This window comes from Nerophis ophidion, linkage group LG07 (assembly GCF_033978795.1).
Source record: "Nerophis ophidion isolate RoL-2023_Sa linkage group LG07, RoL_Noph_v1.0, whole genome shotgun sequence".
NCBI classification, from domain to species: Eukaryota; Metazoa; Chordata; class Actinopteri; order Syngnathiformes; family Syngnathidae; genus Nerophis; species Nerophis ophidion.
In genome coordinates, this window is record NC_084617.1 from 16,263,086 (window position 1) to 16,335,174 (window position 72,089).

Below are 72,089 nucleotides of genomic sequence, written 5' to 3' on the forward strand. Positions count from 1 at the left end.
CCTGTTTTTATACTCTAGCCTCCGCTTTGCTGCAGCAGTGCCCTCAGTCTCCACTTGAATGAGCATGCTTGACAAGATACGATGAATCCAGCATTGTTTTCTCGCAAATGCTAAAGTTAGCTCACCATGTGTTTTTATATTCCGCCGTCTCTGCTTTCTGCAGCAGCGCCCTCAGTCTCCTCTTGAATGAACATAATAGAAGTAGATACGTCTCATTCTGAATGATGTGTTCAACGCGACTTGGTTTTCGAAGATTCATAAAAATGCTAAGTTGCAGTGACGCTGCCATTTTTTTTATATAGTCCACAGTCTCCGCTTTGCTGGAGTATTGCCCTCAGTCTCCTTTTGAAAGAGCATTCCGGAGAAAAGATGGTGAATTCAGCATTATTTTCCCCAGTTTCAAACAAATGCTAAGGTCCGCTTTCAATTGACGCTTCCAGTCTCTGCTTTGCTGAAGTGGTGCCCTCAGTCTCCTCTTGAATGAGCATCTTGGAGAAAATATGTTGAATGCAGCATTTTTGTTTGGTTTCCCACATATTCTAAGGTTATCTTACTATGGAAGCTGCTGTGTTTTATACTCCAGTCTCTGCTTTGCTCCAGTGTTGCCCTCATGTTACTCTTGAATGAGCATGCTTGAGAAAATGTTTAATCCAGCATGTTTTTTTTTTTCAATTTCACACAAATGTTAAGGTTAGCTTTAAATAACCGTGTTTTAAGATACTCCTGTTTCCGCTTTGATGCAGCAGTGCCCGCTGTCTCCCCTTGAATTAGCATGCTTGAAAAAATATGTTCAATCCAGTATGTATTTTTTAGTTTCCCACACATTCTAAAGTTAGCTTAGTATGAAAGCTGCCATGTTGATATATTCCGCAGTCTCCGCTTTGCTGCAGTGTTGCCTCAAGTCTCCTCTCAAATGAGCATGCTTGAGGAAATATGTTGAATCAAGCATCCTTTTCCTTAGTTTCCTACAAATGCTAAGTTTAGCTTTCAATGGACGCTGCCACGCTTTTATACTCCCCAGTCTTCGCTTTGCTGCAGTGTTGCCCTCAGTCTCCTCTTGAATGAGCATGCTGAAGAAAATAGGTTAAGTCTAGCATGTTTGGTTTTTACAGTTTCCTCAGTTTCCTACAAATGCTAAGTTTAGCTGTCAATGAACGCTGCAATGTTTTTATCCACCCCGGTATCTGCTTTGCTGCAGTGGTGCCCTCAGTATCCTCTTGAATAAATATGCAGAGAATTAAATACATTGTAATTGACAACACTAAATTGGCCCTCGTGCGTGAATGTGAGTATGAATGTTGTATGTCTCTGTGTTGGCCCTGTGATGAGGTAGCGACTTGTCCAGGGTGTATGCCGCCTTCCGCCCGAATGCATTTGAGATATGCTCCCGCACCCCCCGCGACCCAAAAGGGACAAGCGGTGGGAAATGGATGGATGGATGAATGATGTGTTCAACGCGGCATGTTTTTGCAGATTCCTACAAATGCTAACGTTAGTTCATCCATATACTCAATTGTGTACCCTTTGCTGCAGTGGTGCCCTCAGTCTCCTATGGAAAAAATAACTATGACAGCGCTGCACTGTCTGCCATTATTTTTTCATGTTTTTTTCGCTGATTCCTTCACATTCCAACATTAGATTGTCTCTACTTTGCTGCAGCACTGCCCATAGTCTCCTTTGGGATAAAAGATGTCGCCTTACTGTGACAGATAAGTGAATATAGTAGACTCAATCCGGCATTGTTGTTCAATTGTGCATGGCTATCGATTTCGCCCTGAAACAAGCTAACATTATCTTACTCTGTAGCCTTAGCCCTGGGTGCTAATCCATCCATCCATTTTCTACCGCTTGTCACTTTTGGGGTTGCGGGGGGGGGGTCGCTGGAGCCTATCTCAGCTGCATTCGGGCGGAAAGCAGCGTACACCCTGGACAAGTCGCCACCTCATCGCAGGGTCAGGGTACTAATTAGTATTATTAGTAGTAGTACTAGTTAGTTGGGTTGGTAGGTAAGCTGCAGGTTAACAAACAAACACTCCAATATTTCTTACATTTTAAACACAAGCTTAAGATGTTGGTATTGTAGAGATTGGCCTTGGCAGAGGTATTTTGTCAGATGCCTTTTCGTCGCTATTTGAGTGACACAATTTGTCCCCGGGGGGGCTTTTCCGGATGGGCTCCAGGACATTTTCACAAGGAGGCCGTCCCCTATAATTGGATGTGTCAAAAGAGTCCGCCTGTTAATGTAGTGCTTCAATTTGTCTAACGATGCAGCTTGTGAGCCTGCAGCCCTCCTCTCCACGTATGATCTATGACTCCCATTTCTCATGCTGATGATGAAATACCCCCTGGTGTCATTTCTAAACACTCCACAAGATGGCAGTAGCTGAAATTGAAGCATGTTATTTAGCTCCGATTGCGCTTGGAACCAGAAGGGACAATTAGGACTGAAAACTGTATCTTGATATAAATGCTCTGTATCGGTCGATATCGGTAATTATTAATGGGGTTTTTTTACGACCTTTCGAAAAATAAGGACCAATTCACTTGTTCCCTTCCTCTGATTAAAATCCCCTTTGCTATCAAGGCAGAAAGGAAAATAAATGTCAACACAAGCATGGAAAACACTCAAACATCCATCCAATTTCTACCGCTTGTCCCTTTTGGGGTAGCGGAGGGTGCTGGAGCCTATCTCAGCTGCATTCGGGCGGAAGGCGGGGTGCACCCTGGACAAGTCGCCACCCCATCACAGGGCCAACACAGATAGACAGACAACATTCACACTCACATTCACACACTAGGGCCAATTTTAGTGTTGCCAATCAACCTATCCCCAGGTGCATGTTTTTGGCGGTGGGAACCCACGCAGTCACGGGGAGAACATACAAACTCCACACAGAAATATCCCGAGCCCGGGATTGAACTGAGGACCTTCGTATTGTAAGGCACATGCACCAACCCCTGTCAAACCGTGCTCTCAGGGGAGGCAGGTGAGGCCAGGTGGATTAACCATGAGATGTTCCAAAACGAAGTAATAAAATAAGTTTTAATATTTCTCTTTTGGTTTATGCTTTATATGTGATGTTGGTGTGCTTCTTGTATATTTTGATAATTTTCATGGTCAAAATCGCGGAAATTCCATGTTTCCTGATCAAAACAATGCAGCAGACGAGAAGTGAGGCAGACACAGGCGGTGCCTCCACGGCTACACACAGTGTGTATTGGGCATGCGCGTGCGAGGGGGCGCATGCTTGTTGCCACGTGGAAAAGGCAGGTCTTGAGGCAGCAAGTACCTCTGCCTCAAGCTAGCAGACACAGGTCTCTCCAGCTAAAGCCAATCTTTTTTTCGTTTTTTTTAACTGTATTCATAACAAACATGGCTTTTTTATTAGAGTAAGCCAGCGTTTTTGTGGGTGTTTTTTGTCAGATGCAAAAATATCGTTTAATTTCTTGGAATGAAATTGAATTAAATGAATGTTTCTGCCAATATGGAGGATTATATACTGTATCCAAGATTAAATACTTCTCTAAACTGGACTTTAAGACAAAATGAATGTAATCATATAAAGTACGTTTTTATGGAGGATAGCTATTGCTGCTTCAGATACAAATACAGAAAGGTAAAATACACTCACAATACTTGATTTATTTTTGTTAAAAGCAAATGGGACCAAAAAGTATTTAATAACAATTTTATCAAATAGTTTTTGGAGCCATTTATCATATCATGATATCATTATGATCAATCAATCAATCAATGTTTACTTATATAGTCCTAAATCACTAGTGTCTCAAAGGGCTGCACAAACCACAACACAAACCACTACGACATCCTCGGTAGGCCCACATAAGGGCAAGGAAAACTCACACCCAGTGGGACGTCGGTGACAATGATGACTATGAGAACCTTGGAGAGGACGAAAGCAATGGATGTCGAGCGGGTCTAACATGATACTGTGAAAGTTCAATCCATAATAATGTTTTTATGAAAGCGAATAACTCCCTTTTTTCCCCCTTTAACTCTATTGTGCAACCTAAATCAACAATGACTAGAGCTGCACATATGAATTTAAATAAAAACATTTAAAAAAGTATGTATGCCTTACCTGGTGTTTAGTTCACCACATGTCACTGGCCTAACACAAAAACTGTAAACAAAATGATAAAATCACATTGAGCACTTAACAATAACCTCTTTACAGGCTTTTTTGACAACACTTCCGACTTTAAAAGCATCAATTAAACGTATTTACAATCCATTTTTTCCAACTACGCCCTGAATCTAAGGAGAAACAGGACAGATATTTCAAGCAGAGTTCATAAGTATTCTATTTGCGCAAGCTAATACATGGTACTTATCATACCAAAGTCTGGCTGGCAAAGATGTATGACAAAATATCGGTTTTATGTCAACAATCTCCAGCTAACTTAATACATGCGTTTTGGCTTTTTGCAACCCTGTGCGGTCTGTTATTGGACTGAATTTTTAATAATTTGTCTTGGCTAATTGGCCAAAAGATTGAACCGAATTCTCGAAGCCAGTGGTTCTTAACCTGGGTTCGATCCAACCCTACGGGATCGGTAAGTCCGCTTCAGGGGAGGTCAAGACACACCCGACTCATCGTGTAAATAAAATCTTCTCACGATCGGCGTATTATGAATAAGGCAAGAGCAGAAGTCCCACTGATTTGCAGGTGTGTCATTTGTTATGAGTTCATGCACTGTGTTGGTTTTGTTTTTTGAACAAGGTGATGTTCATGCACGGTTCATTTTGTGCAAAAAACATAACTTTGTCTTGAATTTGAAAAAAAATAAAACATTTTATTTTTCACTAAAGAAGGGTTCGGTGAGTTGGGGTTCGGTACCTCCAACAAGGTGAAGAACCACTGCTCTAATCCAAGAGTGTCACCCGCGAAGAGGTTTAATCTGGCCCGCAAAATAAATTTGCTAAATATAAAAATGAGTTGAATTATTTTTTTTATTAAATAAATTGCTGTTCTAAGTGTGTCCACTGGATGTCGCAATAGCAATTCCAGTGCAACCAACGTCACGCTGTTTAAAGATGACGTGTCAGCTGACATTTAAAGGCCTACTGAAACCCACTACTACCGACCACGCAGTCTGATAGTTTATATATCAATGATGAAATATTAACATCGCAACACATGCCAATACGGCCTTTTTAGTTGACTAAAATGCAATTTTCCGGGAGTTTTGTCTTGAAAAAGGAAGTGTAATGATGACGTGTACGCGTGACGTCACGGGTTGTTAGGAAATATGAGCGCTGCACACACACACAGCTAAATGTCGTCTGCTTTAACGGCATAATTACACAGTATTTTGGAAATCTGTTTTGCTGAATCTTTTGCAATTTGTTCAATTAATATTGGAGGAGTCAAAGTAGTAAGATGGAGTTGGGAAGCTTTAGCCTTTAGCCACACAAACACATGGTGATTCCATGTTTAAAATTCCCGGAGGTGAAACTTTACTATGGATCAGAGCGTGGTCAAGCGAACATGGATCCCGACCGAATGTCAACTAGCAGGTATCGGCGAGAAAATTGTGGTAAAAAGTCGCTTCTTACCGGAGATCAGCTGAGCTTGCCCCGTCCATACAGCTGCCGTCGACTTCCCTGAGACATTGGCGTCAAGACACCCGGCCGTGGACACACCCGCCCGACTATCAGGTACTGTTAAACTCACTAAAACACTAGCAATACAATAGAAAGATAAGAGATTTCCCAGAATTATCCTAGTAAATGTGTCTAAAAACATCTGAATCCGTCCTAATGTTTTTTTTTCTAGTCCGTCGCTATCAATATTCTCAAACACAAATCTTTCATCCTCGCTCAAATTAATGGGGAAATTGTCGTTTTTTCGGCCCGAATAGCTGTTTTTGTTGGAGGCTCCCATTAAAAACAATGTGAAGATGTGAGGAGCCATCAACATGTGACGTCATCGTCTGCGATTTCCGGTAAAGGCAGGGCTTTTCTGTTAGCACCAAAAGTTGCGAACTTTATTGTGGATGTTCTCTACTAAATCCTTTCAGCAAAAACAGGGCAATATCGCAAAATGATCAAGTATGACACATAAAATGGACCTGCTATCCCCGTTTAAATAAGGAAATCTCATTTCAGTAGGCCTTTCAGCGCCGCCGGTACTCCAATCAGTGCAGGTGCAAGCAGTCAGCTGCTGCTGTTGCGGCTGGCAGCAGATGGCGGGAGACCTATGCTGTAGCGACGCACTATACCTTTTTTATTGTAAAATATCCACTCAGCTGATGAAATAATAAAACGGTAAGAGGCAAAGACTTAAGTCAACACGACCATCATCGTTTTTGTTAAAATTCCGAGCAGCGCAAGCAATTGGTTAACGGCACAATGTGCACCCTGAACTCCATTGTAAAAATGTGTATTTCTACATTTATTGTTTGTTCTATTTTATTTTATGCTTAAATCCACCATGTGCACACTTGTTACTTTTGTAGTTATGTTATCTTTAATTAGGCTAATAGGATGTCATTTGAATAGTTGTTTTGATTATATTATAATCGTAATATTTGAATGATGATAAATGAATGTTTTGTGGCAGTTGTGGAGGTCACGAATGCGGCGGTTTGAGGAAACACTCGGTTGCTCTTTCAAACACGTCTTTGATGCTGAACTGCCAAAATAAGAATGCTAAACAGGAAGTGCTTAAAGTTGACTGGCTTTGTAAATACATTGGGACAAAATCTACATTCATGGTGTTCTTCATGGTGCTTTCAAACTGCACCATTTGTTTTTTCCACAGAATTTTCAACTAACTTGAATTGTTTTGGCAAGAGGATTATTTGCAATATGTACATTTGAAGTTACCATGAATTACCCCGACTTAAACAAGTTGAAAAACTTATTTGGGTGTTACCATTTAGTGGTCAATTGTACGGAATATGTACTGAACTGTGCAATCCACTAATAAAAGTCTCAATCATCCATCCATCCATCCATTTTCTACCGCTTATTCCCTTTCGGGGTCGCGGGGGGCGCTGGCGCCTATCTCAGCTACAATCAATAAAATGTGCTTGTTCTATTTTTGGCCAAAGTAAAACAAAAATAAAAACTATCTAAAGCAGACCTAATAATAATACTAATAATAATGGATTAGATTTATATCGCGCTTTTCTATTGTTAGATATTCAAAGCGCTCACAATGAAGTGGGAACCCATCATTCATTCACACCTGGTGGTGTTTTCTATTGTTAGATACTCAAAGCGCTCACAGAGAAGTGGGAATCCGTCATTCATTCACACCTGGTGGTGGTAAGCTACATCAGTAGCCACAGCTGCCCTGGGGTAGACTGACGGAAGCGTGGCTGCCAGTTTGCGCCTACGGCCCCTCCGACCACCACCAATCATTCATTCATCATTCATTCACCAGTGTGATCGGCACCGGGGGCAAGGGTGAAGTGTCCTGCCCAAGGACACAACGGCAGCGATTTGGATGTCAATAGGTGGGAAGCGAACCTGCAACCCTCAGGTTTCTGGCACGGCCGCTCTACCCACTACGCCATACCGCCCCAAACCTGGGCAAATTAAGGCCCGGGGGCCACATGCGGACTGTTGAGCTTTTCAATTTGGCCCGCATCTGCACTTATTGATGATATACCAGTTACTATGGTCATCTAATTAGTTACTATGGTCATATAATTAGTTACTATGGTAATCTAATTAGTTACTATGGGGATAAGTTGATTGGCAACACTAAATTGGCCCTAGTGTGTGAATGTGAGTGTGAATGTTGTCTGTCTATCTGTGTTGGCCCTGCGATGAGGTGGCGACTTGTCCAGGGTGTACCCCGCTTTCCGCCCGATTGTAGCTGAGATAGGCGCCAGCGCCCCGACCCCGAAAGGGAATAAGCGGTAGAAAATGGATGGATGGATGGATGGGTCATCTTCGTCACAGCAGCTCAGACGAGGCACCAAGCAGTGTGGGCGGGAAGCGTTTCCACAAAGGCGGAAGGAAGTTTTCACAACAAAGTTCTAAAGCTTAGTGATGTATAGAATAGAATAGAAAGTAAGTTATTGATCTCTGGGGGGTATTGAGCAAATATCAGATATATCAGATTGTAGGTGGGTTTATTTTGTAACCTTTTGTGTTCATATTTCACTGTTTGTTGCATTTTTGTTGCGTTTCACTTGAGTGTAAAATATGTCGATCGAAAGAGGGTGTGACATTCATATTTTGCCAATATTAAGTATTTTATCCTTCATAGAAAAATGTAAAGTTTTTTAAGGCGATCTGTCATAACGTTTTTAGCATTCAATCAGATATTATTGTGAGGTTTTGTATTAGTGTTCCTAAAAATAGATATAACAGCCCCCAGACACATTTTTTTTCTCTAAATGTGGCCCCACGAGTCAAAATAATTGCTTTTTTAGTTATCATGCCATGATTTTACCAGTCCGGCCCGCGTCTGAATAGATTTTGGCCCCCTGAGGTAAAATTAGTTTGATACCTGCGCCCTAAGGGGAATATTTGGGGTGGCTACTCTTTCATCTTCTATTAACAGATCCCAAAAGACATTCACTACTTTGTTGTATAGAAGACTTTTTGGGTTCAATTGGAAGGTTGCGGTGCCACCTTGTCACACCTGCTGGATTAGAGAAATTCTTTATTTCCTTAGATTGGAGAAAATTAGACTGACATTGTACAGTTGTTCTGTCAAGTCTCAGGAAGGACGGGGTGGTTTCCTAAAATATGTAAAAGAGATTGATGTCAAATTTAACCCTGGTGGAAAAGTAATTGAAAGGTCGATAATTGATGAGCTTTTTGTCTGATTTTGTGTACTGTTGGGGACTTTTAGGAGTGCAGGTGTCTGTAGCTGTTGTCATGTTTTGATTTATGTTGAGCAGCTTTTTATCTTTTAGTCTGTTTCTGTGCTCTATCCTCTTGTTTACTTTTGGTTGCCATGGACGCTAATTCTCCACACCTGCCCTTGTTTAGTAATTCTTGTTCCCACCAGCTGTTTTGGTTAATCACTTCTCTTTATATGTCTCAGTCACCCAGCACAAGTCGCTCGGTCAATGCTGGCTCTCCGTGACATTTAAGTTCCCCCCCTTTTTTTTTTTATTAGGCTTGAGTGGTTTTTCTTCCTTTAAGACTTTCTCGCTGTTCGCCCTAGTGACTATTTTGGCTTTTGTGCTCCACTAGTGTCTGAGTTTTTGTATTTCTGCATCCTTGCATCCGAGAGAACACAAGCATCGCAGCAATGTGTCCAGAACATTAAAAAAATCATCTATCCTTGTTTGACTGATGCTTGTTTAATCTTATTTTATATATACCGGTAATTTTGGGGGGTTGTTGTTTAGGGGAGAGAGAGAAAATAACATTTGACATGTTTTTGATTGTATTTTGAGACTGTATACATCAAAAATCCAATACACAAAGGTTTAAAAAAAAAAACAATAACTTCCTAAAAATGAAAGTGCAAAAGTAAGGAATATGTAAGAAATGGTTAATAAGGTATAACAAAATAGTTTAAAATGTTTAAAAAAACAATAACTTCCTTAAAATGAAAATCTAAAAGCAAGGAATATGTAAGAAATGGTTAATAAGGTTTAACAAAATAATTTAAAATGTTTAAAAACAAAACAAAACAATAACTTCCTAAAAATGAAAGTGCAAAAGTGAGGAGAATGTATAACAAAAGTTAAAAATGTTTTAAAAAAATAAAAAATAAAAATAACTTCCTAAAAAATAAAGTGCATAAGTAAGAAATATGTAAGAAATGGTTGATTAGGTATAAAAAAAAAGTTGTTAAAAATGTTTAAAAAAAAAAAAACTTCCTAAAAATTAAAGTGCATAAGTAAGGAATATGTAAGAAATGTTGTATAAGGTATAAAACAATAGTTACAAATTTAAAAAAAAAAAAAAATTAAAAACTTCCTAAAAAAGGAAAGTGCATAAGTAAGGAATATGTAAGAAATGGTTGATAAGGTATAACAAAATAGTTAGAATTGTTTAAAAAAATATATATATATAAAAAAACTTCATAAAAATGAAAGTGCATAAGTAAGGAATATGTAAAAAATAGTTAATAAGGTTCAACAAAATAGTTTATAATGTAAACAAAAAAAAGCCAATAGCTTCCTTAAAATGAAAGTTCAAAAGTAAGGATTATTCAAAAAAGGGGAATAAGGTTTAACAAAATGGTTAAAAATGTTTTTTAAAAAAGTAAAACAAAAACAACAACAATAACTTCCTAAAAATGAAAGTACAAAAGTAAGGAATACGTAAGAAATAGTTGATAAGGTTTAACAAAATAGTTTAAAATGTAAAAAAAAAACCACAATAACTTCCTAAAAATTAAAGTGCAAATGTAAGGAATATGGTTGATAAGGTATGACAAATAAACAACTTTAACACTTTTACAAATATGAGCAGGGATGTCCGATAATAACGGATTGTCGATATTATCAACCGATAAATGCTATAAAATGTAATATTGGAAATTATCAGTATAGGTTTCAAAATTATCGGTATCGGCTTCAAAAAGTAAAATTCATGACTTTTTAAAACGCTGCTGTGTACACTGACGTAGGGACAAGTACAGAGCGCCAATAAACCTTAAAAGCCCTTTGTGTACCGGCCCAATCACATAATATTTCCTGCTTTTCACACACAAGTGAATGCCAAGCATACTTGGTCAACAGCCATACAGGTCACACTGAGGGTGGCCGTATAAACAACTTTAACACTGTTACAAATATGCGCCACACTGTGAACCCACACCAAACAGGAATGACAAACATTTCGGGAGAACATCTGCACCGTAACACAACATAAACACAACAGAACAAATACCCAGACCCCCTTGCAGCACTAACTCTTCCGGGACGCTACAATATACACCCCCTTTCCCCCCAACCTCCTCATGCTCTCTCAGGGAGAACATGTCCCAAATTCCAAGCTGCTGTTTTGAGGCATGTTAAAAAAAAATAATGCACTTTGTGACTTCAATAATAAATATGGCAGTGCCATGTTGGCATTTTTTTCCATAACTTGAGTTGATTTATTTTGGAAAACCTTGTTACATCGTTTAATGCATCCAGCGGGGCATCACAACACAATTAGACATAATAATGTGTTAATTCCACAACTGTATATATCGGTATCGGTTGATATCGGAATCGGTAATTAAGAGATGGACAATATCGGAATATCGGCAACAAAGCCATTATCGGACATCTCTACCCATTACCATCAGCATCAAGGGTTGGAATTGGGGGTTAAATCTCCAAAATGATTCCCGAGCGCGGCCCCCACTGCTGCTCACTACTCCCTTCACCTCCCAGGGGGTGTAACAAGGGGATGGGTCGAATGCAGAGGGTAATTTCACCACACCTAGTGTAGGTGTGACTATCAGTGCTACTTTAACTACTACTTTAACTACTTGAAACGGTTGCTTCCCACCATTTGGTATAAAAAACTTACTGTACCTTTTTTTTTACTGTTCTTGACAGTCGCCTCATCAGCGCTACTAATGCAGGTTGTGCCTCTCCGCCATTGCAACAACAGCTCTGCTTTGTTGGGCAACATTCTTGTTAATCCTTGCCACTTTCTCATGCACTCCAAATCATTATTTCATTCTAAAAAAAAAAAAAATGTTATAGCTCATCCTGGGAACCAACGTTCTCTGCCTGGGACATGATTTTCCGAAATGTGCAATACTGATTAAAGGAAGAGGACCAAAAGCAAAAGGTCCACCGCAGAGGACGCTGCTTCCAATTGTTCAACGTTGAAATGTGACTTCAAACATCAACTGGATAATTAATAAAGGCTTTAGTTGAAGCTGGAACAGATGATTTGGTGTTCCCTTCATTTGCTGGAGGAGAAATAGTATTTTAGTGGCACCGCACACACTGATGCTGTTGATGCGTGCATGAACATGTACATGATGCACACACACACACACACACACACACACACACACACACACACACACACACACACACACACACACACACACACACACACACACACACAGCTAATTGCAATCAGCAAGCACCGCATGTGGAAAAAGGAAATAATCAGCGTTGGTTAGAGACGCTGTGAGTCAGATCACAGTCAATCATACTCCTTTCCTCAAACCAAGTCAGGCAAGGCTTTTTTTGTGTGTGATTGCTGCATGTGTGTGTGTGTGTTAACCTTCATCACGAGAATGTGATCTTAGATTCTGTTTGCAGATTTGATGCCCCTCTCGTGGTGTCTGAGGTTAATAAGCTGGACTGAAAGAGAGAAAAGAAAACCCCATTATTGATCCAATCAGGCATCGTGATTAACATTACACATCAACCTCGTAAAGGCTGCCAAATGTCATCAAATATTACTATTATTTCTCCCTATTGACCGTTTTAAATGTTACAAGGATTAAATACATGTGAATACAGCGCACATTTCATGTGCAATAACCGCGCTGACGTCATCAATAAGTTTGAATTATACATCATTTAAATATGTTCATTCCATTAGATTTTTTTAATGTTCATATTTCAGTTGCCATGAGTCCAATGTGGGCATTGCCTCTCTAAGAGTGCCCTCTAGTGGCCCAGGAAGGAAAGACACGCAAACAGCAGCAAGCGTTAAAGGGGAACTGCAATTTTTTTTTTTTGCATGTCATTTACAATCATCATGTGAGACATTTTTCTTTTTTTAGTGCAAAAAAATAAACATTAGCAAAACTCAGCAAACAATTGGAGTTGCTCTATTCTGCCTATAAAGCACTCTAAAAAAAAAAACATCCAAACCCCCTCCAAGGTTTTATATACCCACTGTAAGTATATAAGTAATGTAGTATCCATCTATTTTCTACCGCTTGTCCCGTTCGGGGTCGCGGGGGGTGCTGGAGCCTATCTCAGCTGCATTTGGGCAGGAGGCGGGGTACACCCTGGACAAGTCGCCACCTCATCGCAGGGCCAAGACAGATAGACAGACAACATTCACACTCACATTCACACACTAAGGACAATTTAGTGTTGCCAATCAACCTATCCCCAGGTGCATGTCTTTGGGGTCGGCGCATTCATTTCACAGTTGAATCACAATGTTTGCTATTTCCTTCATGAGACGAGCATTAACAAAAACAAAACAAAACAAAAAAAAATCACTTACTGTCTGCTGTCACTGGGATGTTTGTATCTTCCCGTTTGGATGAAGAATGAATCGTTCCTCAAAAAGTGTTAAACGAAAAGGTGGGTGCAAACGAGCGATTTTCCTGGTCTTTCTCGCCAGTTGGATGTCAAAGTGCACCAGCTTGTCGGAATACATCCGCGTCCTATTATCCAGGTGAGAGGCACGATTTACAGTGTAGAATTCACTTTAACCAACCCGATGGCTTCTCCTTTTCAGACTTGACTCGGATACCTATTATGCAGAACCAACTTTTCTTACCTGTTGCTACCTGGTTTTGTGTATTTGGGCTGCTGGAGTCCCAAAAATGTTAAATCAAACCATGGCGGAGGTAATTGTAAAACAAACTTACTCTTAACGAGCCGTTTGGAATACGCAGAATTTGTGACATTAGCGGATTATTCACACATGGTAAGAAATGTACCCAAAGTGCTTATTGTATCCAATGGGCTCCTTATTTTTCACTTTCCTCTTGTGGTGGGGCAGACTGGCTCGTACATGCACATGCATCCTCATATCTAGAGATGTCCGATAACGGCTTTTTTTGCCGATATCCAATATTACGATATTGTCCAACTCTTAATTACCGATTCCGATATCAACTGAAATGTGAAATGTAACGAGAATAAGTTGAAATGTTGACTAATAACACAAAGATGCCATGGAAGCTGTTCTTTCATTGCTCAAAAGATAATCATAAATCAAAATCAATGTTATGAATTATTGACCTACTCAAAGCTCCAATTAAAATAAAATATTCCGCTGTAAAATATTTTTCTGGCAAAATATGGAATATTTTGATACCGATTCTGATATCAACCGATACCGATATATACAGTCGTGGAATTAACACATTAGTATGCCTAATTTTGTTGTGATGCCACGCTAGATGCATTAAACAATGTAACAAGGTTTTAAAGACTAAATCAACTCAAGTTATGGAAAAAAAATGCCAACATGGCAATGCCATATTTATTATTGAAGTCACAAAGTGCATATTTTTTTTAACATTGCTTGGAATTTGGGACATGCTCTCCCTGAGAGAGCATGAGGAGGTTGAGGTGGGCGGGGTTTAGGTAGGGGGGGTGTATATTGTAGCGTCCCGGAAGAGTTAGTGATGCAAGGGGTTCTGGGTATTTGTTCTGTAGTGTTTATGTTGTGTTACGGTGCGGATGTTCTCCCTAAATGTGTTTGTAATTCTTGTTTGGTGTGGGTAGACAGTGTGGCGCATTTTTGTGACAGTGTTAAAGTTGTTTATACGGCCACCCTCAGTGTGACCTGTATGGCTGTTGACCAAGTATGCGTGGCATTCACTTGTGTTTGAGAAAAAGCAGGAAATATTATGTGATTGGGCCGGCACGCAAAGGGCCTTTAAGGTTTATTGGCACATTGTACTTCTCCCTACGTCCGTATACACAACGGCGTGTTAAAAAGTCATACATTTTACTTTTTCAAACAGATACAGATAATATTGAAACCGATACTGATAATTTCCAATATTACATTTTATAGCATTTATCGGCCGATAATATCGGACATCCCTGCTCATATCCCATAATTATCTGTCAGCAGACTCGCTATGGAAGTGCTAAAAAACTACCATTAGCATCACATGTTATGTAGACTCCTTTATTTTGCAGAATGGACCTGCCAATAAAATTTGAAATTGATAAGAACCCGTTAGTTTGTCTATAAAAACTTAATTACATAAAATACATGTCATTATTCCAGTTCACAAAATGTTCCACTTTGTGTTGTGTGACTTAAGTGACACAAAAAATGGGCATCAAGAAAGCCGCCGCGCTCGTTTCGAGCACGATTCAAACGTGGCACGTGTGTGGAAGGTACCGTGTGGCGCCAGCAACCTGGCCTCAGTCGACAAGGTCCGGGTGGTGACTCTGGCAGTACTCGGTAAAGCTGAAGTCGTCCACGACAAAAGGAATGTCCTTCCACTTTTTCACCGTGGTCCTGCCGTCGGGCGTCTCCAGGGCGAAGTGCTTGATGGCCACGTTGGGCAGTAGGGCCACCTTCTTGTACAGGACCTCGTGACCCCACGCCTTTCTGCAGCTGCCGTTGTTACACGTCATCCTGCCGCCTAATTCCCAGTCTTCGAAAGTCCGATCCAGAACCAGCTGTGGGCCGATGTTGTACTTCTCCCTAAGACCAGAGCCGGATGTCAACTCATAGAACAAGACAGAAACGCAAGAAAACTGCGTCCTTTTGAGAGACGTTACTGGTAAAAGCAGCAAATGCAATGCAATTATGGCCCCTTGTGGCTCTGAGGTGTACTGGTATATGATCTTCTAGATCATCCATCCATCCATCCATTTTATACCGCTTATTCCCTTTCGGGGTCACGGGGGGCGCTGGCGCCTATCTCAGCTACAATCGGGCGGAAGGCGGGGTACACCCTGGACAAGTCGCCACCTCATCACAGGGCCAACACAGATAGACAGTTGTCTTCTAGATCAGTGGTTCTCAAATGGGTACGTGTACCCCTGGGGGTACTTGAAGGTATGCCAAGGGGTACATGAGATTTTTTTTAAATATTCTAAAAATAGCAACAATTCAAAAATCCTTTATAAATATATTTATTGAATGATACTTCAACAAAATATGAACAGAAGTTCATAAACTGTGAAAAGAAATGCAAAAATGCAATATTCAGTGTTGACAGCTACATTTTTTGTGGACATGTTCCATAAATAGTGATGTTAAATATTTATTTTTTTGTGAAGAAATGTTTAGAATGAAGTTCATGAATCCAGATGGATCTCTATTACAATCCCCAAAGAGGGCACTTTAAGTTGATGATTATTTCTATGTGTAGAAATCTTTATTTATTGTCACGCCCATGGGATCATGTTTTGTTTTTGTTATGTTTGGTTTTATTTTTTGGACACTCAGTTCATGTTCCTGCACTTCCTTGTTTTCTTTGTTACCATGCCAACTCATTAGTTTTCACCTTGCCCTTATGTCACGCCCATGTCTTCATGTCTCACACCGGTTTGCCGTTATCATGTCATTATTAAAACCTGTAGTTGCCGGGTGGTCAGCCTGGCGACTTTTCATATTCCTCAACTGCCTTCATGCCATGCCATGCCATTGCTGTTTATTCTCTGCCCATAGTTTCCCTCCAGTTTATGCTAAGTAAGTTTTTGGTTTTGCTATGTCACAGTTGTTGAGTTTTGTTTTTGTCTATAATCATGCCATAGTGCTAGTTTTGTTTTCATAGTCTAGTTTTGTACCGCCATTGTGCACGCTTTTTGTTGGCCTGTTGTTGTAGTTTGTTAGTGTTAGTAATAAATAAATGTGTACTCACATTCACGTCTTGCTCGTGCCAATTTTCCTTTGCGTCGGAAAAACAATCCAAGTCATAGTCCAAGTCCTGACAATTTATAATTGAATCACTTGTTTATTTTTCAACAAGTTTTTAGTTATTTCAATATCTTTTTTTCCAAATAGCTCAATAAAGACCACTACAAATGAACAATATTCTGCACTGTTATACAATTTAATAAATCAGAAACTGATGACATAGTGCTGTATTTTACTTCTTTATCTCTTTTTTTCAACCAAATATGCTTTGCTCTGATTAGGGGGTACTTGAATTAAAAAAAAATTTACAGGGGGTACATCACTGAAAAAAGGTTGAGAACCACTATTCTAGATCAGTTGATTGATTGATTGAAACTTTCATTAGTAGATTGCACAGTACATATTCCGTACAATTGACCACTAAATGGTAACACCCGAATACGTTTTTCAACTTGTGTAAGTCGGGGTCCACGTTAATCAATTCATGGTGAGGGGCGTCAAACTCATTTTCATTGAGGGCCACATCGCAGTAATGGTTGCCTTCATATGTTTAAAAAAATAAAAAATAAATAAATTTATGCATGCAGGCAATAACCTGTGATTAAAAATAAAAATAAAAAAAATAGTTTGACAGCATTGATATAAATGTGTACTAGTAATCTGTCATGTTTTGTGGTCACGTTCTCTTTGGTTTTGGACTCATTGTGCACCCTTTTTTTTTTTTCCCATAACAACTCGTTAGTTTCACCTGTTATGTGTTCACGACTCATGCACCTGACTTGTTTGGACTCACGCACCTGTCAATCACTGCACCACTATTTAAGTCTGTAATTGCCAGGCAGTCAGCCAGGCAACATCACCCTCTACACACCCTTGTTACCCATGCCGATGATCCATGCTCCTTTCTCGTTCCAAGTAAGTTTTCGTTATCCATACCAGTTTTCAAGTTTTGTTTTATGTCCATAGTTTACGTTGCAGTAATAGTTTTGTTTTCATAGCCAAGTTTTGTACCTCCGCTGAGAGCGCCTTTTTGTTTATACCCTTTGTTTTTTGTAATATTTTCAAGTTAATAATAAAAGACGTCATTACCTTCCCGCCATGTCCGGTCCAGTCGCTTTGCACTACGGGAAAACAAACTGCACCAAAGTCCTAGTTATGACATAATCATCTCCTCATATTATTACATTATTGCCTATGAACTTGGTTATTAGATTTTATCATGTACAAATAGATTAGAATATAAAGTACTTTATTGATCCCTGGGGGAAATTCAGCAAATTAATGGATACATCATACGTAAAGGCGACGAGCAAATATTCAACTGTTTATTTTTATAATAAACTATGTAATATATTTGGCATGAGTAGAACCCAGACCCCCGGCCTCTTTGACGGCCAAATCTGGCCCATCCATCCATTTTCTACGTCTTGTCCCTTTTGAGGTTGCGGGGGGTGCTGAAGCCTATCTCAGCTGCATTCGGGGTACACCCTGGACAAGTCGCCACTTCATCACAGGGCCAACACAGATAGACAGACAACATTCATACACTTGGGCCAATTTAGTGTTGCCAATCAACCTATCCCCAGGTGCATGTCTTTGGAAGTGGGAGGAAGCCGAAGTACCCGCAGGGAACCCACGCATTCACGGGGAGAACATCTAAACTCCACACAGAGTGTATGTGTGTCATATAAAAACCAGGTTTTCTTTGACAAAATGGTATAAAACATAAAACTAATAAAAACTTATATTACAAAAGTTGAACTAGAAATTCAAGCACTGAAAGTTAAAAAAAAAAAAAAAGTTTTAACTCTATAAAACAGAAATAATTAAAACTTGTATTCTGAAAGTTGAACAAGAAATTCAGGCATTGAAAGTGAATATATACACGTATATACAGTATATATATGTGTATGTATGCATGTATTAATATATATAAATATATATGACTTAACACATTTATGAGTGGGCCCTTTTTAATCCTTCAAACAATGTGATTTTTTATTTATTTTTTTTAAACCTGTCATAGCTCAAAAAATAATAATCAAAATCAATGTTAATTATTGACCTATTTAAGGGCCAAATTACTCATTTAAAATAGAAAAAAAAATTGGGAGGGGAAATGTATTTTTTTGCCAGATAAAACAGGGTTTTTCTGTCAAAAAGAGCATAAAAAAATATATCTAGAGATGGATCTGATGTTGGTGAAGATATTCAAGCGTTAAAAGGATGTCAAGGCGTTTTTGATTTATGAACACAGTGTTCTGTTTTTTAAATATGATTGGAAGCATAATAGTGTTGGTTGAGATGTTGATAAAAGGATATAATAATTTACGGTACTTAATGCTTTTAGCAGATCCAAAAATATGGGATTTCTTTGCATCCGGTGAGTGAAGTCTCCTTAAGCCAAATTACATTGGATTTAGAAGTTGCTGTCTGTCATCCTTTATTTCCTGCCACCTTAGCTAGTACTGCTAGGATGCTAACTGGTCAGTGATTGGCTAAGTCAGCACTTTGAAACCTTCAACCTACTTACTTGAAGTCAGGGTTGACGATGACATATTGTTGATCCTCGACTAGTTGAATGTCGCTGCCGCACGCTACTGGTGCCAAACAGTCCAGACACAGAAGCTGGACGCTGGAGGCGGGGTGGAGACCTTCCTTCCTCTTACTTTGTGCAGTGCGGCTGCGACAAACCGCCTCGCTCTGAAGCTCGGCTAACTGGAGCCAGAAGAAGAATTAGGGAGGATTGATGGAGGAGGAGGTCAGGCGGTCTCACCTTGGCCCTAAACTGCTGGGGGTCCATCTGTTGGACTTCAGCGATGGCCTTGGTGGTCAACTCCTCCAGGTAGATGTTGAGGTGCTCGCGGCGTACTTCCTGCCCGTCTCGCTGGGCTACCAAGGAGTACTTGCTGTCTTTGGCCCGAGCGCGTCCGTACGCCTGCTGCTGCGCGATCTCATTGGTCAGCAGGCCGTAGCGCACCACCAGGTTGCATTCCGGGATGTCCAGGCCCTCCTCGGCCACGCTGGTTGCAATGAGGAGGTTGACCTCGCCCCGGCGGAACTTCTTGATGGTGTTCTGCTGATCTGACTGCGGGGGAAAAAAGTGAGAACGGTAATGTGGCTGTATAAAGAAAATTGTCTTTAACTTTTACGAAATAGCACACATTGAGTTTATTGAGACCATAAATCCTCTAAATCAGTGGTTCTCAACCTTTTTTCAGTGATGTACCCCCTGTGAACATTTTTTTAATTCAAGTACCCCCTAATCAGAGCAAAGCATTTTTGGTTGAAAAAAAGAGATAAAGAAGTAAAATACAGCACTATGTCATCAGTTTCTGATTTATTAAATTATACAACAGTGCAAAATATTGCTCATATGTAGTGGTCTTTCTTGAACTATTTGGAAAAAAATATATAAAAATAAATAAAAACTTGTTGAAAAATAAACAAGTTATTCAATTATAAATAAAGATTGCTACACATAGAAGTAATCATCAACTTAAAAGTGTCCTCTTTGGGGATTGTAATATAGATCCATCTGGATTCATGAACTTAATTCTAAACATTTCTTCACAAAAAAAGAAATCATTAACATCAATATTTATGGAACATGTCCACAAAAAAATCCAGCTGTCAACACTGAATATTGCATTGTTGCATTTCTTTTCACAATTTATAAACATCCATTCATATTTTGTTGAAGTATTATTCCCTAAATATATTTATAAATTGTTGCTATTTTTAGAATATTAAAAAAAAAATCTCACGTACCCCTCGGCATACCTTCAAGTATCACCAGGGGTACACGTACCCCCATTTGAGAACCACTGCTCTAAATGAGTCTCTGAACATATATGGTAGTTTGTTTAAAAAATGTAATTGTCTTGAGAGCATGTTGTTTTCTTTGACTTTTCTGAAAACAGGTAAGTTAGTTTGCTGAAGACTTTGAATTATTTGTGAAATAGGGCAGTGATTTTCAACCTTTTTTTGAGCCAAGGCACACTTTTTGCGTTAAAAAAATCCAGAGGCACACCACCAGCAGAAATCATTAAAAAACGAATCTCAGTTGACAGTAAAAAGTAGTTGTCGCAATTGTTGGATATGACTTTAAAGCCTAACCAAGCATGCATCACTATAGCTCTTGTCTCCAAGTAGGTGTACTGTCACCACCTATCACATCACGCCATGACTTATTTGGAGTTTTTTAATGTTTTTCTGTATATAGTGTTTTTAGTTATTGTCTTGCGCTCCTATTTTGGTTGCTTTCTCTCTTTTTTTTGGTATTTTCCTGTAGCAGATTCATGTCTTCCTTGGAGCGATATTTCCCGCATCTACTTTGTTTTAGCAATCAAGAATATTTCAGTTGTTTTTATCTTTCTTAGAGTGGACATTGTTGATTGTCATGCCATTTACGGATGTACTTTGTGGACGCTGTCTTTGGTCCACAGTAAGTCTTTGCTGTCGTCCAGCATTCTGTTTTAGTTTACTTTGTAGCCGGTTCACTTTTAATTTCGTTTTGCATAGCCTTCCCTAAGCTTCAATGCCTTTTCTTAGGGGCACTCACTTTTGTTTATTTTTGCTTTAAGCATGATACATCTACAAAGCAATTAGTTACCGGCTGCCACCTACTGATATGGAAGAGTATTACAGTTACTCAGCCGAGCTCTAGACAGCGCCGACACTCAACAACACATAATTTGGAGACTATAATTACTGGTTTGCAAAAAATATTTTTAACCCAAATAGGTAAAATTACATAATCTCCCGCGGCACACCAAACAGTATCTCACGGCACAGTAGTGTGCCGCGGCACAGTGGTTGAAAAACACTGAAATAGGGCAGGTGTTAGGTCTGTTTAAGAATTTTCTTTGGACGTATGTTCGGTTGGCGTTCACGGACAGCATGTTCGTTTGAGCTGAAGTTGTCTTCAACTTTTACGTTAAATTCGTTAAAGACTTAAAACTAGTTTACTAAACATAAGTTTGTATAAGGTCTACTGAAAACTCAAAATTGTAATTGCTCGTTACGGAAAAAACTTACGTAAAGTTTCTAAATCAGAAACGTTTCTTGAAAACGTTAATTTGTTCTCAACGTTTCCTAAATGGCTCTCATCAGTTTATTCTTTTATGTTTACGAATTTGGTTTATTGTTAGTTGCTGGGTTTCTTGTTTAAGAAATAGCAAAATTAGTTTGTTGAAGACGTTGCTTTAACACTTAAATATGTTTTCAAGAAAAACATATATACGTTAGGTCTGTTTAGGAATTTTCTTTGGACGTACGCTTGGTTGGCGTTCACGGACAGCATGTTTGTTTGAGCTGTAGTCGTCTTCAACTTTTACATTAAATTCGTTAAAGACTCAAACTAGTTTACTAAACATAAGTTTATATCATGTCTACTGAAAACTCAAAATTGTATTTGATGTTTACGGAAAAAAGTAACATAAAGTTACTTCATTTAAAAACGTTTGTTGAAAACGTTAAATTGTTTTAGTTTTTGAAATGGCTCTCATCAGTGTATTTTTTTTAAGTTTATGAAATGTGTTCATTGGTAGTTGCTAGGTCTCTTCTTTAACAAATAACAAAATCAGTTTATTGAAGACTTTGCATGAAAAAAGCGTACGTTAAGTTTAAGAATTTTCTACGGTGGTTGGCGTTTACAGACAGCATGTTTATTTGAACCCCAGTTGTCTTCAACTTTTACATTAAATTTGTTTAAAGACAAACTAGTTTACTAAACATAAGTTTGAATAACGTCTACTGAAAACTCAAAATTGTACTTGCTGTTGAAGGAAAAAACAAATGTAAAGTTACGAAATCGAAAACGTTTGTTGAAGACGTTAAATTGTTCTCAACGTATCCGAAATCAGTTTATTTTTTTATGTTTACGGTTATGGTTTTTTGATAGTTCCTAGGTTTCTTCTTTAACAAATAAAATCATTGCTTTAACACTTAAATATGTTTTTGCGAAAAAAGCATACAATAAGTTTGTTTAAGAATTTTCTTTGGACGTACGCCTTGTTGGCGTTTACAGACAGCATGTTCGTTTGAGCTCCAGTAGTCTTCAACTTTTACGTTAAATTTGTTCAAGACTCAAATTAGTTTACTAAACATAAGTTTGTATAGCGTCTACTGAAAACTAAAAATTGTATTTGCTGTTTACAGAAAAAAATAACGTAAAGTTACTAAATCAAAAACGTTTGAAAATGTTAAATTGTTCTCAACGTTTCTGAAATGGCTATCATTAGTTTATTTTTTGTATGTTTACGAAATTGTTTCATTGATAGTTGCCAGGTTTGTTGTTTAAGAAATAGCAAAATCACTTTGTTGAAGACGTTGCTTTAACACTTAAATGTTTTTTCACGAAAAAAGCTTACGTTAAGTTTGTTTAAGAATTTTCTTTGGACGTACGTCTGGTTGGCGTTTACAGACAGCATGTTCGTTTGAGCCCTAGTTGTCTTCAACTTTTACGTTAATTTTGTTCAAGACTCAAACTAGTTAACTAAACATAAGTTTGTATAATATCTACTGAAAACTTGAAATTGTATTTGCTGTTTACGGAAAAAACAAACGTAAAGTTACTTAATCAAAAATGTTTGTTAAAAACGTTAAATTGTTCTCAACGTTTCTGAAATGGCTCTTACCAGTTTATTTTTTTTATGTTTACAAAATTGTTTCATTGATAGTTGCCAGGTTTGTTCTTTAAGAAATAGCAAAATCAGTTTGTTGAAGACGTTGCTTCAACATTAAATGTTTTTTCACGAAAAAAGCTTATGTTAAGTTTGTTTAAGAATTTTCTTTGGATGTACGCCTGGTTGGCGTTTACAGACAGCATGTTCGTTTGAGCCCTAGTTGTCTTCAACTTTTACGTTAAATTTGTTCAAGACTCAAACTAGTTTACTAAACATAAGTTTGTATAACGTCTACTGAAAATTTGAACTTGTATTTGCTGTTTACGGAAAAAACTAACGTAAAGTTACTAAATCGAAAACGTTTGTTGAAGACGTTAAATTCTTCTCAACGTATCTGAAATCGGTTTATTTTTTTATGTTTACGAAATTGGTTTATTTGTAGTTGCTAGGTTTCTTCTTTAACAAATCATCAACACATCATTGCTTTAACACTTAGATGTTTTTTCACAAAAGAAGCGTACGTTAAGTTTAAGAATTTTTTGGGGCGTACGCCTGGTTGGCGTTTACAGACAGCATGTTCATTTGAGGCCTAGTTGTCTTCAACTTTTACATTAAATTTGTTCAGGACTCAAACTAGTTTACTAAACATTATTTTGAATAAAGTCTACTGAAAACTCAAAATTGTATTTGCTGTTTAAGGAAAAAATAAATGTAAAGTTACTAAATCGAAAACGTTTCTTGAAGACGTTAAATTGTTCTCAACGTATCCAAAATCAGTTTATTTTTTTATGTTTACGATTATGTTTTTTTGATAGTTGCTAGGTTTTTCTTTAACAAATAACAAAATCATTGCTTTAACACTTAAATATATTTTTGCGAAAAAAGCACACAATAAGTTTGTTTAAGAATTTTCTTTGGCTGTACGCCTGGTTGGCGTTTACAGACAGTATATTTGTCTGAGCTCCAGTAGTCTCCAACTTTTACGTTAAATTTGTTCACGACTCAAATTTGTTTACTAAACATAAGTTTGTATAGCGTATACTGAAATCTCAAAATTGTATTTTTGGTTTATGGAAAAAACAAATGTAAAGTTACTAAATCAAAAACGTTTGTTGAAGACGTTAAATTGTTCTCAACATATCTGAAATCAGTTTATTTTTTTATGTTTACGAAATTGGTTTATTGATAGTTGCTAGGTTTCTTCTTTAACAAGTCATCAACAAATTATTGCTTTAACACTTAAATATGTTTACACGAAAAAAGCGTGCGTTAAGTTTGTTTAAGAATTTTCTTTGGACGTACGCTTGGTTGGCGTTTACAGACAGCATATTTGTTTGAGCTCCAGTAGTCTTCAACTTTTACGTTAAATTTGTTCAAGACTCAAATTAGTTTACTAAACATAAGTTTGTATAGCGTCTACTGAAAACTAAAAATTGTATTTGCTGTTTACAGAAAAAAATAACGTAAAGTTACTAAATCAAAAACATTTGAAAACGTTAAATTGTTCTCAACGTATCTGAAATTAGTTTATTTTTTTACATTTACGAAATTGGTTTATTGATAGTTGCTAGGTTTTTTTCTTTAACAAATCATCAACAAATTATTGCTTTAACACTTAAATATGTTTACACGAAAAAAGCGTGCGTTAAGTTTGTTAAAGAATTTTCTTTGGACGTACGCTTGGTTGGCGTTTACAGACAGCATGTTCGTTTGAGCCCAAGTAGTCTTCAACTTTTACGTTGAATTTGTTCAAGACTCAAACTAGTTTACTAAACATAAGTTTGTATAACGTCTACTGAAAACTCAAAATTGTATTTGCTGCTAACAGAAAAAACTAACGTAAAGTTACAAAATCGAAAACGTTTGTTGAAGACGTTAAATAGTTCTCAACGTATCCGAAATCAGTTTATTTTTTTGTTTACGAAATCTGTTTTTTGATAGTTGCTAGGTTTCTTCTTTCACAAATAACAAAATCATTGCTTTAACACTTTAGTTTTTGCGAAAAAAGTGTATGTTAAGTTTAAGAATTTTCTTTGGACGTACGCCTGGTTGGCGTTTACAGACAGCATGTTCGTTTCAGCCCTCTTTGTCTTCAACTTTTACGAAGCCCAACCTATTCCATGATGCTTCCGTGAAGACGTGAGCCCACCTGTGTCATAGAGGCGGTGCCAGTCACGAAGGCGGGCTTGACGCCAGCTTTCTGCAGGCTCTCGCTGTCGAGCACCCAGTCGTTCAAGCAGCCGGTGCTTCTACGCGTCTTGCTGAAGAGGATCGCTCTGGACTCCTTGCTTAGACTAAAAAGCCTCAGCAGGGTTTCCTCCAGCTTGGCCATCTTGGGGTTTTCGTAGAGCGGGTTCTTCGCCAGCGTCTGCAGCTCGCCTTGGTTTTCTGTGGCGTGGGACGGCATTGACGGGTGAGGACAAGCAGCGACAAGGTGGAGGACAAAAATAGCCGACCTTCGAAGAGTTTCACCAGGAATCTGTCGGTGTCATCGATGACGGCGGTCATCTTGGCGCAGTAGAAGTCCACCAAGAACATCAGAGCATCTCTCATGCGCAGCGTGTCGTTGATGAGCAGGGCGTCGTTGTATTTACGCAAGTGGACGGCGCATTGCTGCAGCACGCGGTTGTAATCCTTCACTCCTGCAGAACAACAGCATACAGAGTAGATTTACCGATTGTGGGCCAGGCTGATTTTAAGCGCCGATATTTGGCATTTTCATCTATATTGGTATCAACCTCTTTTTATCAGTATCTGCCTTTTTTCCAACTACATCAGCAGATATGTGCAGCAGCCCTTTTGCCCTGCATGTAAAGCAAACTTGCCAGCCTTGAAACCTCCGAATTTGGGAGGTGGGGGGGTGTTGAGGGCGTGGTTGGGGGGAGCAGTGTTGAGGCTCAGGCAGCATACTCCTTCCCCTGCGAGCTGTCCTGGATGAAATGAAATTGTTTTTTTCCAATCATTTCTTCTTCCTACTCGTCGTCGCAATGTCTCTTCTTCGTTCTTCCGCTTTGTTTCCTTAGATGTTATTGTAGCGTCCTGGAAGAGTTAGTGCTGCAAGGGTTTCTGGGTATTTGGTCTGTTGTGTTTATGTTGTGTTACGGTGCGGATATTCTCCCGAAATGCGTTTGTCTTTCTTTTTTGGTGTGGGTTGACAGTAGGGCTGCAAATCTTTGGGTGTCCCACGATTCGATTCAATATTGATTCTTGGGGTCGCGATTCGATTATATATCGTTTTTTTTTTTTTTCCCGATTCAACGCGATTCTCGATTCAAAAACGATATTTTTCCGATTCAAAACGATTCTGTATTCATTCAATACATAGGATTTCAGCAGGATCTACCCCAGTCTGCTGACATGCTAGCAGAGTAGTAGATTTTTTTTAAAAAGCTTTTATAATTTTAAAGGACAATGTTTTATCAACTGATTGCAATAATGTAAATTTGTTTTAACTATTAAACGAACCAAAAATATGACTTATTTTATCTTTGTGAAAACATTGGACACAGTGTGTTGTCAAGCTTATGAGATGCGATGCAAGTGTAAGCAACTGTGACACTATTGTTCTTTTTTTTAATTTTTATAAATGTCTAATGATAATGTCAATGAGGGATTTTTAATCACTGCTATGCTGAAATTATAACTAATATTGATACTGTTGTTGATAATAATCGTTTTTGTTTCACTACTTTTGGTTTGTTCTGTGTCGTGGAATTGAATGCATTGTTATGGTATTGCTGTGTATTGTTTTGTTGGATTGATGAAAAAAAAAATTTTTTAATAAAAAAAAATTAAGCGATTTTTTAAAAATGAGAATCGATTCTGAATCGCACAATGTGAGTATCGCGAATCAAATTCGAATAGATTTTTCCCCACATCCCTAATAATTACTTCCAACAATAAGTGCTTTGACAAACTCATTTATGAATAATACAAAATAGAAAGGTAATTGTTCCAGGACCTTTTTCAATCATTTTCTGAAAACCTGATCAAAATCTGTCCATAGTATGTTGCTAATACAAACCCAGGTGAAAACATAAAACTAATTTACAGCAATGGGAACGTTATTTAATACCCGAATCGGCACACCGAAAAAAAGTTGCATTCTTCTTACTGGGTTGCGTAATTCAATTGACCGAGTTACGCAACAGGTTTCTTTTTTCGAGGAGGCAGCAAAATTGGACAAAGCTCCCTTTTGAATTTCTCTGGCTCTGGCTCGTCGCAATTACCGCTGTCTTGTTGTATGTGACAGTGTCAGTAAGAACATGCAGTGAGAATCTGACGGAACATAGGTTGAAATATGACACCTTGCACTACATTCAACCCCACTGTTATAACGAGCCACTTCACATTGTGAGTATCGTTACTGCAAAAAACAACGCAGTTACCACCAACACCTGCTACTGATGTGTACTAACCATGTTTAGCCAACTTTCCCTGAACATGAATATTGGCTCCAAATATCGGTGATCGGCCACGGAAAAAACATATCCGTCGATGTCAAAAACTAACCTTTCTTTTCCAGCTCGACCACGTCTGATTCGTATTCTTGCGTGCCCAATTCTCTCAGCAGGACGTCCCTGGGGGGATCCATGAAAACGTGGATCTGCTGCATGATTCTTTTCAGGTGATCTCCAAAGGGATCCTACGCAACAAGTGAGACATGCAGGATAGGATATACATGGCGCTCTCTAACTTGTTGCACATCCCGAAAGGCATTTTGTTTTCAATCTTACCTGGGGTCTTTTTTCCACAATGTCAAAAATCTTTAAGGGTCTTGGTACTTTCATGTCAAGTTCCCCAGTGGACTTGTCGGCTGAAACGATCACAGAGTCCAAGTTGGCGCACAGCTGAGGAGGGAAAGACAACATGGCTTCAACAACTAAATTCAAGCTTCATTGCTTTATTGTCACATACAAACCCCGTTTCCATATGAGTTGGGAAATTGTGATAGAAGTAAATATTAACGGAATACAATGATTTGCAAATCCTTTTCAACCCATATTCAGTTGAATGCACTACAAAGACAAGATATTTGATGTTCAAACAAATAAACTTTTTTTTTTTGCAAATAATAATTGACTTAGAATTTCATGGCTCCAACACGTGACAAAGTAGTTGGGAAAGGGCATGTTCACCACTGTGTTACATCACCTTTTCTTTTAACAACACTCAATTAACGTTTGGGAACTGAGGAAACTAATTGCTGAAGGTTTGGAAGTGGAATTCTTTCCCATTCTTGTTTTTGTGTAGCGCTTCAGTCGTTCAACAGTCCAGGGTCTCCGCTGTCGTACTTTACGCTTCATAATGCGCCACACATTTTCGATGGAAGACAGGTCTGAACTGCAGACGGGCCAGGAAAGTACCCACACTCTTTTTTTATGAATCCACGCTGTTGTAACACGTGCTGAATGTGGCTTGGCATTGTCTTGCTGAAATAAGCAGGGGCGTCCATGATAATGTTGCTTGGATGACAACATATGTTGCTCCAAAACCTGTATGGACCATTCAGCATTAATGGTGCCTTCACAGACGTGTAAGTTACCCATGCCTTGGGCACTAATGCACCCCCATACTATCACAGATGCTGGCTTTTGAACTTTGCGTCGATAACAGTCTGGATGATTCGCTTCTCCTTTGGTCCGGATGACACAATGACGAATATTTCCAAAAACAATTTGAAATGTGGACTTGTCAGACCACAGAACACTTTTACACTTTGCGTCAGTCCATTTAAGATGATCTCGGGCCCAGAGAAGCCGTCTCCGTTTCTGGATGTTGTTGATAAATGGCTTTCGCTTTACAGTAGAGCTTTAACTTGCACTAACAGATGTACCGACGAACTGTATTTAGTGACAGTGGTTTTCTAAAGTGTCCCTGTGCCCATGTGGTGATATCCTTTAGAGATTGATGTCTGTTTTTGATACAGTGCCGTCTGAGGGATCGAAGTTCACGGTCATTCAATGTTGGTTTCTGGCCATGCCGCTTACGTGAAGGGATTTCTCCAGATTCTCTGAACCTTTTGATGACATTATGGACTGTAGGTGTTGAAATCCCTAAATTTCTTGCAATTGCACTTTGAGAAACATTGTTCCTGAAGTGTTTGACTATTTGCTCACGCAGTTGTGGACAAAAGGGTGTACCTCGCCCCATCCATTCCTGTGAAAGACTGAGCATTTTTTGGGAAGCTGTTTTTATACGCAATCATGGCACCCACCTGTTCCCAATTAGCCTGCACACTTATGTTCCAAATAAGTGTTTGATGAGCATTCCTCAACTTTATCAGTATTTATTGCCACCTTTCCCAACTTCTTTGTCACGTTTTGCTGGCATCAAATTCTAAAGATAATGATTTGCACAAAAAAAAGTTAATCAGTTTGAACATCAAATATGTTGTCTTTGTAGCATATTAAACTGAATATGGGTTGAAAATGATTTGCAAATCATTGTATTCCGTTTATATTTACATCTAGCACAATTTTTCAACTCATATGGAAACAGGGTTTGTTATTCAGAATACATCATTTTTGATAATCATTGTTTTATGATGTGTTGTGATAAAAGCAATATATAGAGTTAATAAGTGGTAGAGAGAAGAGATGGTGGTGACCTTGAGTACATGCAGCACAGCTTTGTCCAGACTCTTTGCCCCGTCCACACCTGGCGACGCCGTGAGTCCAAGAATCTGAGGCAGCGTTTCTTCGGCGAGCGTCTTTTTGTGCAGGTATTCCATCATGATCTGGTTGTAGACCATCTTCTTCTGGGTGTGGTGGCACTCGTCCACAATCAGCAGGGAGATCTCTGCAATAGGCAGCGTGAGCTTGAGTCTTCATGGCGGCGTGGACCTCACCGAGGTCTTGGAAACCCACCTGACAGCTCCACGCGCTTCTCCTCCTCCGTGCTGACCAGAGCGTTGTGTAAGAGCTGCGCCGTGCAGATCACCACGTCAGAGTCGCGCAGCACCTTGCCGAAGAAATCTTTCTCCATGCTTACACCGCTGACCGCCACCACCTTGTAGGACGACGCCAGGGCGGGAGCGAACTCTTTGCTGTAGTGTTGGTCCACCAGGTGGATCTGTACAGAAATTTTTGAAAACAATGTACAAATAACTGTTTTACCATGTCACAACAAGGACACTATTGATTTTTCCCATATAATGTACAGCAAGCTGATTTCACTACATCTCAGCAAAGAACACTATTGATTTTTACAAACTATTGTACAAACCCTGTTTCCATATGAGTTGGGAAATTGTGTTAGATGTAAAAATAAGCGGAATACAATGATTTGCTAATCATTTTCAACCCATATTCAATTAAATGCACTACAAAGACAAGATATTTGATGTTCTAATTCATAAACTTTTTTTTTTTTTGCAAATAATTAGCTTAGAATTTCATGGCTGCAACACGTACCAAAGTAGTTGGGAAAGGGCATGTTCACCACTGTGTTACATCACCTTTTCTTTTAACAACACTCAATAAAAGTTTGGGAACTGAGGAAACTAATTGTTGAAGCTTTGGAAGAGGAATTCTTTCCCATTCTTGTTTTATGTAGAGCTTCAGTCATTCAACAGTCCGGGGTCTCCGCTGTCGTATTTTACGCTTCATAATGCGCCACACATTTTTGATGGGAGACAAGTCCGGACTGCTGGCGGGCCAGGAAAGTACCCATACTCTTTTACTTTGAAGCCACGCTGTTGTAACATGTGGCTTGGCATTGTCTTGCTGAAATAAGCAGGGGCATCCATGATAACGTTGCTTGGATGACAACATATGTTTCTCCAAAACCTGTATGGACCTTTCAGCATTAATGGTGCCTTCACAGATGTGTAAGTCACCCATGCCTTGGGCACTAATACACCCCCATACCATCACAGATGCTGGCTTTTGAACTTTGCGCCTATAACAATCCGGATTGTTATTTTCCTCTTTGTTCCGGAGGACACCACGTCCACAGTTTCCAAATATAATTTGAAATGTGGACTCGTCAGACCACAGAACACTTTTCCACTTTGCATCAGTTCATCTTAGATGAGCTCGGGCCCAGAGAAGCCGGCGGCGATTCTGGTTGTTGTTGATAAATGGGTTTTACTTTGCATAGTAGAGTATTAACTTGCACTTACAGATGTAGCGATCAACTGTAGTCACTGACAGTGGTTTTATGAAGTTTTCCTGAGCCCATGTGGTGATATCCTTAACACACTGATGTCTGTTTTTGATGCAGTACCGCCTGAGGGATCAAAGGTCTGTAATATCATTGGTTAAATGTCCGGGGAAAAGAGGACGTATGGTCAGTCTAACATTAATCAATTCATGGTAATTCATGTTAGCATGTTAAGGTTAGCATGCTAGCATGTTACCATTAGCTTGCAAAAATGTTTACCTACTTTTGCTACTGTTTAGCCCAGAGTCATATAACTTGGTATGTGACACTTGTCAACTGTTAACGATAGCATGCTAGTAAGCTAACTTAGACTTGCTAACTTTTTCCATCTATTTTTACACTTTTATTTCTATTTCTGTAGCCATACAGCTTTTGAGTCGTATAAATTGGTATATGAAACATGCGGAATGTTATCATGCTATCGTTAGCACGCATGCTAAGTGTTAGCATTTTATTTGTAAACATGTTACTGTTTTAGGCTAGCTCTGTGGCTCTTTGTGTACAGTTACACCTTGAGACCTCCGAATTCGGGAGATGGGGATGTGGGGGTGTTTGAGGTGGGGGGGCAGGGTTTGGTGGTATATTGTAGCGTCCCGGAAGAGTTAGTGCTGCAAGGGGTTCTGGGTATTTTTTCTGTTGTGTTACGGTGCAGATGTCCTCCCGAAATGTGTTTGTCATTCTTGCTTGCTGTGGGTTCACAGTGTGGCGCATATTTGTAACAGTGTTAAAGTTGTTTATACGGCCACCCTCAGTGTGACCTGTATGGCTGTTGACTGAGTATGCCTTGCGTTCACCCATTTGTGTGTTTGTGTGTAAAACCCTCATATTTTATGTGATTAAGCTGACACGCTGTTTGAATGGAGGAAAATTTGGTAGGGTTGGCAAGTATGGTTACACCTAAAACTCACGGATTCAGACACCCGGCACCATCTAATAAGTATGGCGGCTTCCGGCGACCCCCGGCCAGAGGCCCGTCAAAATTTACGCGGGAATTTTCTAGTTGATATTATTACATTTTAAGTGTGGTGTTTGGTATTTACCATGTTTACCAGGACCACCACTTTTCCCCGCGGCCTGGTTTCCAGGTGCTTCTCGGCCACGTAGACGGCGGCCCGCGTCTTCCCAGCTCCCGTCGGCAGCCAGATGATGGTGTTTTCTCCTCGCAGAGCCCTCTGGACTACCTCCTCCTGGTACGCGTACAGTCTCCAGTCCGACATCCTGCGCTGGACTATGTGGACGATGATGAAATTAGCTTTTTTGCAAAAATGTAATCATCCGCAAGTTAGTATAAGCATGTTTTAAGTACAAAGTGTTATGACTCTGAGGTGTTTAAGTACAAATTTGGCTTAAAAGGTTGGCATGTTAATGTTCACATGCCAGTATGCTAACATTAGGTTGATTGATTGATTGAAACTTTTATTAGTAGATTGCACAGTACAGTACATATTCCGTACAATTGACCACTAAATGGTAACACCCGAATAAGTTTTTCAACTGGATTAAGTCGGGGTCAACGTTAATCAATTCATGGTATAAAAACAGGGCAGCATGGTGGTAAATGGGTTAGTGCATGTGCCTCACAATACGAAGGTCCTGAATAGTCCTGGGTTCAATCCCGGGGTCTTTCTGTGTGGAGTTTGCATGTTCCCTCTGGGTACTCCGGCTTCCTCCCACCTCCAAAGACATGCGCCTGGGGATAAGTTGATTGGCAACACTAAATTGTCCCTAGTGTGTGAATGTGAGTGTGAATGTTGTCTGTGTATCTGTGTTGGCCCTGTGATGAGGTAGCGACTTGTCCCGGGTGTACCCCGAATGCAGCTGAGATAGGCTCGAGCACCCGCCACAACACCAAAAGGGACAAGCCGTAGAAAATGGACTGATGGATGGATGGATGGATGGATAGATGGGCCAGACAAGTCGCCACCTCATCACAGGGCCAACACAGATAGACAGACAACATTTAGTGTTGCCAATCAACCTATCCCCAGGTGCATGTCTTTGGAAGTGGGAGGAAGCCGGAGTACCCGGAGGGAACCCACGCAGTCACGGGGAGAACATGCAAACTCCACACAGAAAGATCCCGAGCCCGGGATTGAACTCTGGACTACTCAAGACCTTATTATTTATTTATTTAGTGATTACTTATGGATTCAATTGGGAATAAATTGAGAACGGGAAGTGAACAACAGTTTTTAGCAAGTGTTATGTAAAAGGAAAGGGGTAAGATTAAATAAGCTCTGCTTCTTCCTACTCCTTTTCGAACATGTTGAAAAGAGAAACTGAAAATTGGGATGTATGCTTGCATGTTCCAAATAAACTCAAACTCAACTCAACTCAATTGATAATCAGTGTTTTTTATTTTTTTTTCATGAGTTATTTGGCCTGCGATGAGGTGGTGACTTGTCCAGGGTGTACCCCGCCTTCCGGCCGAATGCAGCTGACCAGCGCCCCCCCAAACCCAAAGGGAATAAGCGGTAGAAATTGGATGGATGGAGTTATTTGGCCAAAATAAAGCTGTGACATAACCGAATCAAAAGTCCTTCCAAAGCAGGCCTGGGCAATTATTTTGACTCGGGGGGCCAAATTTAGAGAAAAAAATGAGTCTGTACACCCAGAATGTACATGGAAATAAAGAATGTGGGATTTACAATATTAACTATGAAGGATAAAACTCTGAATATTGACAACATATGAACGTCACACCCACTCTCGATCGACATCTTTTACAATCAAACAAAATGCAACAAACACAGCAAAATATGAACGCGAAGGGGAAAAAACAAAAACACCTACAATTCGATACATCACTAAACTTTAGAACTTTGTTGTCAAAATCTCCTTCCACGTCTGTCCCTGACACCCGCATTTCAGGCTGGCCGCTCTGGAAACACTGTGGAAACGCTCCCCACCCACACTGCTTGGTGCCTCGTCTGAGCTGCTGTGACTTAGATGACCATATTAACTAGTATTTCATGCAAAAGAACCGATTCCAACCATTAAAATATTTTGTATAGTTCAAGACTTACGGTCGTTTGAATACATCACTGCACATCATAATGGCAGCTACAGTTTCCATCTTAAATATCTAAAAAAATATTTGGGAATGCCAGGCAGGCCAGATTGAAAAGCTTAACGGTCCAGGTCTGTTCAAAAGGGTCAAAATAATAGAAAAAAACAACACATTACATGTTTTATTTTTTTTTAGGACCGAAGTTGGAGTAATTTAAGTAATTTACGCCCTTCAATTACTTGTATGTCCTGTTTGACTTTGAAGGTACAAACCCTGTTTCCATATGAGTTGGGAGATTGTGTTTGATGTAAATATAAACAGAATACAATGATTTGCAAATCCTTTTCAGCCCATATTCAGTTGAATGCACTAAAAAGACAAGATATTTGATGTTTAAACTCAAAGTTTTTTGTTTTTTTTTGGCAAATAATAATTAACTTAAAATTTCTTGGCTGCAACACATCCGGACCCTTTGGTCCGGATGACACAATGTAAAATATTTTCAAAAACAAATGTGGACTCGTCAGACCACAGAACACTTTTCCACTTTGCATCAGTCCATCTTAGATGATCTCGGGCCCAGAGAAGCCGGCGGCGTTTCTGGATGTTGTTGATAAATGGCTTTCGCTTTGCATAGTAGAGCTTTAACTTGCACTTACAGATGTAGCGACAAACTGCATTTAGTGACAGCGGTTTTCTGAAGTGTTACTGAGCCCATGTGGTGATATCCTTTTGAGATTGATGTCGGTTTTTGATACAGTGCCGTCTGAGGGATTGAAAGACACGGTCATTCAATGTAGGTTTCCGGCCATGCCGCTTACGTGGAGTGATTTCTCCAGATTCTCCGAACCTTTTGATGATATTATGGACCGTAGATGTTGAAATCCCTAAATGTATTGCAATTGGACTTTGAGAAACGGTGTTCTTGAACTGTTTGACTATTTGCTCCCGCAGTATTTATTGCCACCTTTACAAACTTATTTGTCACGTGTTAAAATGTTTATCAGTTTCGAACATCAAATATGTTTTTTGTAGCATATTCAGCTGAATATGGGTTGAAAAGGATTTGCAAATCATTGTATTCCGTTTATATTTACATCTAACACAATTTCCCAACTCATATGGAAACAGGATGTGTACTTGTATGTCCTGTTTGGCTTTGAAGGTGGTTAAAAATCAAACCTCTGTGGAGGTTTTATTTGCCATCCTGTAATTTCGTTTCATAGATTGTGAAAAGCGGTAAATGACGGTCATGTCTGTTATTACTACAGTACAGCGTCCGGCTTACAAGTTACAATGGATTCAAAAAAGTGCATGCAAGTTATTACGATAACATGTGACCAAAATTAAGTTAGGATTGTTTTTTTTTAAAGATTGAGAAGACTTACCAGGAAGACGAGAGCGAGCATGTGTGAGTGGATTGTCTTTTGGCACACGTAGCTCTCAGCTGTTAGGCTGGGACGCGGAAACGAAACTTAAAAGCTTTTTTGATGAGTCACACTGAGTGGGCGGTGGCAGGAAAAAGGGAGGGAAGGCCTGCAGGAACAACATAATGAGACATCTGAGCAGGGACATACACTGTTGTTACTATAACATTCATTGGTAACAACAAAGGTATTACATTCTTTGGCAATACACATGCACTACCAAAGACAGAAATATTTAGGTAATGCATTTGTAAAGACAATGAATTTATCAATGAACTGCTCTTTCCATGATCCCACTACCAACCCCTCAAAATGAAACTAAACATATTAGGGCTGCAATCATTAATCGATTTAATTAGAAAAAAAAACATTGATTTATGTTCTGTTGCGACAATTAATCATTTGTGTGTAACTAATAAAAAATTTATAAAATCTGGTTAGTACTAAAAAAAGGTAAAGCAAGTTGAATAGAAAGGGAAAAATGGTAAAAAAAATAAATGCATAAAAGTAAAAAGAATGTAACGGAAATACATTTAAGGTAAAAGAAGGCGAAACAGGGTAAAAGAAGTTGGAAACAAAGGTTATTGCCTGCAACTTGAGGGTTGCAGGTTCGATTCCCGCTTCCGACATCCTAGTCACTGCCGTTGTGTCCTTGAATTGAATTATATTTATATAGCGCTTTTCTCTAGTGACTCAAAGCGCTTTACATAGTGAAAACCAATATCTAAGTTACATTTAAACCAGTGTGGGTGGCACTGGGAGCAGGTGGGTAAAGTGTCTTGCCCAAGGACACAACGGCAGTGACTAGGATGGCGGAAGTGGGAATCGAACCTGCAACCCTCAAGTTGCTGGCACGGCCGCTCTACCAACCGAGCTATGCCGCCCCGTCCTTGGGCAAGACACTTTACCCACGTGCTCCCAGTGCCACCCACACTGGTTTAAATGTAGCTTAGATATTGGGTTTCACTATGTAAAGCGCTTTGAGTCACTAGAGAAAAGCGCTATATAAATACAACTCACTTCACTATATAAGAGGTAAAAATAAGGTAAACAAAAATTAGATAAAAGGTCAAATGAGTTGAATAGAATGTATATAGAAGGTCATGGTAGTAAATAAAAGGTAAAAGAAGGAATTTATACGCAAAAGAGGATTAAAAAAAGGTAAAGGTAGCAAATATAAGGTAAAATAAGTTAAATAGAAGGTCAAATAGTGTAAATAATAGGTAAACGAAGATAAATAGGATTGTAGCTGAGATAGGCTCCAGCGCCCCCCGCAAGTCCAAAGGGAATAAGCGGTAGAAAAATGGATGGATGGATGGTAAATCTATGGTCAAGGTAAGGTAAATACAAGTTCAAAGAAGGTGGGGGGGAAAGTAATTGGAAGAAAGTAAATACAAGATAAAGAAAAAATAAAGTATATCAGAATCAGACTCAGATAGACTTTATCAATCCTCGGGGGGAATTAAAATTTTCAGCACAATCCCATTCAAGATGAGACAGAACAGCATCGCTGACGGGTCTGCCAATTTCCGGCGGCCCTTACAAAAAAGGTGAGATACAGGTAAACAATTGGGGGGTGGGGGGGTTCCAGACTGAGCCCAAGAGAAAAATCAACTCACAGCCATATCACACATCCCTCTTACATGTGTGTAAGGACAACATCTAAACTCAAAGAAAACAAAGGACATTAAATACATTAAAAGAGCAGAGCCGATGCAACCGGCCAGTTCTACATACAGCTGTGAATAAAAATTAAAAGAAACGTATACACTGTGGTGGCCTCTGCGGTGTTCCACACCATCGTCCGCTGGGGTGGGGGGAGCATGGCCAGAGACAGGACCAAACCCAACAAAGCAACCAAGAGTCGACTCCACTCTCGGTTGCCAACCAACTCTCGGCCAGTGTCCAGTCCGCATGGATGAGCGAGGATACGTCCAAGGAGAGAGACTGAGGTGTCCGATACCTGCTCATTCAGCCAAGACACTGTGAAGCTTGTCCGTCCCGGCGCTCAGTGCCAGCTCCGCAGTCCTGTCTCTTCATCTGCATCTCCTCCAAACGGACTCTGGTGTGGCAGAGACCCAGCAGCTGGTCTCCATGGCCAAAAAGCTCTCCGGGAGGCAGATCCAGAAGTTCACAAAAAAGCACCGCAGAAGTCACGAAAGTGCCACCCCTTGTCACACAGTCCCAAAGGGTCTCGGACCAAAAGGCAAAAATAATAACAACAAATGAAAACACAAAAGGAGGACACAAGAGCACAGAGCTCCTGCCAACAGCAGTCACTACAGCGGCGCCGTCTTGGGAAAAAAATCGAAGTAAATAGAAGGTAAAATAAGTTTAAATAGAACGTAAATAAAAAGTAAAATAAGTTAAATAATAGGTAAAAGTAATGAATAAAAGATAAAACAAGGTAAATAGAAGATAACTATCAGGTAAATACAAGGTCAAATAAATAATATAGAAAGTAAAATAAGCAAATAAAATGTCAAATAAAATGAAATACAAACCCTGTTTCCATATGAGTTGGGAAATTGTGTTAGATGTAAATATAAACGGAATACAATGATTTGCAAATCATTTTCAACCCATATTCAGTTGAATATGCTACAAAGACAACATATTTGATGTTCGAACTGATAAACATTTTTTTTTGTTGTAAATAATCATTAACTTTAGAATTTGATGCCAGCAACACGTGACAAAGAAGTTGGGAAATTTGGCAATAAATACTGATAAAGTTAAGGAATGCTCAACAAACGTAAATCAACTTGAATCCGTCCCTGATCGTGTTGTTACACCCTCCGACAACACACCGACGAGGCATGATGTCTCCAAGGTACAGAAAACAGTCAAAAAAAGGGAAAATAACAGAGCTGATTTGACTCGATGTGATGTCATCGCTCCGAGAGCAAATAATCGAAAGGCGTTTAATTCGCCGAAATTCACCAATTTAGAGTTTGTAAATCGGTTAAAAAAATATATGTTCTTTTTTCTGCAACCTCAAGGTATATATTGACTCTTACATAGGTCTGGTGATAATGTTCCCCTTTAAGAACAACGTTTCTCAAAGTGCAATTGCAAGACATTTACAGATTTCAACATCTACAGTCCATAATGTCATCAAAAGGTTCAGAAAATCTGGAAAAATCACTCCACTTAAGCAGCAGGGCCGGAAACCAACATTGAATGACCGTGACCTTCGATCCCTCGGACGGCACTGTATCAAAAACCGACATCAATCTCTAAAGGATATCACCACATGGGTTCAGGAACACTCCAGAAAACCACTGTCACTAAATACAGTTTGTCACTACATCCGTAAGTGCCAGATAAAGCTCTACTATGCAAAGCGAAAGCCATCAATTAACAACATCCAGAAACGCCGCCGGCTTCTCTGGGCCCGAGATCATCTAAGATGGACTGATGCAAAGTGGGAAAGTGTTCTGTGGTCTGACGAGTCCACATTTCAAATTGTTTTTGGAAATATTCGACATCGTGTCATCCGTACCAAAGGGGAAGCGGACCATCCAGACTGTTATCGACGCAAAGTTCAAAAGCCAGCATCTGTGATGGTATGGGGGCGCATTAGTGCCCAAGGCATGGGTAACTTACACATCTGTGAAGGCACCATTAATGCTGAAAGGTACATACAGGTTTTGGAACAACATAGGCTGCCATTTAAGCGCAGTCTTTTTCATGGACGCCCCTGCTTATTTCAGCAAGACAATGCCAAGCCACATTCAGCACGTTACAACAGCATGGCTTCGTAAAAAAAAGTGTGTGGGTACTTTCCTGTCCCGCCTGCAGTCCAGACCTGTCTCCCATCGAAAATGTGTGGCGCATTATGAAGCGTAAAATACAACAGCGGAGACCCCGGACTGTTGAATGACTGAAGCTCTACATAAAACAAGAATGGGAAAGAATTCCATTTTCAAAGCTTCAACAATTAGTTTCCTCAGTTCCCAAACATTTATTGAGTGTTGTTAAAATAAAAGGTGATGTAACACAGTGGTGAACATGCCCTTTCCCAACTACTTTTTGCAGCCATGAAGTTCTAAGTTAATTATTTGCAAAAAAATAATAAAGTTTATGAGTTTGAACATCAAATATCTTGTCTTTGTAGTGCATTCAATTGAATATGGGTTGAAATGGATTTGCAAATCATTGTATTCCGTTTATATTTACATCTAACACAATTCCCCAACTCATATGGAAATAGAGTTTGTATGTAAATAGAAGGTAAAATAAGGTAAATAAAAGGTGAAAGAAGAAACAGAGGGTAAAAATAGAAAAAAAGGTAAAGAAGATTAATAGAGGGCAAATAGAACATAACAGAAGGTAAATAAAAGGTAAAAAGATCAATAAAAAGGTAAATAGAGGGTTAAAGAAGGAATATAGCAGGTCAAATAGGTTAAAAAGGTACATAAAAGGTAAAAAAAAAAAAAAAGATAAAGGAAAAAGGAATAGAGAATGTAAAATAAGGTCCGTGAAGGTAAAATAAGGTAAATAAATGTAAAAGTTAAGTAGAATATAAAATAATGTAAAAATTTAATTTAAAAAGGTAAAATAAAGGAATATAGAAGCAAGGTAAACAACGGTGAAAGAAAGTAATGAAGGTGATAGCAAGTACAAAAATATTTATTTCAACTGATCTGCTTAAACCAGGGGTGTCCAAAGTGCGGCCCTAAGCACATTCTAAAAATACGATTAAAAAAATAAACAGAAAAAGTGGTATATAAGAGTAAACAGGTGAACTGTGACAAGAAAATGTTGCAATGTTTACTCTAATATAAAGCTGCCATGCAGGCTGTTATTTTCTTTAAAAAACTAATAATTAATCAAAATCAATGTCACATTAAATATTCTACTTTGAGATGTTTTTTCTAAAGAAGGGCCTAATAAGAACAAACAAAAAGCATAAACAACAATAAAAGTTATAATTGACAGATGGATCTGAAGTTTATCTCAAGACGATTGTGTTTAAAGTAAACAGTAGAAAAAAAAAAAGTTTATTTTTAATGATTAGGACCCTTTTGGATCCCCAATAATTTTAGTGCAATTTTTTTTTGTGTAATTGCTAAAAAAATAATTCAAAAAAAATTGAAATCAATGGGGGGCAGAGGGGTTAGTGCATCTGCCTCACAATACGAAGGTCCTGTAGTCCTGGGTTCAAATCCAGGCTCGGGATCTTTCTGTGTGGAGTTTGCATGTTCTCCCCGTGAATGCGTGGGTTCCCTCCGGGTACTCCGGCTTCCTCCCACTTCCAAAGACATGCACCTGTGGATAGGTTGATTGGCAGCACTAAATTGGCCCTAGTGTGTGAATGTGGGTGTGAATGTTGTCTGTCTATCTGTGTTGGCCCTGTGATGAGATGGCGACTTGTCCAGGGTGTACCCCACCTTCCGCCCGATTGTAGCTGAGATAGGCGCCAGCGCCCCCTGCGACCCCGAAAGGGAATAAGCGGTAGAAAATGGATGGATGGATGGATGAAATCAATGGTGTGTTGACATTTTTAAGGCTCCAATTATTCTATAATCTCAAATATTCCACTTTAAAATTCTATTGGGGGAAACTATTGCATATTTTGTGTTTTTTTTTTCATAACAAAATAGGGTTTTCTTTGACAAAAAGGGCATACAACTTAAATCTTTAAAAACGTAATATTGACAGATAGACCTAATATTGATCTAGCGATTTAAACCTTGAATAACAATAATACAAAATAATGACACATTTAAAAAAATGTTTTGACCAAAATCCTTTGGCGTCCCTGGGATCAAGCCTGAGTGGAGGCCTAAATGTATATTTTTACACATATATTGTATTGGTTTTTGAAATAAAAACATATCAAATAGGCCCCCGCTTGCCTTGATTTTTCAGTGTGCGGCCCTCAGTGTAAAAAGTTTGGACATCCCTGCCTTAAATCCTTTAGGCTCAAGAGCAAGTTTTATCCCATTATTTGAATCATCTAACAAACTAATTAATAGAGTCCTTGATCATGAAAATAATCTATAGCTGCAGCCCTAAAATATATTTTGAAACCATTTTAAATCCATCCCACTCCAGGTGCAGTAAAATAAAGATTGTGCTCTTCTTCGGATAAAGTAAGCGAAAATTCTCAGTGCACACTTACTTGGAAATAGGCTTCAGGTATTATAGGCTTACGGCAATACAACCCTGAGGAAGATCATCGGATCTCGGGAGCCCGGTTAGTACTTGCATGGGAGTTATGCTGGAAGGAAAACAAACTAAAGAGGTTTACCAGTATAACAAATGTGAACATTAAACAGCTTTGACTGGCGACTTGTCCAGGGTGTACCCGCCTTCCGCCCAAATGCAGCTGATATAGCTGCAGCCCTAAAATATATTTTGAAACCATTTTAAATCCATCCCACTCCAGGTGCAGTAAAATAAAGATTGTGCTCTTCTTCGGATAAAGTAAGCGAAAATTTCTCAGTGCACACTTACTTGGAAATAGGATTCAGGTATTATCGGCTTACAACCCTGAGGAAGATCGTCAGATCTCGGGAGCCCGGTTAGTACTTGCATGGGAGTTATGCTGGAAGGAAAACAAACTAAAGAGGTTTACCACTATAACAAATGTGAACATTAAACAGCTTTGACTGGCGACTTGTCCAGGGTGTACCCGCCTTCCGCCCAAATGCAGCTGATATAGGCTCCAGCACCCCCCGCAACCTGGAAAGGGACAAGCGGTAAAAAATGGATGGATGGACGAGATAAAATTATTTCCGGACATTTGAAATCCTAAGTGTCCAATTTTCAGAGGAGAGTAAACACAACTTTCACGATGGTCGCCTACCGCAGTAACAAATAGTAATATTTTACGTATGCAAGTCTATATATGTATGCATTTATATAAATAGTACATATTCTTTTTTACCGTGTACCATTTATTGACAAGAGTTATGCATTTCGTATTCCTTTCTGCACAGATACTATGGGAACAAATATTTGCAGGTGTGATGTTTTATTCCAGCAGATGGCGCCATTGTGATACACTAAAACAGTCAAAACAGCAGGTGAGTGCTCCACGCACACGCACAACTAGTGTGAACTTGGTTTTCCAAACACTTCACTTGTAGAATGTTTTCCCATATTCGCTTTGTGTGAAATTATGTTTTATGGGAATATTAACAGACACTAGCATTACCATCATTTGACAAGCTAGTCCAACAATGCTTTTTAATCCTGACATCACGCCTACACATTGAGTGGTTTACCCCAAAAAGACCAAACCTTTATTTTCATTTATAGTACTACAGTGACAGTAACTGGCGTGTGAACCGTGAAAGCTACTACAGAGAGCTACTTGTTCATGATTTCAAGTAGAAAACAAAACATGGCAAGTTTTGTCTACCACACACACACACACACACGCGCGCACACACACACACACGCGCACACCCACGCACTCTTGTATTTGTTACCTTCTTGAGACCTCCGAAATTAGGACAACCCTTTGTAGATATATAGATTTGTATTTACAACATTAATAACATATACATACTATGCAAATATAAAAAAGCTACGCTTTTAATTTATATTTTTTGAATTTTTTGTTTGTACTGTGTTTCAATCTTCATCATTTCAAGTTATCACAGTATGTCTCTTTATACATATTTATTGTATTCTTTAAATTATATTTTGGCCAAAGAGGGCACATTTCAATTTCCTCCACACACTTGTTATTACATATGTTGACCACAGGGGGAGTGACACACAGTCAATTTGAAAAATCCCTCCTTTTTGGGACCACCCTCAGTTTGATAGATTTAACCACCAAGGGTGTTAATGAGACATTCTCTATCAGATGCAATAGTTTTCAGTATTGGACCATGATTTCGGTCCTAACTTTTTCACCGCTCCTCATATGGAAGTTACTTTTCTTTGTTGATGTCTTAAGAAGAGTGGAAGTACAAGAACGCGCACGCACGAACACACACACACACACACACGCACACACACACACACACACACACACGCACACACACACACACGGACTAGACCACATTTGAGGCCTAAAAAGGATTAATGGTATTGCCACAGAGTTCACTGGAATATAATAAACATGATTTACCATCTTTACACGGGTATTTAAAGACCGCAAATCGGGGATATTCTTGCGCAGCAAACATATTTCAAGCACTGGTTCGGCAAAACTGTTGAAGCCAGACGCACGATGATTTATCTCCAAGGCGGACGTCGAAGTAACATTTGTTGTAACCAATGTGGGGATGAAAAATACAAATCTGAACGTTTGAAAAGAACCGCTGCGTTGTGACAGTGATGCACGATTGTAACATTTAGGCAATCAGACAGGATTAATCCACCGAGCACAGCCTTGTTGTGCTGTTGTTCTCTCGATCGCTTCAAGTGTGTCAGTAACTGAAGGCAACGTGGCTTTTAAATCCCCGAGGTCCAGTTTTTGGTGACTTTACATGAGAATCCGAAGCACCACGTAAAGCGGAATGTTATAAATAAAACGCGTGTGTGACTTTGGTACGCAGACTTTTCACCCGCTATGTCTTGTTCATTTCTCTATCAAGCCTCCGTCTTTCAATTTGAAGTAGAAGAACTTCTCCAGGGTGTTGGCACATTTGCAGTACTCGCTGTCGGGGGGGTTGTACTCGCGACAGTTGGTGATGATTCGCTGCAGGTCTGCGATGAAGAGCTTTTTGGTCACGTAGTAGCGGTTCTTCAGCCGCTCCGTCATGGTCTTCAGGTCTGCGGGCGAGACGGGGTGAGCAACAGACGCTATGCGGGTAATTCTGGGCGAAGAGATGAGCGACTGACCGATGGGGAAGCGGATGACCTCGTAGTAATCCGGAGCTTCGGATTTCTTCACGGGTTCCATGAATGGCCAAGCATCCGGGTGAGTCTGTTGAAAAGAGATGAGATAACGTAAACATGTTACACACACAAGGCTTATAAAAATGAACTGTGGCGTACTTCTAGGACTAAAACTTTTTAACCGTTTGCTTACCTTAATCTGGGCCAGCAGGTTCTTCAGCATGTTGTACAGCATGTCAGGGTCCTTCACCTCTTTCCTATGTAACATTACATCAAAAAAATACAAATCTAAGCAAGAAAAACAAATATTTGTAAGCAGATTTGAGACTATTACGCAATCCTTTTCCTTTATTATGTTGATTGTTTTTTGGGTTTGATTTTAAGGAATGAAAAAAAGGAAGTTATTTTTTTTCAAATAAAGCCTTTAAAAAATTGTTAGTACGAACATTTAACTATAATTTCATTTTAATTTTTTATTTATTAATTAATGCAATTTACTGTAATTGTTTATTTCCTAAAGCACAGGCAATGTTAAAAGACGAAATATTTTATAGTTTTGTGAAACCATAGCGATAAAGTAATAAAAAAAAAAAAAAGACAACCAAAAAAAAAGTCTTTAAATACAGATTTCGAGAGGTGGAAAAACATTTTCCCAATTTCGGGTCGCACATGTCCGTAACACAACATGACTGGAATTCGGAAGTAACCAGACAAATTATCTGAGTTGAGTTGAACCTTGGAAAAGGTCAAAATGGGTCGCTTCAAACCAGAATGGCAGATTTCTGGGCAAGGATTCTTGAGACTTTTTTTGGATCTACTCATAAATGTTACAAAGTGGAACTGGATTCACACAAAAACATCAAAGGTATGCAGCTGAGAACATTTTTTGTGGCATGTCTGCCAATTTAGGTGTTTTTTTTTGTTATTTTTTTTTAAAGAAAAACCCTCAAAAAGGCTTAAAAATACCAAAAACTACTAAACAAAAGCAGACTTAGCACTGCTTGCCCGATTTACTGGTTACTCTGATATCATATAAAGTGGATTCCTTTTCTCAAGCTTTTGTCGCACCCACTTGTTGTTAATTATACATCCAAGCACACAAACCAAAATACAATCCTGCTAGTAATAGCATCTATACCAAACATTAAATAATGTAATGTAATGGGGTTAATAACAAATACATTTGGTAATGTGGAAGATTTGGTTTGCCTTGGCTTATAAACACCGATGTACAGTAGATGGCATTGTAACGCTGCTTCTTAACACTTGTCACACACACCTGGTCTGCCAGAGAGTAAGAAGACATAGCAGGAGTAGCAACTTGGCAATTATTTAGAACCCTCTAGATTCTCTCTTCTTTTTTTTTTTTAAAAAGCTACTAGTGACAAATTTAGGGACTTTTCCTGGTCTTTTGGAGACACACACACTCGAAAGCATACATTAATCTTCTCAACAAGCAACGGGTCCTGCTGTGCCCACCCCACCATTCAGAAGCACTCAATCACTCACTCAGTTTTGCTTGAGACTTAAAAAATAAAAAATATTAAAAGAAGACAGAGAATAAATTAATTTGTATTTTTGAATGTATTTGTTTGGCTGTTCATATTTTTTGCTTACGATTTATCTCTCACGTCCGTAAAAATGTCATGGCCAATTATGTAAATCAAACAGTGTCATTTACCCCACCCCACCACCACAAGTAGATTGCAGTCCTACGGGAAACTGAATAATACAGGGGTGGGCTGAGCAATTGCTGTGATTCACATGACGTCACGTAAAGCTTATCAAATATGCGTGGTGGTCAAGCTAATGTGCTATCAATGGGTACAAGGTGCCATTTAAACTTTCTCGAAAAAAAAAACAAAAAACTAAACTCTCGTTGTTTTCGGCTGTACAAACCGTTCAAATAGCAAAAAGGAGAAACGTTTCTTTATAGAGGTCATTAAGAAGAGCGGAAACGCAGCTCTCAAACATAGCACTCCAGTCCAAGGGAGCAGAGTCGGAGAATGTAGAAGTTTGCAGTGACTACTTTGTAAAAGGTTTGTTTGGTGTATTTTTAAAAATGTGTTAAGTATTTGCCCTTAAGGAATTTTCCTAATGGGGGCGTGGCGTAGTGGGTAGAGCAGCCGTGCCAGAAACCTGGTAACCGAGCAATTAGGAAGTGATCACTGTTCAGTGGGAGTGACACGCTAACAGCCAATCAGGTAACAGTATCAACGACTCCCTTGATTGCACCATTGTCTCACGGATAAATATTTTCATGGAGTGAGAAGAGAAAATAAAAATAAGATGCTGCAGGCAGTGAAAAGCAACCTCACAGTATGGCAGTTTTTTGGATTTTTTCCAAACAGTTCATAGTCAGACCAAAGTGGTCTGTAAATGATGCAAGGCGGTCGTCCCCACCAAGACTAGTAATACCACACCAACTTAGCCGCGTTCACCCTTAAGAGCACAGCTTTAACTCCTGGCACTAAACTTGCAGAAAATTAAAGTATTTACATTTTCACACTGTTACATTTTTTTGAGTACCGTACTTTTCAGATTATAAGTCGCTCCGGAGTATACGTCGCACCGGCCGAAAATGCATAATAAAGAAGGAAAAAAACATACAGTATATACGTCGCACTGGAGTATAAGTCGCATTTTTTGGGGAAATTTATTTGATAAAATCCAACACCAAGAATAGACATTTGAAAGGCAATTTAGAATAAATGAAAAATAGTGAACAACAGGCTGAATAAGTGTACGTAACATGACGCATAAATAACCAACTGAGAAGGTGCCTGGTATGTTAACGTAACATTTTATGGTAAGAGTCATTCAAATAACTATAACATATAGAACACGCTATACATTTACCAAACAATCTGTCACTCCTAAATCGCTAAATCCCATGAAATCTTCTTCCTTGATGTCGCTTCTAAACAACTCCAAAGGTATGCGCCGCTTCCTCTTGTCGTTTTCTGCTGCATATTTCACTACGTCCAGCTTGTAATATGCAGTACATCATTTCTTTTTCGGTGCCATTTTTGTTCAGCCCTTCTCAGTTTTTATGAGTTACCGCCAACGTTGAAATTATCCAGTTTAATAGCTACGGCAGTAGCATATAGCAAATAGCATTCCATGACCCATAATGCACTTCTGCCATGACCCTCCCCCGCCGACTTCTTATTGGTTGACGTGTGTGTGACGATTGCTGACATTTTCTCCGTCTCTTCCGCGAATGAGATAAATAGTCCATCCATCCATCCATCCATTTTCTATCGCTTATTCCCTTTTGGGGTCACGGGGGGCGCTGGCGCCTATCTCAGCTACAATCGGGCGGAAGGCGGGGTACACCCTGGACAAGTTGCCACCTTATCGCAGGGCCAACACAAATAGACAACATTCACACTCACTTTCACACACTAGGGCCAATTTAGTGTTGCCAATCAACCTATCCCCAGGTGCATGTCTTTGGAGGTGGGAGGAAGCCGGAGTACCCGGAGGGAACCCACGCATTCACGGGGAGAACATGCAAACTCCACACAGAAAGATTCCAAGCCTGGATTTGAACCCAGGACTGCAGGAACTTCGTATTGTGAGGCAGACGCACTAACCACTCTTCCACCGTGAAGACGAGAGAGAGAAGATAGAGAGCCGAGAGGGATAAATAATATTATTTGATGTTTTACGGTAATGTGTTAATAATTTCACACATAACTCGCTCCGGAGTATATGTCACACCCCCGGCCAAACTATGAAAAAAACTGCGACTTATAATCCAAAAAAAACGGTATGTCATGCATATTTCTTTATTTTTGCGCCTTCATTTTAGGAGGTTATTGTTATGTGTTCAATGTGAGCTCAAATCTTTTCAGCTTTGATAGCTAAGAAGAAGGTTACATTTTAAATAAAAATGTTTACATTTAATATATTTTATCCTGGTCTTTATTTTTGATAGGTCATAAAAAATACCAATAATCATTAGGGACGTATCAGTATGTGTTAGGTGTTCAGCGATATCTCCCAGCCTGAGTACAGGTCAAAATTTCAAGCACTTTAATGGGCATGTGGAAAACTTACACTTTTTCCTTGGCGCTGGGTTTCCATCCAGTCTCTCCTACAAGACAACAAGGTAAGCACTACAGCCATTGGTTCGGTTATTTGTTTTCATCTAGAATGAAAACTCACGTATGCCGGGAATACTCTCTACAGGAATTTGCCGCACACCCTCCTTGAAGCAGGTCAGGCCTGGGTAGACTTTCCTGATCTGACTCTGTTTCCTCTCAATCAGCTTCTTGATGATCTAGAGAGAAAAAGGACATAAAAAAAAATGAATGTGAATTAAATCCACAACAGTAATGAAGACGGCTTACCTCTTTCTGCCTTTTAATGATGTGGGACAGCTCCGTGTACGGTATGCGGGGGTTGAGCTCACACTCCATCAACGTGGCTCCCTCGTAGTCTTTAATGTAGCCCAGGTAGCGACTCTTGGGCACCTTGATGTCTTTGGAGAAGCCCTGTCAAGAGGTGGGGCAACGTGAATTTCAAAGTAACGTGGGTCAGTAGAGAGTGGTGAGAGAACAGGGAAGTGACCTGCTTCTTGAAGTAGCCAATGGCGTACTCGTCGGCGTAAGTGAGGAAATAGAGGATGTTGTGTTTGATGTGGTACTCTTTCAGGTGGTTCATCAAGTGTGTGCCATAGCCCTGATGCAACATTAAAGAAAGAAAAGATTTATTTAACCAGAAGCATCTGACAAAAAAGGATAAAGTTGGTCAAAATCAAAGATGGTGTAATATAAACAAGATCACAATCACATCAACCGCATTATTAAAAATGGATTTTAATGCTATTCAAAACCGGTTACAGTGGAACTTTGATTTACAAACCCCTTCTTTGTCAAACTTTTTGATTTACAAATTCTTAGATTGGGCTAAATATACTACTGTGTGTGAACTATGTGTCTGTGTAAAAACGCTTCATTCAATCATGCATCTTTATGTGGTGCTGGAAGCCTTAGCGTGGAGCTATTTTGGATATGTCACTTCCTGTTCAGTAGCAACATGGTTGTTAACGTTTTTGAGAGCACAAAGGGAGTTTTTTGTCTGTGTTGACAGTTAGGCTTGCTATCATTGTATTGATGATAAAGCAATTGTTGATCCATTACCGCCTTGTTATCTTTGTTAGATATATATTTATTAGGAATATCAAATTAATATTTTTAAATCAGATTAATCACATTTTGGAATTTGGATAAATCACGATTAATTACATTTTGTTGCTTGAATAATTGAAATTAGCTTTGGAAAAAAACAAATATTTGAACACATGCAATTTACAGTCAGAATGTTTTTATACGTTCTACTTGAATTTAAGTCATTTATTTGCACAAAACCTGGTTTTATCTTAAGATCTTTAAGGCTGTATTTTAGAATGAAATTTGCCAGTGAGCACTCCGGTAGGAGTCTCCTCACTTATTTTTGTACCAACGTATGCCTTGCTCTAACCACTGACCGTATAGCGGTTAAGGTAAAAGAGCTTGTACAGTCAAAATAAACTGCATGATTAATCCAAGTGAGTACATGATTAAGAGATGTAACGCTATTAAAATCTCACAGTACGATATTATCACGGTATTAAGGCCATGGTACGATATCATCACAGTATATGTCCCAAAAAATTGCTTGGTAAAAGGGCAATTGGGTCTAAAATGAAGTGTCAGGAATGTTTAGGATGAACATGCTTACTGTAATTGAACAAAAACATAATGCTACAATGTTCTAATCATTTTTTTATTTTTTTTCAAAATACTGCAGTATATATAATACTGTTACATCCCTAATGATTAATGCAATATATTTTTGGGGAATAATCCCTTGAGTTAACTTGTAAATTTCACAGACCTTATATATATATATATATATATATATATATATATATATATATATATATATATATATATATGTATATATATACATACATACATACATTAGGGGGGTGGGAAAAAATCGATTCGAATACGAATCGAATCGAATCGTTTATGTTGTACGATTCAGAATCTATTCTAATTTTTTAAAAATCGATTTTTTTTTTAATTAAAAAAGATTCTTTCTTTTTTATTTTTTTAAATCAATCAAACAAACCACTACACAGCAATACCATAAAAATGCAATCCAATTCCCAAACCAAACCTGACCCAGCAACTCAGAACTGGAATAAACAGAGCACTTGAGAGGAGACACAAACACGACACAGAACAAACCAAAAGTATTGAAACAAAAATTAATATAATCAACAACAGTATCAATATTAGTTATAATTTCAGAATAGCAGGGATTAAAAATCCCTCATTGACATTATCATTAGACATTTATAAAAATAATAAAAAAGTATCACAGTGGCTTACACTTTCATTGCATCTCATAAGCTTCACAACACACTGTGTCCAATGTTTTCACAAAGATAGAATAAGTCATATTTTTGGTTCGTTTAATAGTTAAAACAAATTTACATTATTGCAATCAGTTGATAAAACATTGTCCTTTACAATTATAAAAGCTTTTTACAAAAATCTACTACTCTGCTTGCATGTCAGCAGACTCGGGTGGATCGTGCTGAAATCCTATGTATTAAATAAATAAATGATAAATGGGTTGTACTTGTATAGCGCTTTTCTACCTTCAGGGTACTCAAAGCGCTTTGATACTACTTCCACATTTATCCATTCACACACACATTCACACACTGATGGAGGGAGCTGCCATGCAAGGCGCCAACCAGCACCCATCAGGAGCAAGGGTGAAGTGTCTTGCTTAGGACACAACAGACATGACGAGGTTGGTTCTAGGTGGGATTTGAACCAGTGACCCTCGGGTTGCGCACGGCCACTCTCCCACTGCGCCACGCCGTCCCTATTGAATTGTATTGAATGAATACAGACTCCTATTAAATCGGGGAAAAAAATTGTTTTTGAATCGAGAATCGAATCGAAAAAAATCGATATATTATCGAGTCGTGACCACAAGAATCGATATTGAATCGAGTCGTGAGACACCCAAAGATTCACAGCCCTAATATATGCAACACTAAATTGGCCCTAGTGTGTGAATGTGAGTGTGAATGTTGTCTGTCTATCTGTGTTGGCCCTGCGATGAGATAGCGACTTGTCCAGGGTGTACCCCGCCTTCCGCCTGATTGTAGCTGAGATAGGCGCCAGCGCCCCCCGCGACCCCAAAAGGGAATAAGCGGTAGAAAATGGATGGATGGATATATATATATATATATATATATATATATATTTACACTGTACATACATACATACCCACACACACATTAGGGTCTTTAAAGAGTGCATTATTTTACCAAAATAGGGACTTGTCTGGGATCCAACTAATTATCCACATTTTCATTGTTTTTCACTTTGCTTCACTATACTAACTTTTCGATTTACAAACCATGTTCAAAAACCAATTACATTTGTAAATCAAGGTTCTAATGTACGATGAAAAATATGGGTTATGGGTAAATATATCTAAAAACGATTCAGGTACAGTTGCTCTGGATGAATCCAAACGTTACCGTTTCATCGTTTTGTTGTTCATTATTCTCTTTTTGTATTAGTGGGAGTGTTGTCACTTTGCGGACTCGAACCCGCGTTTCCTCGGCAGCTGGAGCTGCCAGCACCTCCCCTGGCAGCGCGCTCAGACATGCCCCTGCTCGCGCTGAGCGCAGCATTCCCACGCAGCAACGAATAAACGCACCTGGACCTGATGAGAGGGAGTGGCATAAAGACCAGCGGAACTGAGGAACCTTTGCCAGAACGTTGCTCATCTTCCCAGGAAGCATCACGTCTGGCATTACCTCCCCTGTGCTTCGCTCGCCTTCTCTGTGCTCTCGCCGTGTCTCCCTTGTTCATGTCCCTTGTGTCTTCCCCGTCATCTGTGATCGTGTCTTGCTTCTTGACATCCATCCGGATCTCTCACTGCCTTCCTCGATCCTTGCCCCCTGCTCGGACACGGACCATACTGCCTCGATTCTACACTCAAACCCTTGCCTGTTTACGGACTGCTTCTTCGCCTTGCCCCCTTGATTCGACGAAGGATAGATCCAACACTCACAGACAACAACCCCTGGAAACACTTACACTATTAATTCTACACATAGCCTACACCCATTCACTTAGAGTAGCATACACACGCCATGTACTCATCAAAGGTTTAAATAAACCTTGTAAACTGCAGTTCTGCATTGGCTGTCGCCTCCTTCCCTTCTCATTACACAACAAGCATGTGTAAGTGTGTGTGTACTTGGCCTACATGCTGTTTACTGTGTCATGTTGCGTCTTCGTATTCATTGTTATAATAATATAAATTGATGCTGGTTGTTGCTTGCATTAGTAAAAAGTTATTTCCTGCAATAAACTAGTTAACACGCTGTCTTGTTGACATATAACCACATGAAAAGTAGCGTGTCATGTTACATCAAATGCATCTGTAACGGCATAGTAATGTACGTAAAAGTAATTATTGGATAACCCGTTACTAGTAAAAGTAACAGCGTTAGTAACTTACACTGCTTTTGTGAAACATTGTACAAAGTCAATTTTGTATTATTTGTAAACATTGCGTTCAAATTCGGAACTGCACTACTTCAGGGATGTTGAGCTTTAAGAATTCCACTGTCATTGCAGGAACATTAATTACAACAATTGTGAAGTTAGTCAAGTGAACAAACTGCGGTGTACAAATGTCACACTCAAACCCATGCTGCCCCTTGTAGTTACCAAAATAGCTGGTTTTTAAATGTTATTTGCGTACCTTCACTTGCTCGTTGGATGTCACAGCGCAGAAGACAATCTCTGTGAAGCCCTGAGTGGGAAACATTCTAAAACAGATGCCCCCGATGACGCGGCCATCTTTGATCAGGGCTAAGGTCTTGTGCTTACTGTTAGGGGATGATAAAAAATAAAATCAAACAGGTGCAATCTAACGCCATAAGATGCCGGTGACTCACGGGTCAAAGACGAGGCGCGTGATGTATTCCTTGGGCATGCGAGGTAACTGATGTGAGAAGACGTTCTGCAGTCCCACCAGCCACATCAGGATCTTCTTGTTGGACTTTTGGGAGAGAGAGTTCCCGATGACGTGGAACTCGATAATGCCGCGCCGCTCCTCCAGACGCGCCGTCTCGTCGCGGGCAGCATTTGGCGTCAGAAGATTGGTCTATAAAGAACAAATACAATATAGATATACTGGATCATGTCTCAGACTGACTGATGTGAGACCGACTGACCAACCTCAGGGCCCAGCATGGCGGCTGGGTCGGTGATGGTCATCATGACCTCGTTGACCAGCTCCATGGGAATGTCGCCCATCACACGGATACGTTTGGCGTCCTCCAACGTCAGTGCCTCGGGGAGTTTACGCTTCTCTCCTGAACACAAGGGGACACGTCAAAAAATTAAAACAAGATGCAGGACGATGGAATTTGATTATTTTTTTTCTTTTGTTTGAACTTGAATGAATGAAATAGAAAAATTAAAAAAAAATGGATAAAAAAAAAAGATGTGGACCTGTGTTGGGCTCTGATCCTGCAAGACCCTCAAGACCGCCCAATGACGAACCGCCGCTCAATCCCTTGGAAAGAGCCGAGGAGCCCGACACAGCAGCCGGACTGATCACTGGAACACCCAAAAAAAAACACCAAGTCATATTCCTGTATTTTTGTATACATGCACTGGTCATTTCATTAGGTACACAATCTAATGACGAAATGTGGCAATCTTTGCGCACCTTCAAAATTTCAATTCGGACTCTTAGGGTAATAAATACTTTTTTATTCAAAAATGTATTAAAAAAAAAAATAATACAATATTATAAATTTTTTATAAATCAATATTGAATCATAGTTAACAAAAATTGTGATTTGGATGTGAACCGATTTTTTTGAGCACCCCTGCTACTCTCCAACAATAAAACACTAATTATAGTTTATATTCACCTGATACAACTTCCGGCTCATTAACTATGCGAGGATGTTTTAGGCTGTTGAAACCGTTTATCTCGAAAAAAGGATAAAAGTTTCTTAAGAGTTCCTCGAGCGGTAATAAAGAAGGGCGAAATAAGTCAAGATTTTACGGAGGAGACAAGAAAAGGGCTCCACACTCGAGTCCAAGAAGGCAGAGTTGAAGAACGCACAAGTTTGCAGTGATCATTTGGTTAAAGGTATGTTTGATATACTTTTAACATTTAGTGTTTCCCATTGAAGTATTATATTGATATTATTTGTATTTCTTAAACTCATGTTTGCTACAAGTGTTCCGTAAAGCACCAATTCGGCGAGTCTAAATGAAAGAAATCTAATGCGATTAAATCCTAAAGGAGTTAAGCTTTTATCAAAGGCATCAATCATAAATTTAGATTTCAGCACGTACACAATGTTGACATCTTTAGTTATATTTTAATACGACAGGGAAAAACAAGCTACTCTTAAACAGCAATATAGGCAACAGACATGGCAGTATACGCAAAGTTAAATAAAAAAATGCAACCTTACCAGAGGAAAAACTCTGCATGATTACGAATTGATACCAATTTCTTTGACCCAACCACACACAAAGAAGTTGTGGACCTCCGTGGTTTTCCAAGTTTTCATTAGTTTTGTCGTATAGAATGATATCTGGTGCACAAAATAGCTCAACATGTCTGGAAACTCCACAGACGGATAATCCTTGAGATCACTCGACAAATCTTATTTTGTTAACGTATTCGGATAGATTCAATTGCATGGTTTGGATTTTTTGCTCGTATCTGCTTTTAGTGGTGAGATCTCAGCCCCTTACAGATAGGTCGCACTCTGCTACACAGTTGGTTTGATGGCCCACCACTTTGTTCACTTTCGTTCAAAAGTCATGTGTCCGAATACAAACTATTCTCAAGTACCGTGTTTTTGGTGATACGTAGTGGCCACAATAATTTATTAAGTTAAGCTCATGACGCAATACGTTAAATGATGAGGAAACATTTGTTATTGGATCATTTCTAATATGCTTCGGCTTTGGAGACTTTGTATGTGTAAGTAATATGCAGCTATAATCATTAGAATCTTGTTTATATTGACATATGTGTTGTTTTAGACAGAAATATTGTTCCAATATTATTATGAATGTCTAGCTTGTGCGCTAGTATGCTCAGCTGTTGTGTAGCTGCTAGCTTCTAGTAGCATATAACCCACCATGTTTACCTTTTAAATGGCACATTTAGATGTTAAAAGCTGGCCAACTTTGTACAAGGAAATACACTGCAGGACAGCTTATATCGGATATCTTAAATCGGACATTTTACTATCAAGCACTTTTCATCTGATGAATATGAGAAAGGCTCAGTATGTTGTGTGAATTTTACACTTCCAGAATAATTAAGTACAGTGTGTCTACCAACACTGAGCATTGTGTTTGAAAAGACAGAATTTTTGAATGTTTTCCCGCTTCTTTTGCCTCACCTGTCTGATGTCCCAGCTGTGCGCCATCAGCAGCGGGCACGGTGAAGTCCGCTTCCCAGATGGGAGAATTTTCCCCGTAGATTTCCTCCTCCAGCATGGACAAAAACCTGATGATGATAAACATTATTACGTGACAACAAGTCGATATGCGACGTTTCCCATGAATTGATTAACTTGGACCCCGACTTTAACAAGTTGAAAAACTTTTTCGGGTGTTACCATTTAGTGGTCATTTGTACGGAATATGTACTGTACTGTGCAATCCACCCAATAAAAGTTTCAATCAATCAATCAATCAATCAATCAAGATTATTCTTAAGGGCCTTACTTGGGGAAGTGCGTGAGAATGAGCGTGCGCTTCTCTGGCAGCAGCTTGTCCTTCTCCACCCTGAACTTCTCCAGCAGCTGGCGCCGCGTCACCGTGAAGATGGACTTGAGCAGGCTGCGGCCGAACACTTGCGTGGTCTCGTAGCGCGGCAGGCTATCGTTGCTCTGAGGCACGTGGCAGTAGCACAGCCAGCGGGTGTAGTCCACCTTGTACGCCGTGCCGTCGTCCTTCTGCGTGCGCTGGCGGTACTGTGTCGGAGTCTCCAGCTTCCAGTAGTTGAGGCAGAGGAGGAACATCTTGGACAGCTCGAACATGGTCTGCCTTTCCTTGGGGGCCAAGTGGCTGAACTTGTACTGGACAAAATTCAAAACCCCCTTTGGCGAGAAGGACAAAATAAGAGAATAATAATTAAATCAATAAAAAATAGTGATGCCCCTTGGTTGATATTTGTGAATTCAAATTCACCTGCTCAATGTTTGGCTTTTCAAAAGGTGGACTGCCCAGGGACCCCTCTACCACCGGCTGGCTCATCTGCAGGATGCATTTTCTCAGCAGCTACAAATAGAGAATAAATAACATGTTTTACCTTTCAGCAAATTCAGAATCAGAATCAGAAATACTTTAATAATCCCCGAGCGGAAATGAACATTTTCAGCTGACGGGTCTGCCAACTTCCGTCGCCCCTTACAAAAAAGGTGAGAAACAGGTAAACGCTGCAGGGTGAGGAAAACAAAAATTCAATTTAAGCCTGGGCCCCTGGAGAGAGGGTCCAGATTGAGGCCAAGGAAAAAAAAAACTCTGAGCTAGGGCTGGGTGATATGGTCTATTATTAATATCTCAATATTTTTAGGCCATGTCACGATACACGATATATATCTCGATATTTTGCCTTAGCCTTGAATTAACACTTGATAGATATAATCACAGCAGTATGATGTTTCTATGTGTCTACATTAAAACATTCTTCTTCATACTACATTAATATATACTCATTTTAAACTTTCATGCAGATAGGGAAATCACAACTAAGTCAATTTACCAAAACTGTATTTATTAAACAGCTATTAAGCAGTGGCACAAACATTCATGTCATTTCCAAAACAGAAAGTGCAAGATTGTCAGAGACATTTTAAAACAAGCTATGAGTGCACTTTTGTGAATGATGTCACCAAGATGACATATCAAAACAACACTACATTAAAGTGCACTTTTTGTACAGAACGCCACTACAATAGTTAAAAAACAAATAAAGTGCACTTTTGTGCATGATATCACACAAGATATTTCAATAACTAAAATAAAAATGAGCTGCATAATAGGTTCCTGCGGACGTTATCTCCTTTAGTTGTTGACTTTTTTTTTCATACGGTGTTGATCTGGAAATAGTTGCTCCGGCATTTTGTTGGTGTGGCACTGGCCAAAGATGTTGACATGCAGAGTTTCAAGCACTCCTCATTCTCTCGCGGGTGATTTTCCAAATGATGCTACATTAGCAGTGCTACTACTTTTTGTAGCAACGCTTTTGCCGCATGTCAGGGACGGCGTGGCGCAGTGGGAGAGTGGCCGTGCGCAACCCGAGGGTCCCTGGTTCAAATCCCACCTAGTACCAACCTCGTCACGTCCGTTGTGTCCTGAGCAAGACACTTCACCCTTGCTCCTGATGGGTGCTGGTTAGCGCCTTGCATGGCAGCTCCCTCCATCAGTGTGTGAATGTGTGTGTGAATGGGTAAATGTGGAAGTAATGTCAAAGCGCTTTGAGTACCTTGAAGGTAGAAAAGCGCTATACAAGTACAACCCATTTATTTATTTTATTTATAAATGTTGAACATATTAATGCTTGAAGCCAAACCACCACCAGAGGATGGATCCCGTGCTGTTTTTCTTGGGAATTAATTCTTCCTCCATTTGTTACCAGATTTGCACCTTCTCTCTCTCGTATTACCACCTGCACCTCCACGTTACCATCAGAGCTAACGTTACCATGTCGCTACCTGTCTGCTACGCGGGAGCGTGTGACGTTGCACATGTGACGTGTGTAAGAAGGTGCGCTTGGTTTACGTCTCTGTGAGAAGAAGAGACAATAAAGAGTGGGAAACGCATGCAGTGTAATGCTCGCAGCTAAAAGCAACTGCGTGAGAATGTATACTCGAATATCACGATATAATTATTTTCTATATCGCACAGAGACAAACCCACGATATATCAAGATATCGATATTTCGCCCAGTCCTACTCTTGAGCCATAAAACACAAACGTGTTTATGAGGGAAACATCAAACAAAACAAAGGATATCAAATACATTAAAAGAGCAGAGCTTATGCAACCAAACGCTTCTACACACAGCCACAAAAATAAAACAAATTTAAAAAAGAAACATACTAACATAATAATAATAATATTTTAGTCCAGGGATGTCCAGAGTGTGACCCGCAGCAATTTCTTTTTAACGGCCTGCCGCACTTTCTAAAAATACTAATACGTTTTTTTTATGAGAATCAATTTTTAAAATCACATTTTTTTGGCCATCTCCATGCATCCAGAAGGAGCTGTTATAACCTGTAAGCGGTTTTGAAAAAGTTTTTCAAATGTTTTTTCCCAAATAAAACATCCATCCATCCATTTTCTACCCCTTATTCCCTTTGGGGTAGCAGGGGGCGCTGCTACAATCGGGCGGAAGGCGGGTACACCCTGGACAAGTCGCCACCTCATCGCAGGGCTAACACAGATAGACAGACAACATTCACACTCACATTCACACACTAGGGCCAATTTAGTGTTGCCAATCAACCTATCCCCAGGTGCATGTCTTTGGAGGTGGGAGGAAGCCGGAGTCCCCGGAGGGAACCCACGCAGTCAAGGGGAGAACATGAAAACTCCACACAGAAAGATCCCGAGCCCGGGATTGAACCCAGGACTACTCAGGACCTTCGTATTGTGAGGCAGATGCACTAACCACTCTTCCACCGTGCTGCCCCAAATAAAACATAATAAAACAAAAAGTCTAAATCAAAGATTTATTCTGAATCGAATTGAACCCCAGGAATCGGATCAAACTTTTAAGTGCCCAAAGATTCACACGCACTAGTAATACCGATACTAGGGATGTATATTGGCAAAGTCACGCACGCTGTGTCAGTTTGAAGTGAACGCACTTTACTAACGCGAGTAAAGACCGTGTTTTATTAACTGTCCTAACCATTCCATCATTCCACAGGCCGGTATTAATCCACTGAACAAAGGGAAAAAGTTAGGTAATATAAAAATCCATGAAGTTGTTTTGAAGCAAGATATCACCTGATGTGACTGACAAGTGTCTGGTTGCCCTCTGATGTTACTCCATTGTGCCATGTTTGCATGTCATTAAAAGACAGCTTGCTTAAATGTGTTTCAATTACTTCTGTCTTGACAACAAACTGCATGATCGAGCATTATATTTGAGAAGTCTACTCTTAGTTCCAACAGATATGATATGCTTTTAAATGCATCATGTGCTCAACCATTGTGGCCACTGAGCCAAAACATTTGCCCACCCTTGCTATAGCGCTCACCTTGAACAGGTAGAAGTAGACCTGCTTGGTGTCGGTGTCCTCCTCCTTGTGCACAGACATAAACAGGTTCTCCACGTCCACCACCATTCCCAGCAGCCTGTTGATCTCATCCTCAGACACGTTCTCCAGGTGTGACACGTGATTGGCTGCAAACAGCATAGGAAAACGAGTGCATCAGACACACTTGTGCAAAGTTGCCCTCCCCCGGATTGTCAAAACCTCCCCAAACTTGCCTTACTCTTTTGTGCTGTAACTTTGTTTTGCCTACTATGGTTGTTATGTTATTGTTTTAGGGTTTTCATGTTATAATTCATAACCAAGAAGAGGTGGCTGGGGACAGGGAAGTCTGGGCATCTTTGCTTAGACTGCTGCCCCCGCGACACTGACTCTGAAATGCAGTGGGAAATAGATGGCTGGAAGGACTATATTAGACCAAAATTTTCTGCAGAACAAACAAATATGACAAGTTTGGAGAGGGGGCTTGTTATTAATAAAACATGTTACTAACATGAAAACCATAAAACAATAATAACTTAAATTTATAATAGTTGGACAAAAAATGTTTGCAGCATAAACGTTGGGGACAAGTTTGGGGAAATTTTGACAAGGTTAAAGGGCTGGTTATGAATAATAAAACATTATTAAAAACTACAATAATTAGACACATTTTTTGCAGCAAAAACAAGGGAAGATTTTGACAAGGTTCCGGGGCTGGTTATGAATAATAACATGACAACTGTAAAACATTATTATAAAAACTACAATAGTTAGAGAAAATATATTTTGCAGCACAAAATTCAGGGAGGTTTTGACAAATATGGGGGGCTGGTTATGAATAGTACCATGTTGAAATAAAAACTATTAAACATTGATACCATGAAAACTACAATAGAAAAAAAAGTTGCAGCACAAATGAAAGGCAGAAGTTTGTCAAAATGTGGGGGGCTGGTTATGAATCATAAAAAGTTCGAAATACAAACATGTCAGACAAAAAATGTTTGCAGCACAAACAAATTGGTCAAGTTTGGGAAGATTTTGACATGGCTGGGGGACTAGTTATATAACACATTAATAACATTCTTCCATCCATTTTCTATTGCTTGTACCTCATTGCTTGTCCATGATAGTTAAACAAAAAATGTTGAAGCAAAATGTTGGATTAATTGTAAATAAGTTATCTCATTTTATTCAAATATAATTGTTTGCTCATGCATTGTGCAGACAAGCTGAAGAGAAATGAAACTTGGCGTTAGATTGAAATTAGGTTGACCTACCAACTTCAAAGAGGAATTGGCAGATGGCACAGAGCAACGCAGGAAGTTGCTTTATCCTCTGTATTTGCATGTGTTAAGTTCTCACCACAGGTGTTAGGTTTCAAACACAGCTGCAAATACCCCCTCCTCACTTAGTGCAGATGTGTGTGTGTTTGTAATGTACGGCTTTCCCAAATGAATTGAAAGGCGAGGAGAGTGGATAAAGTTTTCAGAGTGAATTAGGAGCCTGTAACTGACGACTTGCTCCAGGTTACTCTCCTCGTACGAGAAAAGCAATCATTGGTTTGTCTTCTATTCTCTGTTTCTGTTTCTTTATAATGTCTCATGGTATTTGACCCTGATACATAAACTAGCTTAAACGCAGCACAAACATGTGGGACAAGTTAAAGGGTCCGATAATAATAATAATAATAATAATAAAAATTTGCTTTATTGTTGTCGAAGAGAAATTTGTCTTGGACATCAAGACATCGTTTCACATACATACATACATACATACATACATACATACTTACATACAGTTCATCCGACAATACAGTGACGAAAGGTATATCAGTTAGTTATGAGATCACACATTACACTCCCCCCGTATAGCACTATCTCAATATAGCACTCATTATTGCATCCGGTTATTACAGTAGTTTTCTGTTGCTAAGTGCTTTGATTGCCAGTGGGACCAAGGAAAATCTATACCTGTTGAGTTGGTATGTTTCTGTTCTGTACCATTTACCATTTGGCATCAACACAATTTCACTATGAAGTATGTGGTGTGGGTTACGGGTGATTTTAAGTCCCTGCTTCCTCACGGTTTTGTCGAATATTTATTGAAGGGAACAAGGGGGCTGCATGCCAATTATTTTACTAGCCCTCTTGATAAGGTTTTGAAGTTGGGTTTTGAGTTTAACAGACAGATTTCCAGACCGTGTGGAGATGCCATAACGGATGACAGATTTAATGTTTGCTTTATAAAACATCATCATATTGCTTGCCACACAGTGGACCCTGAGCCTCTTTAGAAAGTGCAGGCGCTGGTTAATACGGGAGCAAACAACAGTCAACTTGGTTAGCCCAAGTTAATTGTGAATCAAAACAAATACCCAAGTACTTATCGGAGGACACCTGCTCCACTCTCTCCCCATGGATAATGATTGGGCTGTGATCCCCCATGGATTTGAGATCAAAAACCATCTCCTTAGTTTTTTTTTACATTAAAAATCAGATTTTTTTTCCTCACACCACCTCACAACCAGCCTCTCTCTTGTTTGTATGAGTCGATGTTTGAGGATAATTTAGTCTTCGTTAACCGCTTGGGCTTTGTCAATAGTTTGTGATTTGTTAGTAAACTAAGGATGACTGTGACGTCTGAAAATGTGATTATATAGTTGTTTGGTTACTGATTCCGTAGATCGTTGGTATATGCATAATTTTGAATAATAAAACGTTAATATAGTACGCTTTTTTGTGAACTTCTGGATCTGCTTCCCGGAAAACCTTTTGGCCATGGAGACCAGCTGTTGGGTCGCTGCCACACCAGAGTCGGTTTGGAGAGACTGGAGGAGATGTGGATGAAGAGACAGGGCTGCGGAGCTAGCGCTGAGCGCTGGGACGGAAAAGCTTCGCAGTGTCTTGGCAGAATGAGCAAGTATCGGACACCTCGATCTCCTTGGAGGTATCCTTGCTCATCCATGCGGACTGGATACTGGCCGAGACTTAGCGGGCAGCCAAGGGTAAAATCGGCTCTCTCGGTTGCTTTGTTGGGACTGCTCCTGTCTCAGGCCATGCTCCCTCCACCCCAGTGGACGATGGCGTGGAACACTGCAGACCACCTTTATGTTTTCCACAGTGTATATGTTTTTTGTTGTTTTTACTTTTGTAGCTGTATGTACAAATGTCTGGTTGTGTTAGCTCTGCTCTTTTAATGTCCTTTGATGTTTCCCACTTATACACATGTTTATGTGTACTATGGCTATGAGGTTTTTTCCTCCTTGGCCTCAGTCTTGACCCCCTCTACAGGGGCACAGGCTTAGATTGAATATTTATTTTTCTCAAGCCCCGCTCCCCAGCGTTTACCTGTTTTTCACCTTTTATTGTAAGGGGCGCCGGAAGTTGGCAGACCTGTCAGCGATCCTGTTCTGTCTCCCTGTAATGTTTGTCTTATCTTGAATGGGATTGTGCTGAAAATCTTAATTCCCCTCAGGGATTAATAAAGTATTTCTGATTCTGATTCTGCAACAAGATGGCGGCGCCCGGACGGGCTGCGCTCTCGAGGGGCTCTTGTTAAATATGGAACATTTGGCAGAAATATCGGACAATTCCACAAACTTTATGGCTGGCTCACATCGTGGTCACTCCGTGATCACGTACGACCGCCAGACACTTCTGGATGTGGACATATCGGGCCGTTTTGGACTGATAGACGCGTGCGTGCTAACCGTGCTAACTAGCATGGGAATACGTCGGCGGCTACATCCAGCGGCCTGTGAAGCAGGGGAGTATAGTAGCAGCGGGGGCCGTCTACGGAGCAGACGCCAGCGGTGTGATCGGAAACGCGGATGTCGGGCGGGGCTAAAGACAAAGCAGAAGGCTAATCCCCACAGAACACCACTTCCCTCCATCCTGAAGACCGATTTAAATGGAAAATGCGAGACTACTGGTCTGGGTAAGGAGTCAGTTAAATTAGAACACGTTTTTTCTGCTTTGAGTGTTTCAGAGTTGGACATGTGTTTTACCGAGGTGGCAAACTATGATGCGTGCAGTTTATCAAAGCAACAAACAAACAATCGGAACATGCGTTCGACTGAGTTGGCTAACCATGATGCGTGCAGTTTATCAAAGCAACAATCAAACAATCGGAAAATTCCTGTCGTATCAATTCCTAGATATGGTCGTAATTATACTAAATGCACTGGGCATAATAAACACAACATTATTAATATTGCTACTACGGATAATTTGATCAAAAACTCCCTAAAACAGCCCACTACCTATAATATAGGTTTTTTAAACATAAGATCATTGTCTCCCAAACGTTATTAGTTAATGATATTATCAGAGACAACAATCTTAACGTCATCGGTCTCAGCGAAACCTGGCTTAAACCAAATGACTTTTTTGCGCTAAATGAGGCATGTCCTCCTAACTTTACACATGCGCATATTGCCCGTCCGCTTAAAAGGGGTGGGGGGGTCGCACTAATATACAACGAAAACTTTAACCTTAGTCCTAACATAAATAATAAATATAAATCGTTTGAGGTGCTTACTATGAGGTCTGTCACACCGCTGCCTCTACACCTGGCTGTTATCTACCGCCCCCCAGGGCCCTATTCGGACTTTATCAATGAATTCTCAGAGTTCGTTGCTGATCTAGTGACACACGCCGATAATATAATCATAATGGGGGGCTTTAATATCCATATGAATACCCCATCGGACCCACCGTGCGTAGCACTCCAGACTGTAATTGATAGCTGTGGTCTCACACAAATAATAAATGAACCCACGCATCGCAACGGTAATGCGATAGACCTAGTGCTTGTCAGGGGTATCACCGTTTCCAAAGTTACGATACTCCCGTATACTAAAGTATTGTCCGATCATTACCTTATAAAATTCGAGGTTCAGACGCATGTTCGTCAAACTAATAATAATAATAACTGCTATAGCAGCCGCAACATTAATACGGCCACAACGACAACTCTTGCTGACCTACTGCCCTCGGTAATGGCACCATTCCCAAAGTATGTGGGCTCTATTGATAACCTCACTAACAACTTTAACGACACCCTGCGCGAAACCATTGATAACATAGCACCGCTAAAGTTAAAAAAGGCTCCAAAAAAGCGCACCCCATGGTTTACAGAAGAAACTAGAGCTCAGAAATAATTATGTAGAAAGCTGGAACGCAAATGGCGCACGACTAAACTTGAGGTGCACCATCAAGCATGGAGTGATGGTTTAATAACTTATAAACGCATGCTTACCTTAGCTAAAGCTAAATATTACTCAAATCTCATCCACCGTAATAAAAACGATCCTAAATTTTTGTTTAGTACGGTAGCATCGCTAACCCAACAAGGGACTCCTTCCAGTAGCTCAACCCACTCAGCTGATGACTTTATGCAATTCTTTAGTAAGAAAATTGAAGTCATTAGAAAGGAGATTAAAGACAATGCGTCCCAGCTACAACGGGGTTCTATTAACACTGATACGATTGTATATACGGCGGATACTGCCCTCCAAAATAGTTTCTCTCGTTTTGAGGAAATAACATTAGAGGAATTGTTACAACGTGTAAATGGAATAAAACAGACAACATGTTTACTTGACCCTCTTCCTGGGAAACTGATCAAGGAGCTCTTTGTATTATTAGGTCCATCAGTGCTAAATATTATAAACTTATCACTTTCCTCGGGCACTGTTCCCCTAGCATTCAAAAAAGCGGTTATTCATCCTCTTCTTAAAAGACCTAACCTCGATCCTGACCTCATGGTAAACTACCGACCGGTGTCTCACCTTCCCTTTATTTCAAAAATCCTTGAAAAAATTGTTGTGGAGCAGTTAAATGAACACTTAGCGTCCAACAATCTATGTGAAACCTTTCAATCCGGTTTCAGGGCAAATCACTCCACGGAGACAGCCCTCGCAAAAATGACTAATGATCTATTGCTAACGATGGATTCTGATGCGTCATCTATGTTGCTGCTCCTTGATCTTAGCGCTGCTTTCGATACCGTCGATCATAATATTTTATTAGAACGTATCAAAACACGAATTGGTATGTCAGACTTAGCCCTGTCTTGGTTTAACTCTTATCTTACTGATAGGATGCAGTGTGTCTCCCATAACAATGTGACCTCGGACTACGTTAAGGTAACGTGTGGAGTTCCCCAGGGTTCGGTCCTTGGCCCTGCACTCTTCAGCATCTACATGCTGCCACTAGGTGACATCATACGCAAATATGGTATTAGCTTTCACTGTTATGCTGATGACACCCAACTCTACATGCCCCTAAAGCTGACCAACACGCCGGATTGTAGTCAACTGGAGGCGTGTCTTAATGAAATTAAACAATGGATGTCCGCTAACTTTTTGCAACTCAACGCCCAAAAAACGGAAATGCTGATTATCGGTCCTGCTAGACACCGAACTTTATTTAATAATACAACTCTAACATTTGACAACCAAATAATTAAACAAGGCGACACGGTAAAGAATCTGGGTATTATCTTCGACCCAACTCTCTCCTTTGAGGCACACATTAAAAGCGTTACTAAAACGGCCTTCTTTCATCTCCGTAATATCGCTAAAATTCGCTCCATTCTGTCCACTAAAGCCGCTGAGATCATTATCCATGCGTTTGTTACGTCTCGTCTCGACTACTGTAACGTATTATTTTCGGGTCTCCCCATGTCTAGCATTAAAAGATTACAGTTGGTACAAAATGCGGCTGCTAGACTTTTGACAAGAACAAGAAAGTTTGATCACATTACGCCTGTACTGGCTCACCTGCACTGGCTTCCTGTGCACATAAGATGTGACTTTAAGGTTTTACTACTTACGTATAAAATACTACACGGTCTAGCTCCATCCTATCTTGCCGATTGTATTGTACCATATGTCCCGGCAAGAAATCTGCGTTCAAAGGACTCCGGCTTATTAGTGATTCCCAAAGCCCAAAAAAAGTCTGCGAGCTATAGAGCGTTTTCCGTTCGGGCTCCAGTACTCTGGAATGCCCTCCCGGTAACAGTTCGAGATGCCACCTCAGTAGAAGCATTTAAGTCTCACCTTAAAACTCATTTGTATACTCTAGCCTTTAAATAGACTCCCTTTTTAGACCAGTTGATCTGCCGTTTCTTTTCTTTTTCTTCTATGTCCCACTCTCCCTTGTGGAGGGGGTCCGGTCCGATCCGGTGGCCATGTACTGCTTGCCTGTGTATCGGCTGGGGACATCTCTGCGCTGCTGATCCGCCTCCGCTTGTGATGGTTTCCTGCTGGCTCCGCTGTGAACAGGACTCTCGCTGCTGTGTTGGATCCGCTTTGGACTGGACTCTCGCGACTGTGTTGGATCCATTGTGGATTGAACTCTCACAGTATCATGTTAGACCCGCTCGACATCCATTGCTTTCCTCCTCTCTGAGGTTCTCATAGTCATCATTGTCACCGACGTCCCACTGGGTCATTATTGTCACCGATGTCCCACTGGGTGTGAGTTTTCCTTGCCCTTATGTGGGCCTACCGAGGATGTCGTGGTGGTTTGTGCAGCCCTTTGAGACACTAGTGATTTAGGGCTATATAAGTAAACATTGATTGATTGATTGATTGATTTTGCAGCACAAACAATTGTGTCACGTTTGGGCAGCTGTTGAGATGGTTAAGGAGCTGATTACGAATGATAACATATCAAAACATGGAAACCATAAAAGGTTAATAACAAACAATGTAAACGTGGCACAAACATTTGGGACAAGTTTACGGGTCTGATTATGAATAATAAAAAGTTCATAACATAAAAAACTATAATAGACAAAAACATTTCGCACTACAAACATACACAAAGTTGGGACACATTTGAGGAGATTTTGACAAGGTCGGAAGCCCAACTTCAAACAGATATCAGGTTAGCTGGTATAGTATAACGTTTATCTGATTATGTGCCAAATTAGCATTTAAAGCATGTGCTCTTCTCTTTTCTATAGTTTGATCATAATCTTTCACATGTATTTATTCACCACGCCAGAAAAGGATGTATTAAACGTCAGCGGTGACATTTCAGTACCTAGGGAATGTCCACAGCTGCGGCACTGCTCGCTCAGGCTGGCGGCTTGCTGCTGCAGGTCCATCCGTGGGGCCGTGGGCGGGTTGGGGTTCTTCCAGCCATTGCACTTGCATGCATCACTGGCCTGAAAATGAACACATGTTGCATTAAATCAATTATAACATCCAGGCAATTGGCTAGTTTTTACAGTCATTGCACACAACATACACACATATGCAACAATATGAACCAATGATTGCATGGCTGAGTACAGAGGAGACATGTGGGTAAACACTATTACAGGAGCCATCTGCACCAGGGGGTCATCAGACCATGGCCACCAGGACGCTGAGACAAAAGCGCCCCCACAAGCACAGCCGATAACCCCTAAGGCAGGTGGCTCATCTGAGGCACGTTGGAAAATAAAAATAATAAAACTTATAAAATAGTAAGAACCATGTGTAAAGATAAAGAATAAAATACAAGTAAGACATATGAAGATTAATAGAAGAAAAAAAAAAAATATATATATATACATATATATATAAATATGTTTATATACAGAAAATAAATAAATATGATTAAATAAAATATTGCATAACTAATGGGATAAAAAGTAAAATACATATTATTTCAATAAAGTAATTGATATCAGGTAAAAGCCAAATCAAAAAGCCTGTTCTTAAAGACATGAACATTCTCCGCAGCCCTTAGGTCCTCCGGCAAGCTGTTCCATAAAGGGGCAATAATAGTAGAAAGATGCCATCCCGTGACTTTGTGTCCTGACTGTGGGAATAATTAGGAGATGAGTGCTGGAGGACATCAGGGCCCGGGAAGGTTTGTAGGGTAAAAGAAAATCTGAAAGATGTCATAAAAATATTTATAAACCATGAGAAGAACCTTAAAATTGATCCAGAAACGCACGGGGAGCCGATGCACAGATTTTAAAACTGGTGTAATGTGAGCCCGATTTCTGGTCTTCGTCAGGACACGTGCTGGTGAAATTTGGAGCAACTGTAAGTAGTCCTGGGTTCAATCCTGGGCTCGCGATCTTTCTGTGTGGAGTTTGCTTGTTGTCCCCGTGACTGCGTGGGTTCCCTCCGGTTACTCCGGCTTCCTCCCACCGCTAAAAACATGCACCTGGGGATAGGTTGATTGGCAACAGTAAATTGGCCCTAGTGTGTGGATGTGAGTGTGAATGTTGTCTGTCTATCTGTGTTGGCCCTGCGATGAGGTGGCGAAATGTCCAGGAAGTACCCTGCCGACCGCCCAATTGTAGCTGAAATAGGCTCCAAAACTGGAAATGTGTCACGTGTACTATATTCTTAAGATGATAAAAACCTATTTTCGTTATATATTTTACATGTGGTATAAAACTAAGGTCAGCGTCAAAAACGACGCCCAGATTTTTCACTTGTATTGATGGAGTTAAAGGCCTACTGAAACCCACTACTACCGACCACGCAGTCTGATAGTTTATATATCAATGATGAAATATTAACATTGCAACACATGCCAATACGGCCTTTTTAGTTTACTAAATTGCAATTTAAAATTTCCCGCGAAGTGTCCTGTTGAAAACGTCGCGGAATGATGACGCTTATGTTGACGTGTGCTTGTGACGTTATTGGTTGGAGCGGACATTTCAGCCCAGCACCACTCACGGCTAAAAGTCGTCTCTTTTCATCGCATAATTACACAGTATTTTGGACATCTGTGTTGTTGAATCTTTTGCAATTTGTTCAATTAATAATGGAGACAATAAAGAAGAATGCTGTTGGTGGAAAGCGGTGGATTGCAGCTGCCTTTAGCACCGAAACACAGCCGGTGTTTCTTTGTTTGTTGTGAAGCTTTAACACAGAGTGGTCAAGCGAACATGTTTCTCTACGTCAAACTGTGATATTAAGTCGGCTCCTACCGGAGACTTGAGTGGATTGTGCGACCTCCTACTGCAGCCGTCAAAAAGGCAGCTGTGATCTTGGCTCCTCCATTGGCTTCTCTCAGAGACACTGCCGTTCACCGCAGCCCTCCAACTTTCAGGTATGACTTTATAATCTCACTAAAACACTATTAACACAGTAAGCAGATAAGGGATTTTCCAGAATTATCCTAGTAAATGTGTCTAATATCTGGATCGCTCACACTGCCGTCGCCTGGAGCCGTTGCTTTTTTTTTTTTTTTTTTTTTTTTTTTAGTGCTTCACTCTAACTTTCCTCATCTACAAATCTTTCATCCTCGCTCAAATTAATGGGCAAATTATCGCTTTCTCGGTCCGAATAGCTCTTGCTGCTGGAGGCTCACATTATAAACAATGTGAGGAGCCCTACAATCCTTGACGTCACGCGCACATTGTCTGCTACTTCCGGTACAGGCAAGGCTTTTTTATTAGTAAACAAAAGTTGCGAACTTTATGGTCGATGTTCTCTACTAAATCCTTTCAGCAAAAATATGGTAATATCGCGAAATGATCAAGTATGACACATAGAATGGACGTGTTATCCCTGTTTAAATAAGAAAATCTAATTTCAGTAGGCTTTTAAGATGATAAAAACCTATTTTTGTTATATGGTTTACATGTGGTATAAAACTAAGGTCAGCGTCGAAAACGACGCCCGGATTTTTCACTTGTATTGATGGGAGTTCAAGACAATAATTGTAGTTTGTTTGTCGGCGTCATATTCTATTGTTATTACTCCTTAGTTTCACATTTCGTTGATAAAAAAGCACAAAAAATAAAAAAGAGGGGACTGTATTGTTTTGAACTTAGCCTAGCTGGGCTAGCTAGCTACCTTGCAAGCGGAGAAAACGCCAAGTTTCTCCAGCTTTTTCGCCCGCGGAAAGGCTCGAACTTGCGCCTTCTTCTGGCTGGCTCGCTGCTGTTGGCTTAGTCCCGGTCTGGCCGGGTCGCTGCTCCCCGAACCGGAGCCGGCGACATTGGACGGAGCCGACCCAGCGGACTGGGCTTGGTGAAGCCGGGGTTGCTGGGCCTGAGCCGCCGGGTCGGACATATCCACTCTGCTACTGCCGTTCTCTTCTTCTTCTTCTTCTTCGTTGTCAACTGCTGTGGGCGGGGCTGGAGCTCATGCTGCCTTCAAGTGCCCCTGGAAAATTACCAATTTCGCTATACAAGCAGTAAAAAAACGTAATGTTTGTAACTATTTTCTGGATTTCTGTAAAAATACAATGCACCATAAATGGATACGATATTTAAAATATTTTGATTCGATTTCATTGATACTTTATTTGCGAATCTTTACATCACTCGATTGAATGAAGGCAACGCATGTTTCTGGGATTGTGGGTAACGTAGTTTATTGTTGATATTAATAAAACTACATAAGACAGTAGAAAGGCGTAATGTATGTTTAAAATGATTATAGCTACACAAGCAGTAAAAAGACGTAATGTTTGTAATTATTTTCTGGATTTTTCTCAACATATAATGGACCATAAAAGGATACGACATTCAGAAATATTTCCATTCGATTTAATTCATGCTTTATTGGTAAATATTTACATCACTCGATAGTCAGAAGATAAAGCACGTTTTCTTGGATTGTGGGTATTGTCGTTTTACGTTGATATTACTTTTATTTAAATTTTTTACTTTTATTTATACATTTCAACATTTACAAACAAACTGACGAGAAACAACAATCAAAATAAGTACAAAAACAGTAAAAAACAGTACAAAATAAAACAGCGCCAAACAGCGTAACTAAAATAGAATGAAATATACATATATATATATATATATATATATATATATATATATATATATATATATATATATATATATATATATATATATATATATATATATATATATTGCAAAAGGACTGCCCACCCCCAGACTAAACGACTCTGAAACCAATAAGGAATGTAACTGTTGCAAGAAACCTGATTGCCCTCTCAACGGGCGGTGCTTACAGACATCAGTCGTTTACCAAGCAAAGGTAACACGCAAGGACATTAACACATCCGACACGTACGTAGGATTAACCGAAGGAGCGTTCAAAACAAGATGGAATAATCACAAGGCCTCCTTTAGAAACCAGGCTTTGCGGAATTCTACAGAACTCAGCAAGCACATTTGGAACCTCAAAGACAATAATGTTGAATATTCAATAACATGGCAACTTCTTGCATCCAGCACACCTTACAACAGTGGTAATAAA

The 72,089-nt window shown here is 39.7% G+C and overlaps 2 protein-coding genes across 3 annotated transcripts; both read right to left on the reverse strand.

Annotated features, from left to right (window-relative positions):
• Nucleotides 1-14,778: 14,778 nt before the first annotated feature.
• On the reverse strand, nt 14,779-41,944 carry dhx58 (DEXH (Asp-Glu-X-His) box polypeptide 58). Of its 2 annotated transcripts, none has more exons than XM_061905449.1 (11): nt 41,846-41,944; nt 35,677-35,824; nt 29,982-30,186; nt 29,723-29,913; nt 27,849-27,962; nt 27,625-27,757; nt 25,569-25,754; nt 25,262-25,500; nt 19,260-19,571; nt 19,017-19,201; nt 14,779-15,322 (listed from the first exon to the last, which is right to left on the reverse strand). In XM_061905449.1, exons 2-11 carry the CDS (start codon nt 35,695-35,697, stop codon nt 15,037-15,039), a joined length of 1,872 nt encoding a protein of 623 aa, XP_061761433.1. In that variant the 5' UTR covers nt 35,698-35,824; nt 41,846-41,944; the 3' UTR covers nt 14,779-15,036. The 2 variants fall into 2 exon arrangements, with proteins under 2 accessions (XP_061761433.1, XP_061761432.1); XM_061905448.1 differs by lacking the exon at nt 41,846-41,944 and adding an exon at nt 32,319-32,506.
• A 739-nt stretch (nt 41,945-42,683) lies between these two features.
• kat2a (K(lysine) acetyltransferase 2A) lies at nt 42,684-70,976 on the reverse strand. Its single transcript, XM_061905447.1, has 17 exons — nt 70,701-70,976; nt 67,933-68,056; nt 59,882-60,027; nt 56,799-56,888; nt 56,334-56,707; nt 56,006-56,112; nt 54,078-54,185; nt 53,802-53,938; nt 53,519-53,727; nt 53,323-53,449; nt 49,102-49,212; nt 48,882-49,025; nt 48,697-48,811; nt 48,589-48,625; nt 44,717-44,780; nt 44,527-44,611; nt 42,684-44,457 (listed from the first exon to the last, which is right to left on the reverse strand). The coding sequence occupies exons 1-17, from the start codon at nt 70,917-70,919 to the stop codon at nt 44,264-44,266; spliced, it is 2,391 nt and encodes a 796-aa protein (XP_061761431.1). The 5' UTR covers nt 70,920-70,976; the 3' UTR covers nt 42,684-44,263.
• Between the last annotated feature and the right edge of the window lie 1,113 nt (nt 70,977-72,089).

What these genes read in the sequence shown, in the direction of transcription:
- dhx58 (XM_061905448.1), bottom strand. Translation starts at nt 32,495, where the DNA reads ATGTCGGACTGGAGACTGTACGCGTACCAGGAGGAGGTAGTCCAGAGG. An exon ending in GGTCGAGCTGGAAAAGAAAG is followed by an intron (nt 25,755 to 27,624) that starts GTTAGTTTTTGA and finishes GTTGTTCTGCAG; the next exon opens with GAGTGAAGGATTACAACCGC. An exon ending in CCTGGTGAAACTCTTCGAAG is followed by an intron (nt 25,501 to 25,568) that starts GTCGGCTATTTT and finishes CCCACGCCACAG; the next exon opens with AAAACCAAGGCGAGCTGCAG.
- kat2a (XM_061905447.1), bottom strand. Translation starts at nt 70,919, where the DNA reads ATGTCCGACCCGGCGGCTCAGGCCCAGCAACCCCGGCTTCACCAAGCC. An exon ending in TCTACTTCTACCTGTTCAAG is followed by an intron (nt 56,889 to 59,881) that starts GTGAGCGCTATA and finishes CTCTATTTGTAG; the next exon opens with CTGCTGAGAAAATGCATCCT. An exon ending in AAAAGCCAAACATTGAGCAG is followed by an intron (nt 56,708 to 56,798) that starts GTGAATTTGAAT and finishes TTCTCGCCAAAG; the next exon opens with GGGGTTTTGAATTTTGTCCA.